Here is a 72089-nt window from a genome sequence, read left to right as displayed (position 1 = left end):
CTTGTTATGTTTGATAGTGACAATTTTTTTTCCAGAAAAGTTGATTTTTCGTTATAATTTGATTATCTATCATTCAAAATGATGTTTTCACTAATTATTATCATAGCCACACGCTAACCACCTGTGATAGGCCTTGGACTTAGAAATTGTCTTTATAATAATCGTTTTTCGGAGTTTTTTTTTACACAAGGCTACCTGACTTACAGATGAAGTGAGGTAGAGTTTCGTTCCGGTCCATAGATTTTTGGCTAAGTTATGGGCCTTGTTTACTCTAAATTAGCTTCTGTGTGACTTCAGTAGGTGCATTGTGTTTTACATAGCTTTTGTTTGACCTAAGAGGAGTTTGAGACGAAAGTGGAATGTTGGGACATATATGCACACATGTTTTTACATTTAGGTCTATCTGATTGTTTTACTTAGATCCTACCATTGATCATCATCAGGTCAACTGTTCCGTGAACTCAGGAACGCGTAAGGGCCACCATTCCCCTTGTGTTTTTAAGAAACCATCGGCTAATTGACAAAAACTCGAAAGTAATGCGAAAAAGCTGTCCTCGTGATTGTATCATAGATAACATGTTAAATCTTAACCAAACAGGCCGTATTCAAATGAACAGCAACGCAAAGAGAATTTACATAAAAATGAAAAACTTAAGAAATCGTTCTTAATACCTCGGCCACGGTAATTTATTTATGAAATGGTAATGTTTAATACAAAATTAACTCCTATTTTATATGATTTTACATGCTGAATACCTATCAGTAATTGGCTCACTAACGATAAATCATTGGTCCATTTAGTGCTCAACAGCGATCCACCATTGGTCCATTTAGTGCTCAACATCGCCCAAATATTGGTCCATTTAGTGCCCAACAGCGATCAGCCATTAGTCCATTTTGTCCTCTTTATCACCTAATCATTGGCCCATTTAGTGCTTAACAGCTCTCAAACATTGGTCCATTTAGTGCTCAAAATCGCCCAAACATGGGTCCATTTAGTGCTCAACAGCGATTAACCATTGGTCCATTTAGTGCTCAAAATCGCCCAAACATTGGTCCATTTTGTGCTCAACAGCGATCCACCAATGGTCCATTTAGGACTCATCAGCGCTCAAACATTGGTCTATTTAGTGCTCAACAGCGATCCACCATTGGTCCATTTTGTCCTCTACATCGCCTAAACATTGGTCCATTTAGTGCTTAACAGCGTTCAAACATTGATCTTTTGTCAAATAATAAACTTAGTGTAACCACATGTGGTTAGCGTGTGGCTATGATATTAATTAGAAGAAAACATCATTTTGAATGAAAAATAACCAAATTATAACGAAAAATCACCTGTGAGTGTAACGTGCATTTATTTTATTTATTTATACGGAAACAGAAACGACAATGATGTTATTAAAATTAATATAAGTACACACATGACCATTCAGAATTATTATTGTTTGGTTCGAACAACTATCTTTTAACACCAAACATTACAATAACAAGTCGTATTTACCTCAATGTGCAATCACTAAAATAAGGAAAACATCAAAACAGATGAGATTCGAGCTTGCCGGGCAGTTCGGCTCACTTGCCTACCGAAGTTTTGCACCCCGGCGGAGTGCGTTTGATTTACTTGAAGTAAAATGTCTGCAGTTTTATTAAGTGTTTTAGACGCGAAGTGGTCTTTTTTTCCTATTAAGACAATATTCTTGGTACTATTTTTATCTTGGCATCGAAATTACTTTCACATTTCAGTATTTCAGAATCAGATAAATGACAAAATATGTTTGAAAATCATCATCATCATCATCATCATCATCATCATCATCATCATCATCATCATCATCATCATCATCATCATCATCATCATCATCATCATCATCATCATCATCATCATCATCATCATCATCATCATCATCATCATCACCATCATCATCACCACCAGTCCACCACCATCATCATCATTATAATTATCATCATCACCACCACTACCATCATCATCATGCTTGTTGTGTATCCGGATCCAGGTCAGATCGTCGACGAGTAGGTCACGCGAGTTGCGTATCGTGTTATTTCTAAAAGTTTGACCCAACATTTGTTACAATATTGCAATATATGTACATTACTTGAAGGGAAATTCATTTCTGCGTTGAGCGTATTCGCACTGCATAGCAATGTATATTTTACTGTAATTTGTAACTTTAGAACAACACATCTGCCATATGGAGTATAACGCGGATTATGGCTTAAATGTTATTATTTTTTGATTACGTAACTCAGACCTCGATTTTATTTTGGATACCATATACACATGTACTAGGATCAAACCCGCCGCTACATTTTCGCACGCAAGCTCACTAAAATGTATCCGTTAAGAATATAATAACTGTCATTTGACATTTAATGGAATAATCATCACTCTGTATTCCTTCATATAAATGCCCTTACCAATAATTATATATATTCTTATAGCCAATCGCATCTTGTGGTTCGGCCAAGGAACGGGTTTTAATTGGTTCAAAGTGACTAATGTATAAACGTACACAATCATTCTGTACAACGTTGCTGTTTACTACTCAACCGTGAACATTTCATGCATCTTTTTAAAATTTACATACGAAAATATGAATAATTTGTTCCTATAATTTAATTTATGTAACCTTTAGAAGTAATAAAAATAGATTATTTATTGATGAATCAAACTAAATAACCTGCTGTGAAATTAGCTTTTTTAAATAATGAAATTAACTCTTAACGCCACACGTTTGCAATATTACCCAACGAAAATGCAACCTTAAATAAACCCTTTAGTGAACGATACAACTGCAGAGTTTATGTTGCAGATATTTTGATAAAAAAATTCATATATTAAATAATTTCATGCCGGTGTATTTATTCGTCGAGTTTGCTTGCGGACAGCTCGATGTAGCAGGCACACTTTTCAAGAGTGTATGCCTGCGTGCGTGCGTTCGAACTTGTCCCGACTGTAATTTTCATGAAACATGCAATTTTATTATTATTTAACGCAAAATGATCAATATAATGAAACGAGCTGGCGCGTGTAACAGCCGTTAATCTACTGCAAAGGTCCATTCCCCACTGATAACCTTCCACAAGGGAATAGCAATAAGAGACGTCGTGTTTAACACATGTTCCCTATCTCTAACGTTAATGTCAACTTAGGGATAAAACGTCATATTTAGCCATTAAACTGCTTGTTGGCTTACCTTTATTTGCAAACAATAAATTCGCCATAACAAGCGTGATGAGAAATGTTTTCTCGAGATTGCGATCATGTGTTTAAATTCATTTTGATGTTTATTAGTTTCTACCATCTATGACGTAGCAGCTTTAAAACCCTTTCCAGCTCGTCTTGTTTAATATTGGATTTCGTTTAATTACTTATCACATTTTATTTTTGTATCAGTCGCACAGTTGTTAAAATCGTCAGCCTTTAACGTGACATTTTGAGGTAAAATAAAGTATAATATTTAGTGATTCTGCAGATTAATGTTAGAATGACTAAGATTTGTGGGAAAAAAACACCAACAATAGACACTTAAATTTAGCCTCATGGACATCAAAATCTCATAGCGTTTGTTTGGTTGATGAAGTTGTCATACAAACAACAACAACAACAACAACAACATTTATTTCAGCAAATAAAGCTTATACAAGCTCTTAGCCTACACATATACATTTTATATATACAAGTAATACAAGTCATGGCAGATGTGGATTAAGTGTTAAATTGAACACATGGTGTTAGTGCAAAAATATATAATATATTCGTTTGAAAAAAAAAATATTCAACATTGACAACAATGTAATGTTAAGAAGTACAGTATTCATTCACTGAAAATTAAGTTAGTATCCAGCAACAAGTTATAGAAATAATTAAAAATCAAATTATTTCAATACGAGGATTATGGTTATAGTTATTTATAAAAAATAACAATTTCTGAAAGTTGGTTTAATAAGATAAATTAGTAATAGCTTAGCCATTAGAAAAAATAAATTCAAAATGGAACAACAAGTTGAGCGGAAACAAATTAGCATTGTTTATAATGCTATTCAAATTTATTAGGAATGAGAAATTGAATTTTAGTTAAGGTATGTTGTGCGTGAAAATAAAAGATGGAATAATGCTAAAGGGTTGTTACGTTCTAAAAGACTAATAACGTATCTAGTAGGCGTCGTAAATTTGAAGCTTCGTATATAAACTTTGCTAGATTAATAAGCATAGTTTTATTTTCACTGGACATCAGACTTTGAAACTTTGAAATTGTTGGCCATCTGCAGTACTGTGACTTTAAAAGTTTTCTTCTTAGGTGCGTATATATGGGGCAAACTAGTAAGAAATGGTACTCAGTTTCTACAGTATTCATATTACATAATTTGCACTTACGGTTTTCTTTTTCAATATTATTGTATCGCCCCCTTTCTATTTCTAGGTTATGCGATGATAAACGGAATCTGCTTAGGGCAATTTTATATTTTGGTTCATTAATTTTGTCTAAATAACTTTCTAACGATAAACTGTGTTTGAATAAACAGTACGTAGAGAGACGGGTAGAGCTGTTAATATCGGCGTGCCATGTTTGAGTATAAGTGTCTAATATTCTTTGTTTGCATTGTATAAATTGAGATTCGGTTATGTTTTGGTTTATCCATAATTCGGACATGCCGATGCTGTCGAGAATGGATTTTACATGGTATGCCCAGTTTTGATTGTTGTATGTATGTCCATTGTCCGTATCTTGTTTTAGCATATTGTATGTAATTTTGATCAAGCTACTCTCATTTGATGATAGTAGTTTAAACCAGTATTTAATAATGTTTATTTTTCGTATTTTATTAAAGGGTATTCTTCCTAATTCTCCATACAACGCGCTTAGGTTGGTTGATTTATTTACACACTGTAATTTCCTTAAAAATTTCGTGTGTACGGCTTCAATATCTTTCGCCTGTGTAGTACCCCATATTTCAGACGAGTAATTCAAAATTGATGCTACTAAGATATCAAAGAGTTTGAGTTTGCTTTTTGTGCTAAATTCATACATGTTGACCACTGAGAAAAGTCGGTGCATTGATTTTGACGCATGGTCTGCTATGCATTTTTGCGTTCTGTTAAAGTTACCGTTTTTAAATAAGTATACCCCCAGATATTTAAAGGAAGTAACGACTTCTAGTTTTTCACCATACAGAAAGATATCGATGTTTGTGTAATGTGTTCCTTTTTCGAAGATAAGCACTTTTGTTTAAGCTGTATTTATTTTTAATTTCGATGCATTACAGTATGTTTCTATGTCTGCTAGCATGTGTTGTAGTGAGTTTGGTGACGTTGCGAATAAAATTTGGTCATCAGCATATAAAATAAGAAATAATTTCAACTCGTCTCTAGTGAATAAACCATCCAAATCTGTATTTATGTTCTCCAACATGTCATTAACGAACATCATGAAGAGCAGTGATGAACTGGAATCACCTTGTTTCACTCCTTGGTGTATCGAGAATGGGTCGGACAAGTTATGATTGAATTTAATTACTGATTTTACGATACTATACATCGCTTTTAGAGCGTTTATCATTTTTGAACTCATACTTTCCGATATCAATTTTTGCCAAAGTAGTGTGTGATTGATTTTATCATAGCACTGTTGATAGTCGATAAAAATGGTGTATAATTTTTGACCTGAGTTTATTATTTTTGATATAATTGCGTTTAGTATAAATATACAATCTGTTGTGCTTTTGCCCTTTTGATAATTAAACTGGCAGTTAATGATTTTTTGGTGTTTGTTTGTCCAGTTTGTTAAACGGTTGAGTAGCAATTGTGAGTATATTTTTGCTAGGATATTATTTAAGGTTATACCCCTATAGTTTTTTGTTTCATTTGATTTCCCGCCCTTATATATAGGGACGATGTATCCGAGGCCCCAGTCTTCCGGGTATTCGGCATGGTTGAAAAGTTTGTTGTATATTGCTAGGAGGTGTGGTCCTAATACACTAAACGAGGATTTAATTAGTTCTGAAGATATATTATCAGGCCCACAAGACTTGTTATTTTTTTTATGGAAGACGGCTGCCTTGAGTTCATGCAATGTGAATTCTTTATCTAAATCAATATCCGTAGATTCGGTGGTGGCAACATTTTCATTTATTTGTTCGGGTTGTTCGCCTAATAAGTTTTTAAAGTGCGTATAAAAGTCTGCTACTGTTATACTGTCATCCTTGTTTGGTGCTTGTTTATAGCATTGTTTTAAGGATTTCCAGAAATGTTTTGGATTTGATTTTGCTATGTCTTCAAGTTTTTTCCCTTCTGATTTTTTGTATTTTGCTTTAGATTTCTTTCGTATTTTATTGTACTTTGTTCTCATATTTACAAAGTGTGTTTTGTTTTCATCTGTTTTTAATTTATTGAATATGTTTCGTGCGCGTTTGAATTTTTTTTTAGCTGTGTTGCAGTTATAATCAAACCATTTCTGCGAATCTGCTTTATTTCGATTTTTTTTGCCGTGGTTAATATTTACTTTTTTTCCAAAAATTGTTACTGCATTGTCATAAATATAGCCAGTTAAATGTTTTATTTCACAATTAATGTTTTCCTTGTTTTCATTTAACAAATTGATATTCTCTTTCAATGAGTCTTGAAATTTTTCAACAAAAAAAAAAACTTGAGTTAAAAACAAGCTTAGTTTCCTCTTTGTATTCACCGGTTGTAATATGTCTAGTTTCGGTGTTACATTTTAAAGAAAAGTAAACACCTGCGTGATCAGAAAAGTTTTGCCAATTGAGTATTTGAAATTCGTTTATATTATCAACATAGTTTGCATTTATAATAAGATAATCTGTTTACAAACGCGTAAACATAGTTTCAGTTTGTTTGTGAGAATCTCAACAATGCAGAATCAACATTTCAACATTTATTTAATTCATAAAAAATGAGTTTTGAAGTTTCGAAATAATATATCCTGTTTTTAATTATTTATTTGTAGGTGTAATACATATAAGCTGCGGTACTATATTATTTTATAATACAAGTAATGCTAAAAAAGCGCAATATTAATAATATTTTAAAGCCCAAAGTATCCTGGATGGAAATCAAATCAAATCATCTGTCAAATTTGCAATTATATGTTTAAAGAGTATGGTTGTTTGATGTTGTTTTCATGCTTTACCGTGAGGTGACTTTGCGCAATTTAATTTATTTTGAATCCGAATTTGTAACAACCTGCAATTTTGAATTTATATCCTGATTAATATCGAAAACAGTCTGACCGCAGGACACTCGATTTGGCAAAAATTGCAGTTATTGAAATAATAAAAAATTATAAATGAAAATAATCAAAATCGTGCGCAAGTCTACCTAGCAGCATACGTTTGAGTCAAACAGTTTTGATGCACAGGAATAAAAAGTGCAACCCATTGATGCGAATGTATTTCTATGGTTTTGTTAAACAGTTATTGTATGATATTTGTCTATTTAAAAAAAGAGAAGAAAACCACATTAAGGGTCCGATGAAAAATTATGACCAGCCAGGAAGCCTTGTATTGAATATGGACGAAAGCCGAATGCAGTTTTGGGCTACCTGGCTTACCAATTTGTGTATTAAGCTATTCTGCCCGAAGTAGGATTTGTAAAAATATCATATCTTGCAGCAAACATTTTAAACCAGTCTGTCAACTGGTGTATTAAATGATAGTAAAAATAAAAAAGAGTAAACACGTCCATTCATTGCGAATATCAAAATTATCCCGTTCTTATAATGATAGAAAAAACGTGAGTAATTACTTTCAAACATATTTTGTACGAATCGCGTTGACTATGGACTTTCAACCATGTTGACATATTATCAAACCCCTTTGCGCAATCAAACGATTCAATACAAACCGTGTAATTCTGAATATCAATGCTTAGTTTAACATGAGTGAATAAAACGAACTATTCCGGGCACGATTGCTTTCGTTCATAAATGATGAGATACATGTTGTTCATACTAGTAAGTACTTCATGACAGTTTGTAAATACAAACTAATTGTTTCATAAATTTATGCAAAATTCGACATTCTCAATTGCAGCATTGCTATAAAACATTAATTTTTACACAAGTGGGTGCCCTTGCAAGTGAACCTGGAGCTTAATATTTGTGCTGTGAGACTTATTTTGTTATTTTTCGATTAAGGAAACATCAAAGGATATTTCTATACACCCAAATTTGTACGTTCATTCTGACGGTATTTTTGAAGATGACTTATGATTTGAGACGGTAGTATTACAGTTCTAACACTTTAATGAATTGTGTTTGTCTTTGCTTATCTCTATATACATTGAGTTAATTGAATTTAAACAATAATGTAACGATTCGCCCCTCTACTGCAACGCCCCATGTTCAATACAATTTTGCCCCATAATTGGACGTGGTAGGAGTCGGTTAGAATGCGATATTGTGTTGTTTAACATTTACGTTTATGGTGTAATAAGATGAGGATTCATACTTTTACATTAGATCAACATGGTTTTTAAACGTAAATATCATATGCATCTGAATTGACATGACGCCGCCTGTCAATCAAGTTCTTATCTAAGAACTGATCTACCAATCTGCGATCGATTAATCGGGCGCGTTAGTTAGCAACGAACTGTCCGCTATTTTCCAGACAAGCTATGTATATGTTCACTTATACTTAAGCGAGTTTCTTTTGTTTTCCTGTTAAAAACAAGTAGATTAAAAATGGTTAAACGGTGTCGATGGGGACTATGTAACTCGGACAATCGATATCCTGAAAGATTAGTTGGTGACATTTAATTTATATCGTTTCCAAAGCCGAAAAGAGATCTTGAGAAGTGTAAGAGATGTATAAATGCATGCGGTCATCACCACGAACAACTGAACGTCAACACTGTCAAAGACAATTATAATATATTTTTATCGGATATACTAGCAGATTTAAATAGTTTATGTTATCGATCTGATTATCACATAATATTTCATGTTTTTTTTAAATAGTTTTATCAGTTACTAGGTCATTAATATACAGAAGCGAGGTTCATCTGCATTACTTAAAGAGGAATAAAACCCAGCATGAAGCCTACTTTGTGCTGTGTTTTATTACTCTGATAGTAATGCACTTTATTGCCATTATGCATGTTATTAGAAGGTGACACGTGATATATTATATTAATAACGGTATCTACACATGTGCAGACATGTGATGTCACCAATGAACGCTTTTAATCCACCTTTGAGATCGAATGCCTGGTTCTCATTTTTTTCAACGAGTTTCGTTTGATTTGTTCAAAAAAAAAGCCGAAATGAAATAAGGCAAAAACGGTGTGAATAGGTTTTATGTAACTCTGACATTCGGTATCCATAAGTTAGATTAATTAAATATATACCATTTCAAACGCGGAAATGCAGTCTTGACAAGATCAAGTGGAAGCTTCAATGTGTAGAATTACCGAGATCACCCTTCTGGAGCATTTATTTATTTAAAAAAACAGGAAATGTTATGTTAGAAATAACTACGCATTATTAAGTATGAATTATATCACGTGTGCTTGTAGAATAATAAGGAAGATTGTTACCAACTTTGCGTAACTTAACGAAATCCCCGTTTTAAATCGAGTTTTGTGTGTGTCAGAAACAAGTGAAAACGATTATGTTTCTATTTTAATAGAATCGAATCGATAAATGCCACATAATAAGATTTATTATTACTGATATAACCAATAAATGCCAAACTTGGGAGAAGTCGGTACCTGCGCCAGCGTCTGATACAGGTAGATTTACTTAATTCCCCTTCATACAGCGCTACTTTATATATGACTATGACCAAACTTATTGATCTGTCTTGCACGTTCAATTATAGTGATTGATAAATGTCCCATAAGCAATGTTTAATATTATTAATATCACTTTTATACGAAATAACATGTGGGATTTTGGTACACTCGGTGTCAGAAAGCGTGTAAAACTTCACCGAAATCCCAGTTTAAAGCGCTCTTTCGTGTCAAATACACGAGTAGAAATGTTTCGTTAATAACATGGGTAAATGCCGTTGAAGAAGTGTAAATTTATAGCTAATACCAACATCACACGTACTAACAGGTTCGATTTCGGTCAGCGCGCAAGCGTTTGAGAGCGTTATTCACGTAACGAAAAACCCGTTATAATTAGCTGATGTTCTCTATAAACGTATACTTTTTTGCATTCGCAGAATAACTTAATTACACAAGCCCCTTATACAAGTGTCATATGGTGTCAAAAAGTCCATAAAAATAATCCGGAATATCGCGTTAATCTACATGCAGTATATAAGCAATGAAGCCATTTTGGTGTTAGCTTGTCTAGGTTTGCTACCCGCTGAGCCACGTGATTAAGTGGGCGGAGCGATCATAGATAAGGCGTCATGTCAATTATTACACCTGTCATATAATTATAAAGAACATATATAGTATCACATAAAAGCATTTCGTCGGAACGTTTTGGTTATTTCTATTTATAACATGTACACAGAATTTTAATTAATTGCATTCATTTCCAGCAAGGGATGTACTGGTTAATATTAATATTCAGGTGTTGTTTCTGACTTGACAGTATGATAAGTATGAAGATATTCATTGAACTTGAATAAACAAGTCATTAGTTGGATAAACACTAAAATATTGTGCTCATTCATCTATGTCAGTTTTTTAGCCCCAAACTCTGAACACACTTTGTCCATGGTACACTGTTACATTAAGACTATGATATTTGGGATAATTCGAGCAGTAATACATACGAAGATACTTCAGATAATTTAATAATCACCTAAAATATTTTTTATAATCTCTCACGATGTTTATTCGACGCTCTTTAGGCCACAACAAATTAATTAAATATTCGTCTGATTTGCCGCACCTAAAAATCTTAAAACGAAATAAAAATATTTATATTTTTATTTTCGCACGCAGCAAAATTTTGCTGCGCACATATTTGTTAAATGATTTTGTTTAATTACCCTACGTATTTTATAACATAGACTGTTATAACGCTTTGCGTTAATAACTTGGTTTATGGTAAAAAATGGTGGCGTTTGTCTGTCTAGTCGTGTCTTTCAAGGACACAAATGGAAATGCAATTTTTTCTCCGGTGGCGATGAGTGTTCGCATCACAGATGACTTAAGTTATTTAATTTTCTCAGCCGCATCTATTACAGGTTGTGAAATGTCGCCAGGATGCGTCCGTTTGGTAAAAGTCTGTAATATACTTGGTGGTAAAGATACAATTAAAACAACAAGCATTAACATGCAACTGAGTGTTGCCATTGAACTGCAAAAAGAATGTCGAGTATACTTTAAATTCTAAAAGCCTCCCATTTACTAGTTCAACTTTTGACTCAAATGTTGATGGTTAAGTTCATTGTTTACATTATGCCAAGCAACATGAAGTTAACATAAGTCATGTAAGTGCAAAAGTGAAGAAACTTTCTGGACCTCAACCATTTTACTGGAATTAGATTAACTTTTGTTTTATATTCAAATACAAAACTTTTACTTTCCATTTCTTATTGTTCTTTTGTGAGGAAATTATTGGGTATTTTACTTTACACAAATTAAACTTCTCATTTCTCATTTTATCATTGCTAAACTAACAAAAGAAATGCATTCGAGTATTGTATAATACCATAACCTATGATATTCAGAACTAATACAGATTCAAGATTTTTCTTATGCTTTATGCTTATTGTATTATTTATTCTTTCATGTTATTTACTTTTCATTGACATAAGACTGGGCTTTTTATATAACTTTGATAATGAAAACTACAGTGTACAACTTAAACATTGAGTAGTCACTACCTGGTGTGAATAACCAGAACAACTATTACAGCATATTTTGTTTTCTTTTAAAAACATTCAACTAGAGTTTTAACACATTTATTACTACGTAATGATCTTTTGCTGGTATTTGGCAGATATGGTGCATTTATTTCGCAAAATATCAATTTACATAGACAATATATGTATTTTGTATTGTTCGCTTTTCGCCCGCCTGTGATTTTTAAAAGGACAGAAGACAAATTAATTTATTTGTATTTCGCTCGCTCGCTCCATTTTTTTTTTTTGGGGGGGGGGGGCAGGGGGGGGGGAGGGCTAAAATCCGTAGAACAAATCTTCATTTTGTTGTGGCCTTACGTATGTTCAGAAAGTTTGAAATTGTAATTACTGTCGCATCGGGAACATTGAAGTTTTTGAATACGGTATTTGTGTTTGGTTACGTCCGCACTTTTATATCGTATACGCATAACATTTTTAATAGTGATAAGAGTAAATATTAGAATTGTACGTTTGATTTGACTCAACCCATAGTAACTTTAGTTATGAATTAAGATTTTCAAGTTTCAAATTTATTTGAACATAACATCCAGAAGGCCAAAAGCCCAAGTGGACAAATTAAGCGTACAGTGTTTACATAGTAAATAATCATGATTATACAAAGTAATAATACGTACAATTTCAACAATACATATATTAATAATTTTTACATAAACTAGATCTTAGTATGAAATAATACTTCATACTTAACCAAGTAACACAATTCATGCTTTGTACATGTTTGATAATTGCAGTACAATACATGTACATGTACACTGTAATTCAACTCATTACAATTAGTAAACTGAATTGCAAACAGTTAACTGCATTGCAAACATATTGTTGTGTATATATATATATTATATATCATTAGGAACGATAATGTTAGATAACCTTCAATGAAAAGATAATAATGACAATTGATCAAATCCATTCAAAAACATTTTTTTATAATAGATTTTACAGGTCAGTTTAACACGTACACATATCAACAGGGTTCATATGTATTATTAGCCCGTACTATAAATGATTTATATATGTAACAACATAATTTGTGAAGCAACGTTTTATTTTCAGTTGTTAGTAATTCAATAAATTTGATTACGTTAGGTCGATTACTGTAATAAAATGGTATATACTGGGATCTTAATTCTGAATACATTCTACACTCTAAAACAAAGTGAAATTCATCTTCTAATGTGTTAGAAATATGACATATTCTTTCGCCTATAGGAACGGGAGGTTTGGCCCATCTCCCACTTTCTAAATGCAATCTATGTGAAGAGCATCTCAGTTAAGAAAAACAAATACGCAATTTTTTAATTGTGCACAAATCAAGATAAGGCTGGAATTTAAAAATAGCAATGTTTTTTTATATAAATTGGCTCTGCTTGAGTTGTTCAGTCTCTCATTCCAGTTTTGAATAAAATTATCATTTAATCTCTGTTTAACATTTGAGATGAACACCTTGTCATTTCCAACATCCTGAAACAACCATGCCTCGTAAAATCTTAAGTGACCAAGCAAGTCTTTAAGTAGTGAACACCAGTTGATTTTATTAGGATGAACATTACAATCATTCACCAACATTAAGTAGACTGTTTTTTAGTAAACTTATTTTCTTATGTTCTAATTAACTTAATCCAATATTTAATATTATTAACATATCTAGCAGATTGACAATTAAGACGACCAAGTTCGCCATATACAAAATCATTTTACGTATATCTTTTTACACCAAGTATTTGTTTACAAAATTGCATATGAACACGTTCAATAGACATACCACTAGAAAAGCCCCAAACTTCACCGCCGTAGTTCAGAATTGGCATTATAAGTCTATCAAAAAGATTTAATCTGTGACTCACAGAAAGGTCAGTAAATTTATGTAAATATTTATTCATTTTGAAAATAGCTTTTAATGCTTGTCCTGAAAGCGTAGTTTGTGCTTTCGAAAAGGAACCTCCATGTGTAAAACGATACCGAGACAATTAAACTTATTTTCAATAGCAACCCGTTGACCGTTTTAGTAAAATATTTAGAAGTGTGTCGCCCACCTTTTCTGAAAATCATGATTTTTGTTTTTTCAGTGTTTACAATGTTTCCAGCGCTGACAATAATCTTGAAGTAAATCTTATCCTTTTTGTAATTCTTCTGCTGTGTTAACGAAAATAATCATATCATCAGCATAAAGTAAAAGAAACATTTTAAAAGTATTAACATCAATACCTTCTATACCTTTAATGTAAAATTCTGACTCTAAGTCATGTGAGTACATTAAAAATAAAAAAGGGGGACAAACATTCACCCTGTCTTACTCCAAGCATGCATTCGTAACTATCACTTATTTCGTTACAATGTTTGGCTTTGGACTTATACATCGACCGCATGATATCAAGAATAGGACCACGAATACCTAACTTTATCGATTTATACCATAAATAATCCCTTACGACGTAGTCGAATGCCTTAGTAATATCTATAAAAGCACAATACTACCGTTTACCAAGATTTAAAATATGAGATATGAGTCCATGTAAAACAAAAATATTATCAACTGTGCTCATTTGGGACCTGAATTCCGCCTGTGCTTCTATATATACATAGTAATGTTCTGCCCAAACAGATAATCTATTATTTAATATTTTGGTAAATAATTTTCCTAGTGTGCTGAGAAGTGTAATACCTCGATAATTATTGACATCGTTAACACTGCCCTTCTTGTGTAAGGGAATCACGATACCATCTGACCATGCCGCAGGGAAATACCCTAATGTAAATATTTTATTAAATAGCGCATGTAAATACGGCGTAAGTATAATTTTTCCGTGTATAAAACATTCATTTAAATATAAATCAGGGCCTGAACTCTTGTTCGGGCTTATTTCGGAAATTGCCCTGTTAATTTCTTGTATTGATATGGGAATATTTAATTCCTCAAACATAATATTTAACTCATTTTGTTCATACCTTTCAACAAAGTGCACAACGTCTTCATCAGGTGAAAAAACATGCTTTCTGGGTTGTTATACTTTTTAAATAATTCGCAAATAAATCTATGGTTATATTTGATGTTTGTAAACCAGCTTACTGTTTTAGCATTTTCCAATACAATTTTGCATTTTTAAACCTGGCCTCTAGCAATTGTTTTGTTTGATTATTATCATATTTAAATTTAGGTTGCTTAATACAATCTTATATTCAGCCCTACTGTTAATTAATAACGACCAATATTCATCTGTTTTATTTTTTCTATATCAATTTAAATGATTAAAAAGGGCGATCTTTTTTCAGAGCATTCAGAAGAAAACCATCTATTGTTACGATTTGAACCCCCATAATTTGCATTTTGTGATTTCAATTTCCGCTTGAATAACGGTGACACAACTTGATCAATAATACCACTCAATTGTGAAATACATGAATCTATATCATTTACAGAACTGCAACTACTAACATCATTTTGCTATGCATTCATTTGATCAATAACATAAGCAGATGACAATACTTCTGTGTAACTATCTTTATTTACACTATTCCAAACATATTTATATGACTGATTCTGTTCAACTTTTACAAATGAACTACTATTATCAGGCAGATTTAAAGACAATGAAAAATCTAACAAACAACGATCAGATAAAATATTTGGATCATGTACACAAAATTGATTTATATATTGAAATAAATATGGCATACAGTAGTTAAAACATAATCAACAACGCTTGATCCAGAGATACCAACATATGTATATTTACCGGGCACATCTTTATCAATGCGACCATTAACTATACGCAAACCGGTTTGTTTACACAAATCAAGAAGCATTAAACCAGTATTATTAACCCGTCCGTTATCTTGCGAGAAGCGCGGAATACATACGTCAGGGATATAATCGTCTATGGTGGCATAAAAGGGACATAGGCAATATTTTATTTAACAGTCTCTATGACGTGCGCATGTCATAGCTATGACGTACGCACGTCATAGAGTTGCATAAAGGGGCATAGGCAACATTTTATTTGACAGTCTCTATGACGTGCGCACGTCGTTGCTATGACGTGCGCACGCCATAGTTATGACGTGCGCACGTCATAGAAATAGTTAAATAATATAACATAGGAAATATCTTATTTAACTATTTCTATGGCGTGCGCACGTCATAACTATGACGTGCGCAGGTCAAAGCTATGACGTGGACACGTCATAACTATGACGTGCGCACGTCATATCTATCGCGTGCGCACGTCATAGCCTTGACGTGCGCACGTCATAACTATGACGTGCGCACGTCATAGAAATAGTTAAATAAAATATTTCCTATGTCCCCTTTATGCCGCCGTACGTCTGGCAAAAAAATCGATATTATTAATGTTTTCATTTTCAACGAAATCAGGCCGATCTGAAGTATGAGATTTTAAGTCACCAAACACAATTAAATTTAGCTCTTTTCCGTTTTTGGGTTCAAGATCAACAATAAATTCTAATAATCTCTCAAATGTATGGCTTTCTATCATTGCTTGGCGAGAACTTCCTTCTGGTACAACATAACAAAGACATATATACAAATCATTAGATAAATTAACTTTTGATGCCTCAATTTTAACACATATAATATCATCTTGTGATTTAAAAACCAAAGTATTTTTACCTACAAATGCATTCCTTATGTAAACAATTATTCCACCCGAAGATTGCTTACTAGTTTTCAAATTTTCATATCGATTCAATTCAAAATATTCCAACCCATCAAAATGTAAATCGTTTAGATCCTGTGCCCATGTTTCAGTTAACAGTACAATATCATGAGGAGCAAAAATACTAATAAATTCATACGTGTGAAGTTTATTTAATACACGGCTAGAAATACCCTGAATATTTAACAACGCACACCGCAAGTTGGCCTCCCCAACACCGTCCTAGTTTTTTACACCGCAAAGTTCAGAGTCAGCTGATTTCAGGCTTGTGCTGCTATTTTTAGCTACAGATTTCATGACCGGTCTCTTTTGGGAATTATCCGAGTATAGGGTTTAGCAGACTGTGACCGCTTTTCTTCCCTTGAAATCGACCGTGCTTCTCGTGGACGTCCTCGTGCAGTTACTTTCACATTTGTGGGTTAATTTGGGTGGCTTGCATCACATATCACCGATTTCACTGTTGTTTCATCTCGCGATTTTTGGGGCATTGGTGGATTCATATCGTACAGTCTCGGCTGTTGCACTGTGCAATTATTTATAATTTGTGACGTCTGCGGTACAGAAGATTGTGGCTGGAGTATTGCTTGTTCGATGTTGATGCTTGCCTTTACTTTTTGACTGCTTTCCAGTTGTTGAAGTGTAATGATTTTAGCATTGACGGTTCTGGTTCAAGCACATTGTAGCACTGCGCGTCCATCAAGTGGTACAAAACAAAGTCTCATCATGATTTTATTTGTCACAACCATTGACGTAAGCGGTCATATTTGTCTCGGTGTGAAACACCGATATGTTTGTGATGGGCTGACTTGCAACGATGTTATGGACCGACGGTCGGTGAACATTGGTTTCACTCCGGGGTGAGTCGGTCTCACGAGTATGAGGTGCCTTCATGCGCCCAATTTCACCAATTTTCAACAGCCGGTTGGCCCCGATGTACTTGCCCCATTCAGGCAGTTCATCCTAGATTAAATTTCCGTCATGCATCAATTTCGCCGGGTACACAATACGGACCTTTGACCTCGGATTATGCACTTTTAGCTGTTTGTATCTAGGCCACAGACGCCCTCGAGCCTCTTGAATTTCTCGGGGAAAATCGAAGTCAATTGAAAATTTAGTGTTCCTCAGCCGTCTTACATTGTTCATGATTGTCTCGACATTGCAGTAATCACAAAAATTCACTATAATCGTCCTGCTTTGATGGAAATGCCTCGGATTTTGTGACCAAGTCTGTGTGCACGAGCAATGTATACACAACTTGGGTCAATATCCAGATTGTTCTTTAATAAGCCAAAAAATATTTGAGTGCAGTTTTCCCCGTAGTTCTCAGCGAACCCCCTGAATATTAGGTTGTTCCGTCTTGATCTTGCTTCAATATCGATCGATTTATATGCAAGGGTCTTCAAAAAATCTGAATGGGCATTCGTGGTTGATGTAACAACAGGGACGTTTAATACAAAATCTCTACATACTACAAATATATATACAAGGGATACAACTGTAAAATTTCCAGCACAACACCATGATCTGAACAAAAGCAAAATAATTGCTTCCAAAAGCAATAGTTGCACTAAATAAACAATATAACAATAGCCAAGACATTTATCTTCCAGAATATAACTATCTTTATAGCAGTCAATGCTTACATGGTTTTCTTTGAAACGGAAGTTTCATGAAAAACTGTATAATTTTCGAACTCGGAGAAAAGTGTGCACAACCACTTTGACATATTTTGTTCCATAATTTAATAATACTGAGCAGTTCAGCAAATTTTACCTTGTTTTATAATCCAAATATAATTTATGAATCAAAGTAGACAACTTTTATGATGGCATGTAACTGCATATATGTAAAAACACCGTAAATCTTAAATTATCTTCTATCTTCAAGCATGTGTCGTGCAAGTTGTTAAGTAATGTAACACGCTACGTGATTGGTTAGCTGTTTCCTGCAGTGGATAATTAACCAATCAAATCGCATGTTTGAAATACATGAAGTGTCATATTTAAAATGAAAGTAGACTATTGTTATTGTGACATTGAAGTGTTTTTATATGAATTTCGAGCAAAATATCACAATTAATTGTAATTATGTTATATTAAACTATAAACAGAAACTAGCAAATGAATATGTACGTTCAAAATGGGTTAGTTTTAAAGGAATATGGAAATTACAACTAGAATTTTCAGTTTTCAGTTGTGCACACTTGTGTCGCAGTGAGGATTTTTGAGCTTTTTTGCATGAAAGGTATCGTTTTAATTTAATGAATGATCGTAGTTTATTGCCAAGTTTATTAATTTCTGAAAGATAAATGTCTCTGCTGCTGGTATACCGTTTAGTTTGGGTAATTAATGTTTTTGGAAGAGATTTGTTTGCTTTTGTTCAGACCATGGTGTTGTGCAGGAAATTTGACAGTTGTATCCCTTGTATACTGTTATATAGCATGTAGGTTTTTTTCCTTAAAGATCCCTGTGGATGTAACTTGAGAAAGCTTTTCATTGATGTTTATGATGTCTTGTTGCATGTGCGTAACATTCAAACTGCAATTAACTTGCCCATTCCTGATGAAGCGCAGCTCATCAAACATGTGATTTAGTTTATAATCTAAAATACTGTTAACAAAATCTTGCCGTGATATACTTTGACATACCGCTCTGCTTTGTTGTTTATTTTCCCGCTCCCCAATGGCGCTAAACCGGTTTTCCACGGGCACGGAAAAATTGTCACAATCCATGTTTATGTCCTTTTTTGATCTCACACACATGTAAATCTTACAGTAACCACCTATTTAACACAAACATCCACAATTTTGGTATGTTTTAAGTCCAAAATAAGAAAATAAAAAATTTTTTCGCTAGCAATTTTCACGACGTAAAAACTGCAACACGTGACCGGAACAAAAGTGAAAAGTGAAAATTAAGTGAAACGCATGCTTTGCCATGCATATATCCGCGTATTTACGCTATTCGCAGATTATTTATCACGGCCTTGTTTATTTGTTTGTTTAGTTCACATTGCTTTTTATGTCAACATTATCATTTGTAAAACGGCGAGCGATGACCTTTTTTGTGTTGGGTTGCCTCTTTGTGTTCTCATCGACTCTTCGTCTTTTTGTCGTTTTGAATTTAATGTTTCAAGAAACAAAACAACGAACATATGTGTAGCGACTAATTTTATTGTATACACTGTATTCATTGTTGTGATTTGTTATTTGCATACACATGGAAAGCGTTTATTTAGGATTATTTCGTATAAATATATGTATGTATTTGTAATTATTTTTGTTCATAATGCAGTACATACTCAAGGGCCTTAAATTATATATAAAATGTATATAGAGTACCATTATAAGACAAAAGTTGTACCGACTTTTGTGCGGTATTCCCCTTGTAGCTTATGTACATTTTATGGCAGTTGAAGTTGTTTTTGATAAGTCAAAAGTACATCAAAATCAGAGGAAACGCAAATAGCAAATGAAGGAGATAAACGTTTTATAAATATGCTCTTCAATATGATGAAATATTAGGATGAATACAAATAGTATTGTCCAGTATAATACGAAGTTCACATTGCAATTTACTGACAAAATATTTAAAGCGCTCTGTCGTCTTCATAAAATTGTTGGACATTTATCAAAAAGTGAAGTTTGTATCATGGTCTAATCTACTAAACCAGACGAGGATAGTATCGTAGTTTTATGGTTTCATAGACTGCGCAAAGCAGGTAAAAGAGTGTGTTGTGTGGAAGACAGCGAATAAGTAAACAAATATGCGGGAAATATAAAAACATACATAACATAGATGTAACTCAAACAGAAAAGACAAAATTCCATCACGATTACAAAAAGGACGTTTCTTGGTCTTTGTGTCAATAATGTTTATGTTTCAGGTAAAATAATGAAAATTTGGTAGCAGGCTGAATATTTTATATAGACATTTGTTTACAAGCCATATGTAACGTAAATGATTTTTTTAATAACGATATTAAATGTTCTACAGAAGATGTACATGTGTGCAGAAAGTTAGGTAAATACATAAACAAGAAAGATTTAGAGCAAATATATAGTATGTACCAAACTCTTATCGCAATTATATTTCCGTTGTTTTCCAAAAAAATAAGGTGCTCTTTGCTTCCGTTGTAAAATCAAGGAAGAGATGTCAAATAACGTAATGTCAACCTTTTTGAGGCCCTACCAAATGGCTCGCATTTAAACTTACTGATTGCAAATCAAAACGCATCAAATCAAAGGTACTATGCCTTATCTAAAACACTTGAAAATAAAAAAGCAATTTTGCAAAGTCTTGATTATAGTACTATACAGTGCTATTTTAATCAAGCGTTAAAGTTAATGGTATAAGCTTAAAAATTTTGGAGTAAGAGTATGTATAATGTACGCGAAAAGCAACACGTTCTCATGGACGTAAATCAACATGGCGTTGTCGTCGGAATGGTCGTTGTTGCAGTGGACATGGAAGTTGTAGGTGAAGTGGTCGTCATTGATGTAGTGGAAGCTGTCGTTGTACTGGTGACAGTAGTTGTGGCCGATGAGGTGGGGGTGGTTGGAGTGAAAGCTGTCGTGGTACTTGTGACAGTCGTTGTGGCCGATGTTGTTGTTTATTTCTCGAGTGTGGGCATCACGTTTTTCTATGTGTATCGTCCATCACTGAAATGCAAGGGGTTTACTGTTATGTTGAAACTAAATTAGGCGTTAAACATACAATCTGTTGAGTCTGACGCTGGGATTTGGAAAACCGGACTTAATGCACCTGCGTAAAGTGTCGCCCCAGATAAGCATATGCAATCTTATCTGGGATGACAATTTCCGCTTTCTTGGAATGTTCTTCTTGACGAAAAGCCATTTTAGGTTGAAAGTGTCGCCGCTAATTAACCTTTTCGGACTGAATATGCTAATCTGGGACTGAAATTTACGCAAATGTATTAAGTCAGGTGTTCTCAGAGCGAGACTCAGTTGTTTGTCGAAACTAGCCAGATCGACTCAAATGAATTGTTTCGGCTCTTAACTGTTTTGTTGGTAAACCAACGTCAATTTTTTTAAGATCGTTTTCGCACAATAAGCTTAAAAAAGCAAATTGATCTAGAAAATTTAAGTGAGTAAGAATTTATGTTAAACAGTGTTTTTATGTTAAACATATTTTCTGACCCACATTTAATACTTTTGTTATTGGACAAAAAGTTTTTGCTCGTTTATTTGAAGAGGTTATTTGAAAGAAACAACCTATTTGGTTGGCCGTAATATGAGACTAACCTGTGGGTGGTTTGCATAGTCACTCGGTTAGACATTCAGTATGATTTTCGGCTGTAAACCATAATAATATTAACTTCGATCTAATATATAAGAAATCAGCGTATGAAATGAAACGTTATTCCGAAGTAGTAATTATGCTAAGTCACGTGTACATTTGTTAAAATGTTAAAGAAAGAATACTGACATATAAGTAAGCCATTTTTTTCACCAATCAGTACTAATGACAAAACAATGATGCTGATACGTTAACATCCAATAATCGCATATTTCTTTTCGTATTGCACGGTGATTTAAGCTTTAATGCTTCAACTGTTTACATGTATTTGACCGCATGGGCCCTATTTATTGAAATGCTGTTTAAGTTGTATTTACCAAACATCACCAGTAGATGTAACAAAAACATGACTTTCAATGGAATAAAACAATAATTGTAAAACATGAATGTGATGGAAGTATTGTTACCTTCCATCTAATAGATCTGTGTGCCGCCGCACATGTCTTGAACACGTGATGATGACGTCATAAATGACGGCACTTCCATCTCTGTGAACTTCCATTTCCGAGTAGTACTGATAAACTCAATAGGATTTTGCCCCTGAATGTATTCAATATTGGTCATCTAAACTGAGTATGCGGTTTACAATTAAGACGAATATTGTATTCAATATTGGTCATCTAAACTGAGTATGCGGTTTACAATTAAGACGAATATTGTATTCAATATTGGTCATCTAAACTGAGTATGCGGTTTACAATTCAGACGAATATTGTAGTTAAGCTTTCCAGCTTTAGAATAGTTCACATTTGTTCCAAATGTAAATAAAATACATAATTCTTTTATTTATTAAATGTTTAAAGTTGCCTGAAATCGTAACGCCATGGTTATTCCTATATTAAATTATAGTCATAAGTCAACTTAATCAATGTTACTTAAACTCAGGTAGCGTTGTTTATTTATTAGAGATATCCTTTGTAAAGTTTTTAAAATGCTTCTACACTTTTGAAATGGGAAACTCGTAAAAGTATCACCCACTTATCGCAAAATTATGGCTTGCATAAAATAATTATAAATGCTAATTGTTTTGAGATTTAATTGAAAGCAGAACACATCCACACAGTTGAGGACAATACAGCTTAAAGTAATATAGAAATAAACGATGTTTAAGACAGAAGTCATAGAGTACTCACCTCTGATTTAGTATCGTATCCAAGTTGCTTGTGATCGAATTCAGAGTCGATCGTGCGTGCCTAGCACCGATCTCGAATATTCGACTCTGAATAGGTGTATCTGAATACGCCTAAATTCTGTAACCATAGCAACGTTATCACTATTTAATATATTCATCGATGTGTTGAGATTTTTAATTTTGCAATATATTGCGTAGTTCTAAATTGATGCGTATATGCACACAACTCTTATAACACATGGTTATCAAATTCAATTGTGTTTATTTATCGAAAATATAATGATATGATGATAAATGGCTGACATTTATTTTTCTACTTGAAATGTTGTGTCGAATTGTTCACTATTACACATTTTAAACATTTATAAATTATGTGCATGATATTAAAGGTACCTTACCATGATCTAAAATTTCCATTATATGCATCTTTTGACGATTTAAAAACTGAAAATTATAAAGCGTTGCAACGCGAAACGATGGAATAATTTTGAGAGTTCTGTTTTTGTCGTTATATCTTGCGAAACTACGACGATTGCTTATATACTGTATAAAATTCATCACTGATAGTATGAGCGCGAATGGCCGAATGGTCTAAGCGATAGACTTTTACTCCAAGGGTCAGTGGTTCGAGGCCAGTTGAGGGTTACTTTTTTCTGTCTTTAAACTTAAATACATGCCGAAATATGTGAAAAGGCCCATTGAAGACAATACTATTAGCGATATTTTACTTATTTAATACAGATGGGGCTGAGGGTGATGATATTCCATTCGAAGAAACGAAACGCGGTTACATAAAGGCAGAATTGATACGGAGAAACGGATACAGATATTTTAACGGAAGTGTTTTACTTGAGTACAAGCAAATATCATATTGAAGCCACTTTAATATATATATATATATATATATATATATATATATATATATATATATATATATATATATATATATATATATATATATACACATATATAACAGTGTCTTTACCTTAATGAGTACAAATTTGAACTTTCATTCACATTTAGTAATCTCACAAATGCATACATAACACTAAAAGCTGTACAGAAAGATACAACTGAATTTTCAGACAATAGCGCACATTGGTATTTATTAAGTATTTTTCATTTAATTACACTTACGTTTTTGTAGTCGTAGATGATCTTGACTGTGTTGGGAACGTCTATCTCCGTCATGTCTTTGCTCTTGTTAATTCTCTCCTCCATATAACGGCCTTCGAGGTCTTGGATAGTTTCCCATGCTTCCTGGATCACCAGCAATATACGGCAAAACTTTTTGTTTTAACAAACGTATTGCTGGAAATGTTATTAGTCCGAGACTTTAATGGTTTTTAGTACAACATCATTAGCTTTTCGCATCACCAACGGCTGATTGAACTGTTCTAGAGTTGACTATCTTAAATGAATAAATCGATATTTGTAAATTGCAAATACGTGAAACCAACAGGCTAAACTTTTTTATTTTTACCAGGAGCCGTAAAGTTTTCATCCAGCATCATAAAAATCGTGAGTAACCTGATGTTGCATTTTCGCACTGCACAACCGATATATATATATATATATATATATATATATATATATATATATATATATATATATATATATATATATATATATATATATATATATGTTGTTTTATTTGATAAGCATGTAAAAGAACATCAGATCTGATCGGACACTTATTTAAAAACAAAATAGAAAACACCACTAATGATAAAACACTGGCTGGTGTGCCATTTTGCAACCAATGGGGTTTTCTGTTACTTGTAATTACCAAACAAAATATCAAACACGGAATAAGCAACGCTGTTGTTACAATAATAGAACATATTGACACAATTTTAAAAACACTTGAATTATTTATCATAACAAACATATTCACATTTTGAAATACGTATCCTCTTTATCAACCAGTGAATAACCAAGGATTTTGACACCAAGTTTTCATATTGGTACATTTTAATGAAAATTGGGACAAGTGAAGATGTTTATTTTTAAGGAATTTTTAAAATATGATTTATTACAAGTATTTCTTCAGGTTAAAACAATTGCAATCGAATCAAAATACTATAAATTGTGCTGCATAGTACAACCAAGACGTGTTTAACCGCTGCGACGTCACATGTGATTTCAAATAAAAAAGAAAACCCAGACCCAACTAATAATATCAGTGTGCCACAAATACATTCACAAGTCACACGCAAAAAAATAAAAGATAGTAACAATTAATGTTTTCATTAAATAATTGTTAAATGCAGTATTATTAATGACATTAAAACGTAAGGTATATAAACACATTATTTCAAAACAAGTAGTTTCTTGTCGTCATCCCATTTAAGAAAAAACAAACAATTGTCAGTGTATAATAATAAATTAAACTATTAAGCGGTTCTTATAACAATCACGTATTGTTGTTATTTCATTTTTAATACACAGCAAATGTGACTGGATCAACGTTAATCGCAAACAATATTAAAAAGTTAAATATACGAGAGTATATGTTTTTTAATTGTCTTATAGCATTTTATTGATAACAAGAGATTGCCGTGAATATCTGTCTCTTAAAACACGTACAAGATGTATCGGAAACGATTTGACAAATAGACATACCTTAATGTTTCAATAACGGAATGCAGCAATACAGTGGAGGAAGGGAAAAGGCCATACTTTAGCATCGCAAGATATTTGGTTAAAGGGACCGTCAACCAGATTGACGAATAAAAGAACAGTTCTAAAATACCGTATTTGTGTACAATTATTTATTTATATTGATTGAAATATCACGACTGGTATATTACATTATGGGTTTACCACGTGACGATGATGATCAATCTACTTGCGTTATTTATAGTTAACTAGTAGTTACCTGGTACACATACGCAGTAAAATTTTATTACCGAATATACTGAAAATATGAAAATTTAACAACTTTTTCAATTAATGTAATATACCAGTCGTGATATTTTAATCAATATAAACTAATAATTGTAAAAAATATGGGATTTTAGATCTTTTCCTTTTTTTCGTCAATCTGGTTGACGGTCCCTTTAAAGCTGTATCTAATTATGATAATTATTGTAAATCAATGTCTATCTTGTTTAATATATTTAATATATTAAACACAAATTAAGTGTGCGTTCATTTTATTAATGTCTTATGCAGGGTTGTAAGCAGACTTCTGAATTATGTAAATAATATTGTCCCGTTATTCTCACAAACTTTAAAAACGAAAAATAAAGATGATACGGACACGTCTATATGACCATCTCTTTCGACTAACGGAGCGCTGTCATATTGGAAATGACGCTTTTACTGCATAAGGCGTTCGTCAATGGTAGGCAATAATTGTTATTTCAATACTTTCGTTATTTAAGATATATTTATCCGGGTCGTGTTATTCTAGTTGACGTAATGCATGGGCAGTTCTCAGCCAATACTACTTATAATACTAAATTCGTTAACTTTTTTTACGTTGTTGAAATACCCCATGAAACGGAAATAGATATTAGCCATTATTACATGATTGTTTTTTCTTATCAAATATTCAACACTTATTATTTAAGAATTCAATAGCATTTTTGGTCTTTGATTGCTGTACTAACTGATGGAGAGACTCACGTCTTATCTGCATTAACTGCAGTAGCCGCGGAACTCTGAGCCAAACACTTCGAGAGACGACAGATGTCACACTCTCGTCAAAATGGAGTAATAATCTCATCCTCGACTACAATGAGCCTCAAATGGTATTGGGAAATCGAACTAAACAGTTTAAACTCGGTTGTTCATGTGAAGTTATGAACGGCAATACTTCTTTTTAATGTCATAAAATGCGCATTTCTGTTTAGTTACGTGTTGTTATTTTAAATGTAATTATAAATTTATGAAATATGTTTTTGAAACACGCAGTTACAAAAATCATTTTGGGTTCGTTCATCAAAAGCGGTATGCATTCGTTTTATGTGAAAACAACTTAATTGCGTGTTCAAAATAAAAAGTAAACATCGCTCGGCTCTAATTAAACGCACTAAGGGGTTGTGCAAGCTAAACTTAACTTTTAAAAGCATGCGTCATTCTTTAACAACGTTTTTAAAATATCATAGTTCGATTTATATTATTTGTATAACCTTTGGTATGGATTTTGTTTTGTTTTATGTTTGTATATGTTCGTGACAAGCCGAATTACCCAGTTGTTATATAGAACCGACCACAGCTCACTAATTGAACAGTCGAAATAAATCTCCTTGACCACATTTTTTGAATACATATTAATAATTTTTAGTACCAAATTTTACTTGCAGGATAAGTCTGTTTAAAAATAGCAGAATCCAGTTAAATATTTTGACGTTCTGTATATACCAGTCACACATGATAAGACACACGTGTATTATTTTGTGTATTTTCATTTCTTAGCTTTGGCCATTTACTTTCTTTGTGTGGATTCAATTGTGATACCATGATTCGATTTAAATGTCCGTTTCTAAAACGCGAGTATATTGCTCTGTTCGTCCGTAGATCGGATGCGACGAAACAACTGGGTCTTTCGCATACGATTTAATAGGTCGAATAGTTATTCCGAACCAGTATTACTCATTTACCATAATACGTAAAGAAAAGCTTAAACAGTGAACACATTTAATATGAACATTTAACATTGCATTCCGTAATTAAAGGATAGATTATGATACTGGCTGCTGTTAATGCGTAAAACTAATCCTTATTCACATTTCAGCATGCCTTTATAGTGATATGGCATCCTGAGGTTTAAATATTGGGCTTAAAACCATTTACAGTTTATGAGGTTGAGTTTAAAAGATATATCATGGTTATATTTACACTCCGCTATATTGTGATTAAATCTGCGCCAACTTTGTTCGCGTCCTGCAAACGATTTCCAATCACCAATTGTATGAGTTTCGATGACCATTCCATGGTCATGACTCCATATTTATACGCCCGTTGTTCAAAACGGGACGTAATATAGTTTCACCCTTGGCGGGCGGCGGGCCGCGGGCGGCGGCGTCCACAGCAGTGTCCGCTCTCTAATTCAAATAGTGTTCGACCGATCTTCACCAAACTTGGTCAGAAGCTGTATTTAGACAATATCTAGGTAAAGTTCGATTATGGTTCATGCCGGGTCAAAAACTAGGTCATGGGGTCACTTAGTGCATTTCAAGGATTAACCATGGTGTCCGCTCTCTAATTGAAGTAGTTTTCATCCGATCTTCACCAAACTTTGTCACAAGATGTATCTAGAGAATATTTAGATCATGTTCGAATATGGGTCATGTCAGGTCAAAAACTAGGTCACGGGGTCACTTAGTGCATTTCAAGGATTAAGCATGGTTTCCACTCTCTAATTGAAGTAGTTTTCATCCGATCTTCACCAAATTTGGTCAGAAGATGTGTCTAAATGATATAAAGGTCAAGTTCAAATATGGGTCATGCCGGTTATAAAACTAGGTCCCGTGGTTATTTAGTGTATTTCAAGCATTTAGCATGGTGTTCCCTCTCTATTTGAAGTAGTTTTCATCCGATCTTCACCAAATTTGGACAGATGTTGTGTCGCTTACTGGACGTAATGGCTTCATTGAGTCATATGCACAAAGATTCGTATCTCAACAACCAATCTCGATGGATTTTTGTATAACTGTATTTTTTTCTTCCATTTTTAAATAGAACATCACATTTCAAACTTAGGTTTTGTGTATCTTAAATCGAATAGGCACGTTCAAGAAATATACATGGAGGATTTACTTTTGTGTTGCTTGTTTAACAAGCAGCTTCTCTGTGCTATCAGCGTGATGTTTCCTTCTCTTTTTGTCTTTTACATGTCATTCCCTAACATACTTTATACTATCACGTATATATCTTCATACTGTAATCGTCTTTACTATTTTTGAATTCCACGGCCATACAAATAATAAACAAAAGTCTTATCGATGATATCAAAGTGTGAATCAGAACGAACCATCTAATAAGGATATTCTATCTCCTAAATACAAGGACTGCATATACCTATAAATTCATTCTGCGTATCTACACTAAATGACTTCTTTTATGCCTAATGATAAAATATGACATTTCTGCAGTGAAATAACAGCAGCGAAAATAAACAAATTGTTATTTTCACCGGTGAAAATGACAACTTTCGGAACTCCTTTTTCTATCTTTATATTATCAGAAATAATTATTTTCTATGATCACGAGTGAGTTTAAATCGACATTCCACCGAATCCAACTAATGTTATTTTAATTTTATGCTATTCCTCCATTTATTTACATTGTAAACGAGTTAAACTGGAGAATTTCGCTGGTATAATGACGTCATTTTGTGTTTTGAAATGTATTGAGGCACGCCACTCGTGATCATAGAAAAATAATATTTTCACTCGTGACTGCGCCACTCGTAAAAATTGATTTTCTATAATCACTCGTGAAACAACAAACGATCTTACACTGACATGAACTTCTTGAAGATAACGTTTTTTTTATTATCTTTTCTTAGTATCAACTAACACCTATTCATAATAATGACTGAGTATATGCTAATTGTGACAAAGTGTCTCTCTGTTAAGATGTGGTTTCGCGTACTTAGGATAATGTATTTCGATCTTAGATTTTGTATTGCGCACTTAGGATTTGGTATCTTGTACTCATGATTGGTACTTCGTACAAAGGATTTTGTATTGTGCTTTTAGGAATTGGTACCTCGTACTGATGATTGGTACCTCGTACACAGGATTTTGTATTTTTTTGTGTACTTAGGATTTGGTATCTCGTACTGATGATTGGTACCTCGAACAAAGGATTTTGTAGTGCCCACTTAGGATTTGTTATCTCGTACTCATGATTGGTACCTCGTACATAGGATTTTGTATTGTGCACTTAGGGGTTGGTATATGTTACTTACATTTTTTTCATCTCGTTCCGATGATCGGGTTTCTCGTTATTGGGATTTTGTATATTACTGTAAGGATTTGGCATCTGTTTTAGCGATTTTGCATCTCGTAATAAAATTTGGTATCTCTTTTTTAGGACCGGGTTTATCTTTAATGGGACTAGTATCTCGTAATAAATATGAGGTACGTTATCTTAATTAATATAAATATTATTGTCTTTTTATATGTGAAACATTAGATATAGTATCTCATTATAAGTTGTGGGTATTTCGTTAGTAGAATTTGGTGTATCGCATCTCGTATTGAAGAGATACTATCTCTGAATATTCATTGCAAAAACCCATGTTTAATCGTGGAAAGCTTTTTTTGTCGCGGTTTTGTATGTAGATCAGTAAAATTATTTATAAAGTTCTCAGTCCTCATGATACTTCCTGACCGTGGGAACAGAAGCAGCAGAAAAAAAATCATAAATACATTAATTACATTTCTCTCATGCATACTATGGTTTCTGACCTAAGCGCATGGCGGGCTCGAAAATCTGCAGTGCAAATTTACAAAACATTGGCATTGGCAGATGAAGTTGATTTTGGACGTTGTAATTGGTGTGTAACAGTGTATAAACATTTGGGCATTACACTGTGTCAACTGTGGGCGGTAAGAGCGTGCTGTGAGGGAGCAAATTGATAAATTGATAAACCCAGTCGAGGCGGATAATCTGTACGGGTTAACCACGGTTGGAAAAATTGTGTCGATTTCTTGACTGATATATTTGGCAAGAAAACTATATTTGCATGGTGAAAACGATGGCGGAGGGTACTGTAGCAGATTTAATCGATGCTAGAAACTATGTTGATTCTGTAATGGGAAGGTGTGGAGTAGCGATAGAGTGTTTAACACCAGAGTCGACAAGGAAAAGGCATCGCAGTCATGGTAGTCTGGACAATGATAATCTAACTGTAAAGAAAAGTAAGTGTGAGTCAAACATCAATGATAGATCATTTGTGCATACAAAACGCCAATTATATAGTCAGTCGAATGGAAATAAAAATGCCACACAAAGACAGCAAAGTGAACCAAAATCATGCACTGAGTCAGCTTCGAATAAACAAATGAAAAGTGCTAACATTGGCAATACAGAGCCGAGCGCGAAATGGAACAAATGTCAAAACTGAAAATGAAACTCTCGGAAGATGTAAGTGCATTAAATGTAAGTATAAATGAGTGGATTGACAAATTGGAGAATACTTTTGAATCACGCATTTAACATAAGATTGCAAACTTATTTGATGAGAGAATAAACGCGGAACTAGGCAACATCAAAAAGGATATGAACGCAAGACTTCACTCATTAAAAGAGGAGATACAAGCTGAAATGAATGGACTGGAGGACAGGGTGCATCAACTTTCAGTAGATTCTGTGAACTGTCAAAACCCTAGGCAAAACAGTGTTGTGATACAAGGCCTTGCATACCACGAAGGGGAGAATTTTAACACTAAGGTAGAAATATTCATTAGAGAGGGGCTTGGACTTTGTAACATGTTCTAAATTCTAAACGGAAACCTTCTGAACGAGCGGAAGTGCCAGGTGTAGTCATCTGTTCTTTTCAGACAGTTGAGAAGAAAAAAAAGTTTTATCAGCTAAATACAGCCTCAAAGACTCTCGACAGTGCAATTATGTGTTTGTGTACACAGATCAATCCGTGGAGGAGAGAAAATGAAACAGAAATCTGAAAGTTATAGTCAATACGCTAAGAGATCAAGGATGTGATATATCGCTAAAAGGTAATCGTGTGGTTCCGATGACGTTTCAGGAGACGGGAGTGATACGAGTCCATAGAGGGGATATAGGCAAAACCACAACAACAGAGGAAGAACCCAGAATAATAATAAAAAACGCAAAACCAATTCGTACAATAATCGTGTTTCAAATAATCAACCGAATGGGGCCAATCAGAGCCCAAGACGCGGAAACAGTTTAAACAATAGCAAAGACAGACATGATTCTTTTTAAAGCCAAAACTCCAACAAAATTAGTGATCAGCGTGATTATGATAGAAATGTTAACAAAGACAGACTTAGTTCTTTTTCAGGATAGCTCTCATGTGATTCTAAAAAAATTAGAGCCTGAAAATTCTGAGACTTTTTGGTTCAGGCAACAGGGGAAACAACAGAAGACAGAGACGTGGTAACAAACGTGGTGGATACAGAGGATGCAGACGCTAGGTGTCATCGTTTTTTTTGAATGTCCGAGGGTGTACCAGCAAACAGTGTTCTGATAATTATGTTTTAAGAGCAAACTGTGTTGCTTTTTTCGATTTAGAAGTTGTAGGAATTGCAAAAACACATTTGCTAGGAAATGATTCTATTAATATTGAGGGTTTTACATGGTTTGGCAGCAATAGGAAGCATATTCATAAAAAATTCCAAGCGTGGCTCAGGTGGAGTTGGATTGCCTAACGACAAACGGATGTAAATGTTTGTTTGGATAAATTATTGCAAAATATGTACCAGTATTAACACGAAGGTTTAACCTTTATATGTGGAGACTTAAATAATCGTTGTAGTGATCAAGAAGATTTTATTGCACGTGTTGACGATATTGTACACCGCAATGTAGTTGATTACAAATCTAATGCCTATGGGGATTATCTTGTACAATGTGTATGTTGAATGGTAGAAATTTCATATGCAATGATTTCAGTTCAATTTCAGTCAAAAGGCTGTTCTGACGTAGAGTAATGTTTGATCAGTCATGAAAACTTGCAACATTTTACTGATTTTCAAGTTGAACATATGTCTGATATCCTAAATAGTGTTGGCATTAACAATGTTGTGTCAATCAATACTCCAGACCACTCGGTAATATTATAGAATATGAGTGTCAGGGTCGGAACGTGTTCTGCAGCTCATAGCAAATCAGATTCTGCACCAAGTTTTGACAAATTTAATGTTAGAAGTGTTTCCAAATCTGTTTTGGCGGATGATGAAACAATGGTAGCAATTAATTTTGTTATTTATATGCTTGAACAAGGCCTGAGAACACAGTCCGAGCTCGATACTGCATATAGTGGTTGGTATAATATTATTTGATTAGATATGTATGAAAAGTTGCCTTTATTGTTATTGAATTCTAAACCCAAATAATGTTTATTCTAAAAGATGTAAAACAGGCAAACCATGGCGGAATGACCAGCTAACCGAACTTTTATAAAGTATGCATGACTGTGACCGAGAGTGGCTGAAAGATTTGAATAGATCTGACAAATATTTTTTTAAACAAAGATATGTGTCTACTAGAAAAAGATTTAATAAAGAAGGTCAGCGATGTAAGCGTCTTTACTGGTATAAGTTTCAACATGATTTTTTTATCAGATTAAGAAAATGACCAAGAAATGTTCTGGAAACGTATTGCAAAGACAGGTATCGGCATGGATCGTATGGAATCAATACCAATGCAGGTTGTTTTAGAACATAGTACAGTGTCTGATGATGTTGAGATTATTCTTGCTAAATGGCGGCATGATTTTTGTACACTGCTAAATCCAGATAATACTGTAATAAATGTTGCAAATGACGGTACAATGTATATAGCAGATGAGAATTTAGACTCTGATATAGATATACTTGAGCTAGTTAAAGCTTTGAGAGATGCTTAGCAATGGAAAGCAGCAGGTATTGACTTAATCCCATCATATATGTTTAAAAATGACTCATCACTTCCTGTTCTTCATAGTTTATTTAATGTATGTTTTCAATCTGGAAAAGAGCCAACGCTTTGGTCTAAAAGCATTATTAACCCAATACCTAAATCGGGATGTAACGAACCAAGAGAACCAATGCCATATATAGGCATTACGTTAGCAGCTACCATGTACAAGTTGTAAAGTGGAATTTCAAATGAGAGAATTGTTAAATGGACAGACGCCAGTGGCCTTACTGCTGAAGAGAAAAAGGATTCCGCAAAAAGCGCAGTACTATAGATCATTAGTCAAGTCTATCTAATATCATCGAAACACGTAAAAGAAATAAGCAATCTCCATTAAGGAGGGGAACACCAATTACAAGATCACCTTTGGTGAATTAAAAGCTCGTGTGTTTAACGACTAAAAGCTTTAAATGATTTGAAACGATTAATACAAGGTAATATTTTCACAAAATCGCTCACGGTAGGCTGCATATATGTGGAAACAACAGACGTCAAAGTTGTTTTTGTTTCTTTTTCCCCCCATTCTTTCTTTTTCTTTTGCTATATTTTTCTCCATATGTATTTTCAAGGCAAACATGTTAGCTTTGGCTCGCTAATTCAATGTTGTTGTTTTCTCTGTTTTTGTTGTTGTTGTTTTGACGCATCGTTTAAAGTTAGAAAGAAAAACAAAGTTATTAACTGATTGTTGACTGTATTTTCCTTTTTGTATCAATTCATAACCATGATATACCATACTTTTCATTTCATTAATGATAGAATTTATGTCTTTTTTTCTACACCGCCATTACATGTACTTATATGTTTTCTTTTTGGCTATGTACACTTGTATTTGCCAATAAAATTTACTTGACTTGGCTTTCATGGATTTTCGCAAAGCGTTCGGCTCCATCGACAGAAATCTGCTTTGGCGTAAATTAGGTGATATTGGTTTATCAGCCAAAATTCTCTCAGCAGTATAATTTTGGCGCATGCGTGTCAATGTGCAAGGACGTGTTTTTAATACGGATACATTTTTAAATTATTTTTGCTTTTAATAAATAAATAAGAGTGCAAATTTACAATGGAATTGTTTTGTTTCATTCTATACATCAACCACGAGTGTCTAAAAAATGACAAAAAGTAAAAAGGATAAAAGAAAGTACAGAAATAGTAGTGACGGTAATTCGGACAATTCGGACTGTGCGAAAAGTAAACAGCCAAAGCATAGAGGCCCGTCTGAGGAGGCCGACTCAAACGCGATCAGTGATGTGTTGAGTCAAGTGAATGCCGTTTTGTATGCGGACAGTAACGATTCTGCAGACTGTGTAAATTCCAACACAAGTGTTTTTGTAGAAAGCGGCGAAGACCGTCATTGTTCGATCGCGATGGCTGAATCTGGTAAAAAACCTACCAATCGGGACATCATGAACTGCATGAAAATTATGACCGAAAAGTTGGCTATAATGGAGAAGTGTTTAGGGGCCATAGATTCATTGGATCGTAAGGTGTCGGCTTTCGAGTCAGAGTTGAAAAAGATTTGGGTAGCGCTTGACGAACGTGCAAAACGAACGGAGGAGAAGGTCATGCGACTCGAAGACAAGGTCGATTCAATAGACATCGGTATCGGGCTCCTAGATTCACGTGTTTCTGATATGAAGAAGAGGAGGGAACAGTTAAGCGAAGATGTGGCCTACCTAAAGTCACAATCTATGAGAAACAACCTGATCTTCACTGGTATCGAGGAGGACAACACAAAGGGAAATGAACAACCGGCGGTCACCGAGACTAAGCTGCGCACCTTTCTTCTGGCGAAACTAAAAATCGCAAAGGAAGCAGTCGATGCGATGCGCTTTGAGCGTGTCCACCGTTCACCATCGCATCCGGTTACAGGGAAGGTGCGCTCAGTCGTTGCGAAATTTGCCTTCTTTAAAGATCGTGAGGTGGTGAGGCGTCAGTGGCCGGAGTTGAAAGGTACACCTTTCAATGTGTTCGAACAATTTCCTCCTGTGATTCAGGAGAAACGGCGGCGTCTCGTTCCGAAGATGAAGGAAGCCAAGAGGGATGGCAAGCGAGCCTGGATTGCGTATGATACGCTGTATATTGATGGTCGACCAGTGAACCAATAGGACTACGCAGGAGATGAACTTTTGATTATTTCCTGGAACATTCACGGGCTAACGAGGGACAAAAAAGAAAGTGCTGAATTTGTTAATATATTAGGTAAAAATGATATTTGTTTTATTTATGAATCCTGGTGTAATTCAAACTCTAACATTGATTTAAACGGTTATATTTCTCATAATTTTTATAGAAAATACCAACATAGAAATGCTAAACGTAGTAGCGGTGGTTTAATATTATACTACAAGGAATACTTAAAAAATGGAATTGAAGTAGTTCAGAGCAGTAACGATACAATCGTCTGGCTTAAGCTTGATCGAGATTTCTTCCACACAGAACAAAACATTTATCTATGTGGTGCATATATTTGGGGTGAAGATTCGCCAATTAATAATATTTTTAACGTCAACCTTTTTAATGCATTAGAGAATGATATTAATGTGTATAGTAATTTAGGAGCAGTGTATATTTTTGGAGATTTTAATAGTAGGGTAGGTCAAAAGAATGATTTTATTATACATGATAAAATTAATATGTGTATGGATGATATTGATTACACACCTGATAACACCTCAAGTAGGGCCTCAATTGATGTCCGACACAATAACCACGGGATTAAACTTTTGGATTTATGTATAGCGACCGGTCTGCGCATTGTAAACGGTCGACTAGGCAATTCGAACAATTATACATTTCTTTCACATAACGGTTGTTCTGTGATATATTATTTGCTTACTTGTGATTGCAATTTTGCGCAAATTAAATTTCACTATTGGTAGTTTTACTGAATGGAGCGATCATGCACCGTTATTGTTTTCTTTACAATGTAACAATGTTACTTCAGTAGATTCGTCTTTTACAGAAACAAAATTTAAATGGAATGAACAGATAAGAGATCAATTTCGATCGGGTGTTATTGCAAATCTGTCTAACTTTAATGAGATTGTTAATAACACTAATTGTACTGATAGATTATCTGTCGACAGTATGCTTAGTGACTTTACAAATATTTTGCAAGAGATTGCAAACCCACTATTTTCCAAAAGATGTTTTTATAAAGAAAGTACGTATTTTTGTGAGTGTAAGAGCTTTGATACTGAATGGTTTGATACTGAATGCAAAATTTATAGAGATATTTACATAAACGCCTTAAATAATTTTAATAACGAAAAATCGGAACTAAATAGAATTAATCTATGTGAATGTAAATCACATTATAAACAGATAATAAGGAAGAAAAAGAATGCTAACTTTAAGAAGCAAATGCGTGAACTTGAACGTATTAAAAACAGTCAGCCAATGGATTTTTGGAAACACTTCAAATCATTTTCAAGTAAAAACTCTGGAAATATAACGTTAAATGATTTTCGAGATTATTTTATGAATTTAGGGGGAAATTTATTCCATTGTGTAAATGAAGATGCAGAGAATTTCAATATTAACAATGATTTTAATATACCGAATACTGTTTACCCTGAACTTGATAATCCGATTACCACAGAAGAAATCATTACTGCTGTGAAATCGCTGAAACGTAACAAAGCTTATGGATGTGATAACTTGTTAAACGAGTACTTTATTGAAACAATTAATATTTTATCAGGTAATCTATGTGAGATTTTTAACAAAATTATTGATTCGGGCTTTTTCCCCGAGAAGTGGACAAAGGGAATTATTATTCCTTTACATAAAAAAGATTCAACTACTGACGTTAATAATTACAGTGGCATAACTCTTGTTAGTTGTTTATCTAAATATATTTACTACAGTTTTAAATAAACGTATAGAGAATGTATGTGAACAAAATAATATAATTTCCGACGCCCAATTTGGATTCCGCAAGGGGCGCTCTACAGTTGACGCTATATTTATTCTCTTGTCACTTGTTCAGGATTATTTGTTTGAAAACAAAAGGCTTTACGTTATTTTTGTTGATATGATGAAATGTTTTGATTCAATTTATAGAAATGGTATGTGGCTAAAATTGTATAAGTCTGGAATACAGGGCAAAATTTTAAGAATTGTTAAGGATATGTATTGTAATGTAAAATCATGTGTTAAATCATGCTCTAACTACTCTGATTATTTTAAGTACGCCGTTGGTTTACGTCAAGGGGAGGTAATGTCCCCATTATTGTTTTGCCTATTTGTTGAAGATTTAGAAATGTTCCTTCAACAAGATGTTCATTCTGGTATGCCTATTGATGACATTGTTTAAATTCTTTTGCTTTTTGCCGATGATATGGCGATTATTGGTAAAACACCTAGTGAAGTTCAATATCTTTTAAATAAGCTCTGTCAATATTGTGATTCATGGGGTTTAAATGTAAACATTGAAAAAACGAAAATTATGGTTTTCCGGAAACGTGGAAGCCTTTTAGAATCTGAAAAATGGCATTACAATGGGCACCATATTGAAGTAGTTAATTCTTTTAATTACCTAGGTACTGTGTTTAACTATACTGGTAATTTTAACCTAAATCAAGAGCACTTAGTGGGTAAGGCACTTAATGCTATGAATGTTTTATTAAGTAAGTGTAATAAATTTGATTTAAAACCTAGAACTTATTGCCAATTATTCGATGCCTTTGTTGGATCTACGTTAAATTATGCAACAGAAACATGGGGATATTCAAAATCGAAAGAAATTGAAAGAGTACACTTAAAATTTTGTAAAAGAATACTTAATGTTAAACCTAATACTTGTAATGCCACAGTTTATGGTGAATTGGGTAGATACCCACTATATGTAAATAGTTACATCCGTATGTTAAATTATTGGTTTAGGCTTATAGCTACAGATAATATTATTTTAAAAAAGGTTTACGAACAAGCACTTGATAACTGTTCGAAAGGTCACCGTAACTGGGTATATAATATTAAGCTGATGTTGGAAAACCATGGTTTTGCTGATGTGTTTAATAACTTTTACAGCATTAACCCTAAAGAATTCGTAAACATTCTTAAACAACGTGTGATTGACACCTTCAAACAAGAATGGTTTGGTACCCTAGAAAAGAGCTCTGTTTTAAAAATCTATATGCAATTCAAACACACGCTGGAGTATGAAATATATCTTGATGCTCTTCCAAAAAGTCTTAGATTTTATTTTTGTAGACTGCGCATGTCGGCACATCCATAACGTATTCAGACAGGTAGATATGCAAGAAATAATACACCGAGACAGGAACGACACTGTTTAATTTGTAGCACAAACGATATAGAAGATGAATATAACTTCGTATGTGTGTGCCCAAGATATGAAATAATAAGAAAAAAATATATCAAACGTAAATACTATATAAGGGCATCAGTATATAAATATTTAGAATTACTTAAATCAAGTAACAGAGCAGAACTTATTAAGCTATCACTTTTTATAAAAGAATCACTCACTATGCGTTCTGAAATTTTAAATGCTCCTGATATATCCAATACGTAATGTTTGTTGATCTATTTATGTATTAATACAGATGGAGCAATTGTTTTAACTGATCGATTGCAACAAATGTAATGGTATTTACATTAAAATTGTTAACTGTGATTAAATACGCATAATGCAAATAGTAGTTGTATTTATAAAAATTGTTAACCGCGTCTGTATAAATATGTTCTGCAAATTCATATGTATATTCATTACTAGCTCATCTCCACTACAGAGATGGCATTGTCATGTATGTTTACTTCACACCTTTTTCCTTCCTGTTGATTTGTTGTTGTTATTATAATTATATTTATTTTTTTTATTTTTTTTTATCGGAAATGCGGAAAAGAAAATGTCTTAGCATGTTGACATGTTATTTGTAAATGTATGTGTTTAGACGATGTACTATGTACATGTCTTGAATAAAATGTCTGTCTGTCTGTCTGTCTGTCAGTAATGTCACTGTACAAATATGTTTCATCTTGTGTTCGTATAAATGTTATGATTACTGACTGGTTTAGTGTAAATTCTGGTTTACGACAAGGTTGCTCTTTGTCAACAATTATGTTTCACATATTTATAAATTACCTAGCTGTATCTCTTTAAAGCTTAAACTACGTTGTTGATATAGGCATTAAAAAAATATGTATACTTTGTACGCTGACGATATAGTCCTGTTAGCGGAAAATGAAGGTGATTTACAATCTATATTATCATTGTTAAACGATTGGTGTATTTCAAACGGTATGTCAGTAAATGCTAGTAAAAGTAATGTTGTGCACTTTCGTACAAACACTACACAGGGATCAGAGTACATATTTATGTGTGGTCAGATGAAAATAGAGTATGTAAATAAATATATGTATCTTGGAATTATGTTAACAGACCATTTAGACTGTAGTATTACTGCTAAAAATGTTGCTGGACGTGCCCTTGGACTTCTCATTGCTAGGTTATCAGTAAAACTGATGGATGCTCCCCAATGATGCTTTGTCGATATATATAGGTTAATTGTGTGGAAAAAAGTGAGACCTTGAGAAAACTTATATTAGCCTCAGTGACCTTGACCTTGACCCCAGTGACATCAAACCTCATCAAAAGGTAGAGGTCCATGCAAGGTATCTACATGCCAAATATATAAGAGATCGGTCAAATATTGAAGGCGCTATGAGAAACTGTAACAAAAGTGTGAAGAAAAATATATTAGTAGCTTTGGTGACCTTGACCCCAGTGGCCTCAAATGTCATCAAAATGTATAGGTCCATGCAAGGTACCTACATTCCCATCGTCGGATACCCACGTTCGACCCATTCCGTTACTCTCCATTTATCGACCGTGGGACATTACGAGCTCTTTTCACCGTTTGAGGGTGTGTCATATCCAGTAATTTCATTGGATCCCTCACTGTTTCATGATGATATTTTTGACCAATGATACAACTCGTACTATAGAGATCCGGGTTTGTTGTCAAAATTGCGTCGTCCGTAGAAATGGAATTTCGTCGTGCATGCGTATACTTTAAAATTGAGAATTTAAACGACTTTCAGATTAAAAGTATTTCTAGTCTCTTACATGGGCGCGATGTCTTTTTAAGCACTCGGACAGGTGGATGGAAAAGCTTGGTGTATCAAATCGCAATTATCCAGGCGAAGCATTGACACCTCCAAAGCGAAATTATTTTTGTAAACTGCGATTTTGTTGGTCTACTGAAAGGTTACAGTAAAGGTCAAAACGGCGTGTATTGCTTATATTGTCCCATGGCTAATGCTGGAGAGTAACGGAATGAATTAGTCGTGGGTATCCGACGATGCTACATGCCAAATATGAAAGAGATCGGTAAAGTATTGAAGATGCTATGAGAAACTGTAACAAAAGTGTGACGGAAAAATCTATTATTAGCCTTGGTGACTTAGACCCCAGTGACCTGAAACGTCATCAAAAGGTAGAGGTCCATGCAAGGTATCTTCATGCCAAATATGAGAGAGATCGGTAAAGTATTGAAGGCGCTATGAGAAACTGTAACAAAAGTGTGAAGGAAAATCTATTATTAGCTTTGGTGACCTTGCCCTTGACCCCAGTGACCTCAAACGTCATTTAAAGGTAGAGGTCCATGCAAGGTACCTACATGCCAAATATGAAAGAGATCGGTAAAGTATTGAAGGTGCTATGAGAACTTGTAACAAAAGTGTGACGGAAAAATATATTATTAGCCTTGGTGACCTTGACCCCAGTGACCTGAAACGTCATCAAAAGGTAGAGGGCCATGCAAGGTACCTACATGCCAAATATGAAAGAGATCGGTAAAGTATTGAAGGCGCTATGAGAAACTGTAACAAAAGTGTGAAGGAAAATCTATTATAAGCTTTGGTGACCTTTGACTTGACACCAGTGACCTTAGGTAGATAGAGTTATGGTTCTTAGTCACTGCACTTCTCCTACTCGCCATCTGTTTATATTTCAAGTTTAAAGTAAATCCCTTCAATAGATTTAGAGTAATGCTCCGGACAAGAATTTACTTTGAAATTAAATAAAGGGAGATAATTAAAAAACTAAGGTAAATCAAGTTATGGTTGTTAGTCACTGCACTTCTTCTACTTGCCATCTGTTTATATTTGAAGTTTCTAGTAAATCCCTTCAGTAGATTTATAGTTATGCTCCGGACAACAATTTACTTTGAAATTAAATAAAGGGAGATTATTCATAAAGTAAGGTAGATAGAGTTATGGTTCTTAGTCACTGCACTTTTCCTACTTGCCATCTGTTTATATCTAAAGTTTCAAGTAAATCCCTTTAGTAGATTTAGAGTTATGCTCCGGACAAAAATTTACATTGATATTATATAAAAGGGGAGATAGTTTTAAAACTAAGGTAGATAGAGTTATGGTTCTTGGTCACTGCACTTCTCCTATTTTCCATCTGTTAATATTTCAAGTTTCAAGTAAATCCCTTCAGTAGTTTTAGAGTTATGTTCCGGACAAGAATTTAGTTCGTACGGAAGTACGGAAGGACAAACTGGCAACTATATGCTCCCCATATATATATATGGGGAGCATAAAAATGGTGGTGGTTTACCATATGATGTTTACACAAAAATGTACAATGCGTGTGTTGTCCCTGTTATATCTTATGGGGCTTCAGTTTAGGGGATAAAACAGCTCTCTTGCATAAATGCTATCCATCATAGAGCAATGAGATTTTTCTTGGACACCGGAAAGTACACTCCATATGCAGTGGTTCAGGGTGAAATGGGCTGGAAGCCGCTTATAATTGACCAATGGAATGCTGTTTGTAATCACTGGAACCGCTGTTTGAATTATAGTAGCAGTAGAATAAAAAAGATTTTTACATGAGCTCTGAATAGAGGTAACAGTAGATGTAACAATTGGCCTTTTAGAGTGAAAGAAAAGTTAAGTGATTTTGGTCTGCAGACATATATCCAATTGCCTTTTAATTGTAAACAGTTATTATCTGATGTAAGAACTGTACTTTTGAACAGACATTATGATCAATGGCATAATGATCTTCAGAGAGTTAATGGTGTAAATGGTAATGGACGTTCTAAATTACGAACATAAGGCTCTTTAAAGATCATTATCAGGTTGAAAATTATTGTAGACTTACTCTTCCATTTCCGCATTGATCGGCTTCAGACAAGTTAAGGTGCGGTGTTGCCCCATTAAGACTGGAAACTGGGCGCTATGAAAATCTACCGGAAAATGAAAGGGTATGTCCATCATGTCTTAGTTATGTTGAGTCAGAATCCCATGTGCTCTTAGAATGCCCTACATATTTGTATGATAGAAACTTATTAATAGAAAATGCTAATATTGTATAGTGTAGCTTTCATTCACTAAACGATACAGATAAACTCAAGTTCTTGTTTGCACACCCAGATATGATTAGAACTATAGCAAAACCTGTTGTAATATATTACAAGTCAGAAACAATACCTTGTACAATAGATGAATTTAACGAATTTTAAGATCTTCAGCTATATTTAAACTCGATTTTTTTTGTTATATTTTTAAGATCTTATGCTGAATGTTCACTTGGAGAATGTATGCTATTCCCACCACTATTTTATAAACTTTGTAACCACCAAAAGAGAGTCCTCATGCATGCTGTGTCGTAATTATTGATATATGTAAGAATTTCTAAAGTTTGTATAGTTTTTAGAGAAGCAGCATTCTCAAAATTTCTTAAGCAAATTTTATTCTGTGAATAAGACAGTATAGTGCGGGTTATTAACTGCTTTTAAAACTATTATATATATATATACACACACATAGTATAGTCTTCTATTATTGCATAAGAATATGCATGTATTAGTTTTAATACATTTTAAAAGTACATAGGTGAGACAGTATATATATTCTGATGTTTTATCAGTGTAAAAATGAATAACACGTATGTACATACAGTCCTTTATAAGTCTTTCGTATAATGGTCATATAGAATGCAATGTATCTTTTAATTTTAATCTTAAAATACATGTTTACAATACATTATATATACTGGGACTATAGCAATGCAGTAAACTTGCTTGCTAGAAGTTTTCAATGAAATTTAAGAGAGATAACCCTATAGGGCTTAAAAATGGTTGGCAATATGGTTCGAGTTACTTCCATTCAATCATATCTACGGCTGGAAATTTTACTGTATACATTATGAAAACTGATTTTAAGTTTATATTACATTGTTAATTACATTATATTGTTTTAGCATGTATAAACATGATAGTCATGTAAAGAACATCGATAAGCGTTGAATAAGTCGCTTATAATTAATTTTATGAATGGCCAATGTTTTATCTATAGCTTTATGTTTTATATATCCATTGTGAAAGTTGTTAATATTCATTTTGGATGAGACTATAATTTTCTAATAAAGTAAACTACTAAGGATGCAGGGTCACGTGCCTTTGTGGGTTCCCAATTAAAAATTAATGGATGTAAACACGCCGGTGAGTGGTGCTTTCTTTTCAAATAACTTAAGAAATGTCTTAAGAATTTAAACAAGTGCATAACAGACTGATTTTTTATTCTGCTTATGGCAATGTGACAAACATCAGAATTATTTCATTCTTGTGTTCTTGTTCAAAAGTTCGGTATCTACTGCATTAATTGTACATGGTAATGTTTCACGCAACGTTAAATTGTGTCACCGATTTCAGATGTATTCAGTGATTTATTCTTATAACTTAATATATCATCACAAACTGCAAGAAAAACTGTTTTTATGAACTAAAGCTTTTTTGCAAATGTATTTCAATAACTTGAGATATTTGCACAAATAAAGTTTTTAACGGTTTGTATACATTCCTTCCAGCCCATGTGTTTTACCCGTGAAACCCCGTTGATTCTGCACCCTGATTCTGCTGATGACTGAATTATTATTTAAGCGCAGGAGTTTTCATCCCAATACTATCTTGTGATAAACAAATTGAAGGCGCGTTCTTAACTTTTATTTTCAAAATAATAAATTTATGTTTAAAGAAATGTTTTTTTTTCCACCGTTAATTGACTAAACGCTCTTTAGAGAAAATTTGAAAAAATTGAACATAAGACGTATGTGATATATTATAACTTGATTTTGAATTTAATAGTTTTTTGCCTTGATACATGTGAGTTGCGTTATGAGAAAACTGGGCAGAATGCATGTGCGTTAAGTGTCGTCCCAGATTATCCTGTGCAGTCCGCACAGGCTAATCAGGGACGACACTTTCCGGTAATACTAGATTTTCGGTAAAAAGGGAAACGAAAAAAACCATTAAAACGGAAAGTGTCGTCTCTGAATAGCCTGTGCAGACTACACAAGCTAATCTGGGACGACGCTTTACGCAAATGCATTATGCCCAGTTTTCTCAGAACGCGGCTCAATTAGTTATAATTAGGTTTAAGCTATTCGCGATACCGGCAACCGTGTTTAAGCTATTCGCATCACTTTTTAATAAACTGTTTGCAAACTGCATCCATTTCAAGCATCCGCTTTTTATGAACAATGCGGTAAATTAGCCGATGGACACCAAGAACAAATTTCGATATGGTTAAAGCGTGAAATTGAGAACCTTATTAACTCCATATAATCAACATGTAGCGCACACAATAGCCGCTTAACATTGAAGATCGATTCGTGCTTACAAATAAACGGTTCGCCTTATATATTTTCTACTTGTTTACTGACACTGATTACCTGGCCGTATCGGAAACGAGTCAGTAGTCACGTACGGGGAAATTTTGGTGAATTTGATATCTGAAAGCACTTCTAAATTGTATAAAATTAAATGGCTTACGGTGGGTAGTGAGAGATAAGCTTTCTAAGAAACGAGTATTTGGTTGGTGCGATACGCAGTTTTCCAGATTGAAGGTATGATTGAATAACCGCGTTAAAGCACGAGCAAAGAACATATTTCAAGCCAATGTATGCAACTGTGGAAAACTAGATACGCATGTGTGTAAAAAGGAACGAATATAACGGATTTTTTTTATTGAATAGCATCGTTACAATTTTGCATACAAAACGTCAAAGCTTAACATTGTGTTGATACCTTTAATTTAAAATAAATCTATTTCGGCGTGTGTGTATTGATATTACAAATTAAGTGTGAAGTTATGATAATTATCCGAAAGAGGAAGGATAAAACTTTAAAATGAGGTAAGCACCGTCTACATCCTTTGCATCGGTCAACAATGAAGCACTATTCTATGGGAGGCAAATCCTTCATAAATATGTGTTGTTTAATATATTTACTTGTGTCCCTTTTTTGATAAGGTCAATTATATATACTACTACTACTACTTCTGCTGCTGCTGCTGCTGCTGCTTATACTACTGCTACTACTACTACTACTACTACTACTACTACTACTACTACTACTACTACTACTACTACTACTTCTACTACTACTACTACTACTACTACTACTACTACTACTACTACTACTACTACTACTACTACTTCTACTACTACTACTACTACTACTTCTTCTACTACTACTACTACTACTACTACTACTACTACTACTACTTCTACTACTACTACTACTACTACTACTACTACTACAACTACTACTACTTCTACTACTACTGCTACTACTACTTCTGCTGCTACTACTACTACTACTTCTACTACTACTACTACTTCTACTACTACTACTACGTAGTAGTAGTAAAAATAGCAATATCGTTATCTATCTGTATTAATTACTGTTGCGATTCATGTTTGGCTACTTAACTAATCGTATAGCATAATATATAGCAATCATTATGCACCACATTTCCATAATAATGAACATACATGGTGTGCCTTTCTGATACCATCGCAATTTGTTTATGCAGATTAACGGATAACTGTAAATCGATGAACGAGTAATTGGCAATTAACGACGACGATTGTTTGATGGCAAAAATTGATATTCCAAATTAAAACTAGCAACGTTGTCCCGGTTTGCGATCGGATTAATTGTATATTTTAGTCAAAATGCAGTACGGATAGATAGAGCGTTTACGATTTTAGATATATTATTAGCTGAATATATGAATTTGCATACAAGAAGAAATAAACTGTGAACATGTGTCATCCATTACTCCGGTTAGATTTTGTTTCTCTCGTAAAAAATGAATAGGAATGTCATACGAAAATACGAGATAACCCCGAAATCAACGTACATATAAATATCAGACAAATTTCGTATTACTTTGATGGTTATCCACTCTACATAATGTGTATGCGTGTATGAATTTTTTACTTTACTCATTTAAACCTGAGGTCATAATAACATTTCAATAACTATTTCTATGTCGCCTTTGCATGTCATCATTGTTTTAAGTCATACGACGATTCCCAATCAAGCTAGTATTGCATGACTTTGTTTGTCTTTAAGCAGTAATTACATTTATTAATTATATTAACGTTTTACTTTAGCAAGTACATAGTACTCATATAAAAGCTTACTTTACTCATCAAACGACGCACGTAAGACAATCCTTAAATGTTTCCGTGTTTCTCAAGAAACATTGAACAGAACAGAACAGAACAGAAACATTGTGTATGTCGTTTTCTTATACATGACGTTTAACCGAATAAGAACACGTTGATCGTTATTTATTATGCCACGACAGCGCATTTACGTTGGAGACGCTGACATGATATTTTAAAGTGTTATCGGATACCCATCCGATAACATTTTTAAGCTCCGCCCATCAATATCCGTTTTAAAACTCCGCCCATATTTGGTTTACTCAATGATTTTTTTTAGCGTTCCATGTTTTAGCCCCGCCCATTCTGAGAACTACTTTTTTGTAGGCGTGGTATGTCGCTCCTTTGATTTAAATGGAAACAAACAGCGATTCATATTTTATTCAGAAGTTATAACATTAATAAACAATAAGTTTTTTTTTTTAAACAAAACACTTTATTTAGTATATATCTATAGGGAAATATAAATTAAATGAGCATTAATCAATCGAAAAAAATTAAACAAATACAAATGTGCACCGCTAGCCTACCATTCATTGGCTGCAGATGAACACAATTTAAAACAGTAATGATAAACATTTAAAACGTAACACAAATATACTCAACACGTTTTAAATAAAATATGACAGATTTGATCAAGTTAAAGAAGAATTTATGACAAATATTCACTAAACATCTCGTCTAAGATTATATAAAAAAATTAACTAATACTTTACAAATGCTTTCCTTTTTTTGTGTCATTCTTATAAAAAGCAAGGCAAACAGGTGAATAGCATACACAAAGAATTAACATTGACAAAGTAAAATAATTAATACTTGATTGAGATGCTTACGGCTTTGCTAATGCCTGCCATGCCTAATAATACATGACAATTTCATTATTTTTAAGTGTCTGAAATCAAACTTTCACACAAAAAATGATTCTATCTCCACAACCAAACAGGAAATTTGTGTGGTCAACCTGAAAATAAAATAAAGATTCCTTTAGAAGAAAAAACATCATCAAACATTCATTGCATAACTGCTTTAACCCTTTCAGTGCTTGAACCGAATTTTGAAGGCCTTTGCAAACAGTTTGGATCCAGATGAGACGCCACAAAACGTGGCGTCTCATCTGGATCCAAACTGTTTGCTATTCTGATAGTAATCGTTGAAAAAAATGAAGAAAATGCTTATTTTACAAATTCAGCAGACGACATTTTAGCAGACGACAAATTTCCCAGCATGCAAAGGGTTAAAAATAAAAATCCAGATATATAATTTGCATTAAAATTGAAACTTTATAAATATAGTGACATATAGATTTATGACATGTTCAGATAAAACAATTACATAAATACTCTCAAAAATAAATTTGTCGACAAAAAAGTATTACCTTTCCGACAAATTAATTAGATGGGTTGATGTGAAGCTGTGCCGGGATGCAGTTGGGGGGGGGGATATCTCGAGTTGGTTGAGAGGCAGAGAAAAACTCGGAGAAGTGCAACTGACAAGGGTAGAACTGTGCCGCCAAGAATTTTGGTAGATATCATCACCCATGGAATGTGTGGTCGCAACTTTCTGCCATTAAAAGAAAAACATTTCATATTTATAATAAAATAAAACAAATCCAACAGGAGATACCATTTCAAAATAGAGTGTTTTAATAACATTTTTATGGCACAACTTGAACAAATTGCAACTTTAATAGACACAATATTATTAATACAAAATGAAAATGTATAAACTCCACTTTATATAAAAATAATTAAGAATTTCTTTTAACTTAAAATATTTTTATTATGGACTCGGGGCTTTTTTTGCTTATTAAGGGAATATGTGTTTGTTTTCCTAATTTGAGAAATTTGCGACTCAAATTTTCACAATTTAAAAAAGTTCGGGACTCAAATTTTCACAATTTAAAAAAAGTTTGCAACTCATTTTTGACAATGTTGATCTGTGGGCGACACAATTTTGAACAGTTTTCGAAACATGTTTTCAAAAAAGTTGCACAGCGCGCAACTCATTTGTTCACAGTTTTGAACAGTGAATTTTTTTATGAACAGTGCGTGACTCAATTTGTTCACAATTTTGAACAGTGTGCAACTCATTTTTTAAAATTGTGAACAGTGCGCGACTCATTTTTCCACCATGTTGAATAAACAGTGCGCGACTCCTTTTTTTTTACAAATTTTGAACAATGCGCAACTCATGTGTTTTCACAATTTAAGAGTTTGTGACTTATTTTTTTGTAATTTTGAATGAACAGTGCCCCACAAAATTGTCCCCCATTTTTGAACAGTGCGCAAATGATTATTCCAAATTTTGTACAGCACGTGACATGATTTTTTCACAATTTTGAACAGTGCGCAACTCATTTTTCCACAATTTTGAATGAACAGTGCATGACTTATTTTTTTGCAAAAATTTGAAGAGTGAGCAACTCATTTTACAAATTTTGTACAGCGTGTGACTCATTTTTTCAAAATTTAATTTATGAAAAGTGTGCAACTCATTTTTCCACAATTTTGAAATCATAATGAACAGTGGGCAACTAATGTTTCCCACAATTTTGAACAGTGCGCAACTCATTTTTTCAAATTTTGGTACAGTGCATGTCTCATTTTTTCACAATTTCGAACAGTGCGCAACTCATTTTTCCACAATTTTGAATAAACAGTTCGCGACAGTAGAACAACTGGCACTGATCATTGGTTCATCAGCATGAGAATGGGTGTAAAAAAATGGCACAAATAATGAAACATGTGTGTTTAAGCATGCATACATAACAATGAAACTTACCAACCACTCGGCCAGGAAACATATGGTGCAGAAGCTGCGGGATTCAGCATGCTCTCCCACTGATATTATGCAGATCAGTGGTCAAACTGGCAGTCAACTTATGTTGTGATTTCCCAATTGTGAAGATATTAACCTCAGCAATCTCCAAACACAAACATGTTCATTTATTGTCAGTCAAACAGCAATTAATCCATCATGTCACCCTGACAGTCTCAAAACACGATGCAAAACCAAAGCATTTTCGTTTCGTCTAACACACAGCTGGTAACGTCGCTGAATATTGCACAAAAGCAGCTTCATTATGAAGTTCCAGCGACTCGAAATACACGTTCCCCACCCACTTTGATTTCGCACGTGAAGGCCTGCCTGTTTTTTTGGGAAAACTGTGAACATCTCACAACTAAACGTATATTACGGAGATGGACAAGTTAAAAAATAAATCACTCTTATTACTTCCAAATTGCACACTACGTTTAAATCCCGTTCCATTTGATTATTGTATTTATTGTTTGAAATTTTCACTCTACACATTCGCTTTGAAAATAGCGGTTGGTGTGTTCTCTTGGAAGTACATGTCGAATGTGTTATTGTAAAATATATATGGTATTGTGTTTTTAGTGCAGAAATTGTTCTTTAAAGTTTCGATTTCTCGCTTTAGTTTTTGTATTATGTGCGTTTAAATTTGATTGATTGTTGCTTACTTTCGAACTATTTTTTTATGTGTAAATATATATGCATAGACGCTAGCGGATGTAATCAGGTTGCTACTAATTTGCATATTTATCAATGAATTTAGCGGTTGTTTGTTTTTGTTTGTTTTGTGAATATTTTCTTATTTACTTTAAAATGTGGCATAATAAATAGAATATATGGTTGGTGACTTTTGATATCATGTGATATAAGACTCGTCCGATATGGCGTGTGAAAAGGCTCGGCAAGCCTCGCCTTTTCCTACGCCATATCAGACTCGTCTTATATCACATGATATCAAAAGTCACCAACCATATATTCTCTATTTCCATACTTTACAATACAATCTCATTCTTATTCTCCGAGATGGTAATGCACGCATCCGGGTTTATATACAATGAATTCACATTATTATGGAAACAATTAGTCTGTATCATATTTGTTTCGAAGACTAGTGTTGAACATACATTTCTAAAAGTCACGAACCCATCTTATGATGGCTGAACTAAAGGCACTAGTCGTCGCATTGTAACTCGACACTTTATAACTATCTTAATTAAACTTTATGATTAAATTTCTTTTTCCAAAACGCGTGAATATACAAAACAGATCTTTTTTATATATCCAATGTCATTATTGATACAACTTATTAGTGGCAGTTACAAAATAGAACTAAATGTGCTTGAACTCTCCCGTCAGCAATTTTGCCGATACCATTGTTAACACTGGGGGCTGACGAGGTATAAGCGTAGTCCGTTTCGCTACGAAGTCGGGTATATGTTTTACTACGAAAACATTGTGTACATACACTACTTAATCAGGTGAGTTTCATCTTTTCTGGTGTTTATGGATTAGAGAACGGAACATCCAGTAATGGTAGGTACTTATTTTCAATAACAAACTAATAACAAATGTGCGTAGTTTCAGCCTGTACATTTATTTTGAGGTAAAATCGAAATATTTTGATTTGAAGCAATGCATAAGGTGGTTATTATGTTAAAATAGCCAATTACGGTAACTTAAATCGAATAAAACTACATGTTACTTTGATTCATTGTACATTACACATTTTAAAGTACAAACACGGTTACGAACATGTATTTTAATTATTCAAATTCTTTGTTTTGAAGGAAATTACATGTCGCTTTATGTATAGGTTTCGCACAGAGTATGTATTGGTTGTGCTACGAAGTACAAATATAATGTATATGTTACTCAACGAAGTCTCTGTATCCTTTTCAGGACATATCACATGCAGTTTGCAGTTACTGCAGACTACCATTTTCCAGTGCAAAGGATGCTGTGCTTAATTGTGCGCATGAGCATCCAAACGAAAAGGTTCCCTTTATGTGGGAGATGCCTTGTGACACTGCACCAGGTGTACAATACAGAATTAGCACGTTCAATATTATGGGTGGCGACATTAAAAAGTATGCTGAAAATATTACATTCAATCCGGTTGCTGGCAAATTGATAATTCCGACAAAATCTACAGTGACAGAAAGTCCTGTGCGAAAGATATCACGAATTAACACGCCCATTGTCAGATATTTCCCGAGCCAGTGGTACCTTCGGACAATGTAGACACAACCGGGATGGAACCGTCAGAGCGCCGGTTTAATTATGTACCGTAGCTATACCGGGACTCTGTCGGCATTCACCAGGCTCCCCGTAGCTCTGCCGGGGTCTGTTTGGGTCCCGGTGGAGCTATGGTGCCGTACCGGTGCAGTCCCGGTTGTTCACAGTGCCACGCCGGTCGTTGTCGGTCCTTACCGGTGACTCGCGGTTCATCTCGGAGGTATTAAACATTGTAATATTTTACCGGTGTAGCCCCGGTTGTCCCCGGTCGTCTACTGTTCATCCCGGTGGAGCACCGGTTCATCCCCGTATGGCCCCGGTTCATCCCGGTAGATGCCTGATCACGCACCGGGGCTCCGCCGGCATCATAGTGAGACCGGACCTTAACCGCATTGTAACACGAGGTAAATTTACCGGCCGTCATGTACACAGTAAACAATAACCTGTGACAGAAACCCACTGTCAAGCCTTAACAACAATACATTGATTAGGAAATTGCGGATTTGTGCCATTGGGGTCCTACTTTCCACTCCTTACGGCTGTTACAGGTGTTGATTTTACAAGTAAAATCATGTATACGAACACGAAATTCAGCTCAAAATTAGTAGTCGACCCGATTTTCAAGAAAATCGCTTTGACAGATAAAATGTAAAAATCAAAATCCGTGTGAGATAAAGAAGGATCGAAGTTGGGACATGGGATTTACTTTGACATAAGCAGAGTTTCGAGATAACATAACCATAACGAGCATCGAATGTTATTTAATAAAGAATACCGTATGCTAAAAACCTATCGTCGGTCTCTATCCAAAAGAACGTATAAGGGATTGTCACAAGGTGAAGTAGTCCAAATAATTAGACGTAAGCTACCCCGCTTACGATGTAAATCGACTTCATATTTATAGGAGTAAAGGTGAAGATGCGTAATTTTTATTTAGACCGACGACAATAGGTTCTCGACTCTCAACTGTCGTCTTATATATGGATTTTCGATTTTGATCGTTTCCTTTGGCCTAGTCGTGAATTTAATTATATCATAATAATGTGCATTACCATGTCGACTGTGCGCGTCGGATCATGTTGTGCCGTTGTTACTATCCCTTCCTCAAAGGAAACATCCAGCCACTCCATGACTCTGTATTAAAAAAACAACAACATGATCTTTATTTCGCCTTTGAGAGATAACCAACACGTCCTCTGTGAGAAACGCATACACGCTAAAGCGTTGTCGTAGCGAGGCATATACGTATACTGTCAGAGACATGATCATACGTAATAATACTATTTAGCCTTTATTTCTGACAACTGGGTCACCCTATACATTTCTGAACACACCAGTGGCTTAACGATACACACATCAATATGGAAATTGTAAAATTGTGTCAATTAAACATAGTTGTAAACCTTAATTGCATTTTTGTAAAATAAAACTTGACTTCGGTTTGATAAATAAGCGGTAAATATAATGTTTAACGCATAAACCAGACACACGTTGAATCATAATTTGATGTAACAGACCTATGAAATGTCATTGTGCTTAAATTCAGAGTTTTGTTATTACAAAAGCATAATCTTACCTGTTTTAAACACAAATTTCCACTAATCCGTTCTTCGATGTCATGTGTAAGTACACATGTTTTCGTAGTAAAACATATACCCGACTTCGTAGCGAAACGGACTACGCTTATACCTCGTCAGCCCCCAGTGGTTAAAGCCATTAGTCTTAGTCGTGTAAAAAATAGTCTGTCTGAGTCTTGATACTTTTGCTTTTTCGACTTACTAAACATTTGATCAAATGTTCGTTAATTATGTTTTAAGACGACTTATTTGTTAAATTTGAGTACATCAGTTTACTGACTGTACTAAACGATGCTTAAAGTCTTATACTAATTGATGGCTCGTAGACCACTTTTGAAATAACGTAATAGAAAAGGGTATGCAAAGGGTATGCAGACGACTTTACTGATTAACTCAAAGGGAGGTTAACAGACAAATTTAGCAACAATCAACATGGTAGAAACTCATGGTGGATTTTATGATGCTGTTATTTATTTGAATGTCCGTTTTTATCAACTGTAAAACATGTCGTGAATAATTTAACGGCCGTTTAATGAATTTATTATATCTTCGGCAAGATAAGATGATTTCTTGATGACGTACTTCTTGTATTGGTTAGACAATATATTAGATAATATATATGCTTTATAAGCAGAATTTTCATCACATAACTATATCGACTTTTCGCATTAATAAAACATTGCGTAGAATGGTCATGTGTGTATATAACTTAATTAATTAACAATGTCTTAAGTACAAATTGAAAACAAAAGTATGTTCCTCTTTCCGAACCAAACCTTAGGTTTGAAAGCCAATATTATTTCATTCTTACCCTTCGGTCGTTGCAACGGCCATTTCATATAAAATGCTTATCAACCAAAGTTACCACGGGGAATAATTTAAAGTGTTATAAAAGTAATGCGTTAAACGAACGTGAAAATATGCATACGTTGACAGTTGAGAAAAATGGACTGTGCCATGGAAGAACTGGCAATTTCGTGTTTGTCAATACTTAAGAACCTAAACGAGGTCTATCAAATTACAACTCTCTCATGAATGCCCCTAAAATGAAGTATCTAATGAAATGATTAGTTGAATGGATAATGTTAAATATTCAAAAGCTAGCCTGTCGTGACGAAATCGTTGTTTAATTGTCATGATTGAATTTCTGTAAAGATTTGGACACGGAACCAATTCACGATACTAAATTATCCAAGCCTACTCTCCCACGATCGATACTTAAGCAACGCGTATTAAAATGAACATTGTTTTTGAGCCATAACATACTTGGTACTAAAATATATAATGAAATAGTTTTTCGTCCGTTATATGTGAAAAACGATATAAAAATGACTAAATTCTGGAAAGTTTTAGAAGAGTGATTCGTTGACCGCGAAACATTTATGTGTTGTAATTGGGCATTTTATTTAAAATGCCATTACACAAATTTACCACGGTAACTAACTAGCAACCTCTGGTTAGCCGAACATGTAAAGTAACATCAGATGTTTCCCTTATCTAGGCTGCCTGTAGCGCCCACAATAAGAGTATGAAAAATTAAAGCCAACCAGTGACAGAGTAATTTTCCAAGAAACCAGGAGAGGAGGAGAGGTGGCGTCGGATTTACGAGTAAACAATATGCGTGTCTCTCCTCCAGAATTGTTTCAACAATGATATTGATGCTGTGCTCCGATTGGTTAAAAACCGTCATGTGGCAAATATCCTGTCATTGATTGGCTGTGCCTCTCTCGACTACTTAATCAAGCAATCGTGAATCCTCGGACAATTTCGCCATGACGGTGTGGTGTAGCCCACTGTCCGAAGCGTTCAGATTGCTTAATCAAGGTCAGCGAACACTTAATTCAATCCGCAAAACATCCACATACAAACTTTTATGAAATCATAAAATACATTAGTCTCTTGGTTACAAGATCAGGTTCTTTATTATTGTGTATTTTTTTTAAATATATTTTATTTTATTTACATGTGGTTGCTGAAAACGAATTAAGTGAATAATGTAGAGTTGAAATGCGCTGTACTTTATACGAAACTGTTACATCTTGATGCGTAGATGTTACAGATATCGAAATATTTTTTTACGTTTCGACATGTTTACGTATGGCGACAAAAGCGTTTCTTCACCGATAGTTTAAACATATTTATTCAAACGAGAATGCATATACATATATACGAAACATACAACAATTGTTTACAAACAAGTTTGAATTAGATAAGAACGGAAGACTACGTCTTATAGAGTTCTTCTCCATTCTTAACCGATAGGAGATGTAATCAGTGCGAGGTATTTAAGGCAAGTTAATATGAAACATAGTTTGCATTTGCAGATATACGCGAGCGGTTATGATTACCAATATTGGTCATGACTTTGGTATTTGATGCAAACAGCTGACTACCAGCATCGATAGACAAGCTGTTAGTCTCATTTGCAACATTTTCCGTCGCGACGTTGGGAAAAAAAATCCAAATTCGGTGTGTAGGATAGAATTGTATCACACGTTCTTGTACGCTAATGAGCATTTGAGTATGAAATCGACTGGACCATTTTAACAGTTTATAAAAAGAGGTACCATTCGTAATGTGTTTTTTGCATGTTTAGATGTTATGTGTGGTTTGTAATAATCCTTAATTTCATTTAAAAATGCAACTACATGTATTTTACCAATAAAGTGATTATGTAAGCTTGTAAACAAATCTAAGTAACTGGCCTGAATTAACTCTATGGTGTACTGTTCGTTGTGCATAATTGTGTTTCTCATTGTCTTGTTTTGGAAATATTGGAAGTGTTATTTTTAATGACCTTGGTCAATACTCAATGCCATCGCTATTTGTTTAAAACAAACGTTTTACATTTGAACAATTCCAACAACATCAATAAGTAAAATAGGCAAATATGCATACTTAACAGGCTTATTTTTGTGTACCATCAAAGGCTTTCTTTCACATGAAGCTTCAGTGCATTCTGCTTTACAAAAGTTATATTCTGTGTAGCAAGGTTTCAATGAAAACTGCCTGTGCACTAGTTTCGATTCCAAAAGTTAAGGTGGTCTACGCTTGGTGCACTCTAGGCTGCAAACAAGAAGCAACACGCGAAGTCTGGTAACTCTGAAATACGATTCTGATGGTTATTCCTCTGTATAAAATTGCAAGACTTACAGGTAGGATACGGCTACATGGCCGAAACATGTTTCTGTTGGGGCTTTATGCGCAGTTAAAAGGTGTTTAATCGAATGAGTTAAGCACATGGCACTATGCAACAGAAATAAGATATGCACTCGTTTGAAGTAGATTAACGATACAGTAATTGTTGATACAAAACATCTGATATGTGTTTATATTTATCGTTTTCATATGGACAGTACCAAAAATTGGCCATGCACAATGCTGCAAATCTTTATGAATTGTGCACGTTGATGATATTTCAATGATGTCATAATACTTAATAAAAGTAGTACCTTTAAGTTGCATCATACAGTGAATATGACTGGGACGGCAGCATTTAATAGGTATTTAAATTTAATCAATCTCCACATTCAATAGTTTCAGCAGGATACGCACCGGTAGGGCTATAATTATTAAACAAGCATATTGGCAAAACTTATCGTGAGCATGAAAGGTCGGACATTTCTGTTGCGACAAACAAAAGGTTCAAGCATTAGGCAAACATTTGAAAAATATTTATGGCCCTAAGATGAGACACGAGTTCAAGACAATAATAAAGTTTCTTGGATTTCATCTTCACTCTTCGTGTAATATTAAACTGCTTTCCACAGAGCATTAAAGAGACTAAAAGGATTTCAATTATGGCTACTTGTTTCTACTCATTAGCGCTCTACGTCTATTGTCTGATTTATGTATTAACAGAATTAAGCAGTGAAGACATGTACAGAATCAACAAAGGTTTCAAGATAAGTGAACACATTAACATATCGGTTATACGTTCCTCGTCAGGCTTTTGAACTAAGTTTAATGCTTTCTTTTTGAATGGGGCTAGGCAAATGGGTATTATGACTCAAATATAACATGTTCAGGTTTTTATATATTTTATTCCCACTTTCTTTTAGAAACAAATGCAAAGCAAAATAGGTTTCTGTCATTGTTAGTTTTCAAGATATGACCTTAACGTAAAACCACTGTTAAGTGCAAAATGACTTACGCAAATATGCTAACACAAAATTAATATAAGCAAAACACTTAGTTTAGAAGATTATCAATATACAGCAATATTTTTCAACTTTATTCACTAAGTGTATTTTATACTTATTTCAACACATATAAACATTTTATTTGTGTCCTCTGATAACAAGTTTAAATATGGTTTCCATGGTAAAAGATTTTTTTTTCAATACAATATTTTTCTTTCCTTATTAAATTTACTGTAGGAAAAATATGTAAATTGTATACATTTATTAATATTCTTATTTCAGGTGTACCTTCTGAAACTATGAAACTATGCATTGATAATAATACTACAGTTAAACATGTCTCACATTTGTTTACACACACTATGCATGTAATACCGTTTTTAATGAATATCAAAAATATGTGTTGTTGGTTTCCATCGAAACTAATAAATAAAAATTACCACATAATACAATTTTGGTCTTTGGCTGTTCATGAATTATGTTACTGTCATAATTTTTTTTAACATTCAATACGTTCATTCAATATAAAAATGCAATTCAGATCATATTGATTTACAGCCTTTGTAGTCAAAATTGACCAATTAAAATTATAAAATTATAACAAAAGAAACAATTTTTTCCGAAACAAAAATATTGTTCACTATCGTTGAGAACATTGTTCAAAATAAATTAAATCAATAACATAATAAACACTACATCCCAAAGCATATTCTGTTATGTTGCATTAAAACTATACTAACCATATATATGATATAACATTTCACAGTGATAACAATATATTTAAATTATTGATCCAAATAGTTATACAGAACATCACAAACATATTTTATCATTTAGCTAATTTACAGATGATCATAATGTCATTCGCTTTACATTGTGAACTATATATTTTTTAAGTCGATTACAGATGATGACATTTTTATGAACGATTAAGCCTGAAATAACCACTTTTTGCAAACCATGGATAGTGACATGTTTTGCTTAATTGTAAGCACATTTATGCATATTTGCACGACCAAACCTTAATAGTAACCGGTGTACATATAAGTAGTACCCGAGCCGACAAAGAGTCTTTATTCTGTGAACAAACTTACAAACGAATTTTTTAACTTAATGGAATAATTTGACTCATGCACTTTTCTTCAAACGTATTGATTGCATGTAGTTAACAGTGTAAAGTTCCTCGTAGTCCCCTCTTTATAAATAAGCCTGTCATATTATTAAAGTACACCCTTTGCAGTTGCATATCAAGGTTATTGGCGTCTCTATAAACAAACAGCAAATGAAAAGGTGTTCTTTAGCGATGGCTCTTGTGCAACGGTCTAAGCAACACGACTTAATTGCATAAAAATGCTGACTTAATTTCCGTAGATAAGTGTTATCCTTTCAAGTACATTTAATCAAAATGTATGTTAAGTCCGAAGGAAAGATGTGTATAAACACGTTTATGTAATCTTCGAAAGTAAACGTTACTATTTTATTTTACTATAGAATGTGTATGGATTGAAACCAGGATTGTTTGATTTTTATCTGAATATTTGAATATGGACGAGTACGTTTATATTCCGTTTTTATATGTGAACGTCAATGAAAAAGGTTAAATAACAAGTTATTCGCGCGTATGCTTGGTTAAAAGCTGTTACTTTGAAATCTAGAATTTAGCTGATAACGTTGTCAGTATTTACAGACACCATGCATTACTGTACCTGATTAATACTTTGTTGCTGAGAGGTACGCACGTAGATATACGTTCTAGGTAGTTTCTTAAATTGTGAACTCAATATTTATTTAAATCAGAGACGTCTTGTCCTAATCGAAAATCGGGTATTGTCAACTACCGGAAAGGCATTTAATTTTTGCTTGCTTGAGAAGAATCACGGTGATAGGGCGAATACCACAACTTTTCCGCTCACCGTCGAAATTTTATACTTCTGACAACAGCACCGTATCCTTCTGTAAAAACATGGCCGCAAACTTTTAAGCGAGTCCAGAAATGGAAGAAAAAAAACACGAGAAAAGCAGGTTAGTTGGTAATTAAAAGATATTCTATCGAACGAAGTATATACTTTTCAACTTATTGCCGTTTACCGCATCAAAATTGAGTCGCTATTAACTTCAAAATAAGGAAAACAGTTTGAGCAACCGTGAAAGAATTGACTTTCATGACGCGAAAAATCGTATTTTTGCAGATTTTAAACATTTTTAATAAAAGGTTTTTTTTGTTAAACGGTATTTTATGGTAGAAGAATCAATTTACAACACATTATGGCATGCTTTATTGAATATACCCGTGATTTTTACATGCACACGTTAGCAAGTATGCACCGCTCAACACTGACATTATAGAAATATGAACACCGCGCAACAATGTCCGTAAAAGCACCGCATCTTTAAGATTTTTTGGCACCGCTTTATTCTGATACTTTTCTTTCAGAAGGAAGAGACGTTCAAATGTATGTTTGAACAAACCAAAAAAACAAGAAAAGGAGACTTTTTCCTCCTGGTTCCGAAAATGACAATTTTCTTTGAAAATATTTGGTTTTCAATTGTTTGTTTTTAATACTTGACGAAAATAACTAAACATGATTCTTACCCTTTACATCTCGTTAAAACGGACCGCGCTGTAATGTCTTATCTATGGAGACATGCACTCACAAGCTGCTATAGACAGTCTCGAAAAAGTTTTTTTTAATTGTTACCCCTTTGTTTCTGATATAAGAAGTCGAGAGCATCTTTGGTATATATCTTTGGTTTTGGCCACAAACATCAAATTCATATTTCAGTAAATTTAACCAATGCAACATCACTTTGTAGACTCTATACATAACTAAACTTATTATTTCCTTCGGTTAGTTTTACACCAACATTTGCTTATACCATCCATACTCGTAGCTGGATATCTTTTTTACATATTATGGATCTGAAATCAATAAATAATAATTATCAATATTTATTGTATTTTACCACAACAATATAAATAAATGGAAACATGTGAAAGCAAGACAATCGATCCCGGTGAACCTTTTTAGGTGCAAGCATGCCATCATTTCCAAGATCAATTCTGGGACATGAAGCTTTTATAAATTGAAGATTATCGTAAATTAATTCAGCACACGATGGCTCGTTTTAGCTTATCATTTAAAACCACGTGCAGAAGTTAGTGGTGCCACAAATTTCAGTGACACGGAATATAAATACGGTTTTTATAATCAGTGTTGCGCGGTGCATCGATATTTATGTAGGTGATGCATGTTTTCACCAAAAACATAGGCATTTAACAGATATTTAAACAAAAATGTTCGTATGGCATGTTTTTTTATATATACAATGATTTAAGACTGTCACATCAGGTCTGACACATCGACAATAATCGTATTATTACATTTATCTCACAAGTACGAATGGTGTCGAGCGCGACACGACTTTTTGTAAACACTATTTCAAAGTCATGCTACATATTTCACGACTGGTAAATTATTAAATAGACGACATATTGGTTCAGAAATTCGATGGAGTGCTTCGCAAGCGGCAATCATTTTCCAGTGTCTTATAATAAAACATTTTGTCACCCACTTACCTGATATTGCTTCGTTCGCTATGTTTCTTTTCGTCAGAAGGATACGGTGCTCTTGCCTAGTATAGAATTTTGACGGTGAGCGGAATAGTTGTGGTAATCGCCCTATTATCGTGAGAATGGGTTGAAAGCAAAAAAAGCTTAACGGGCTTGCATGCGCATGTTAAATGTTTAAAATACAAGCTGTTGTGACGTGTTATTCTCCGAGCCGTGGTAACAGTTCATGTTGCTATCAAGCGTACTGTTTAAGAAAACTAGGGAATGTCAAATTGAATATTTACGAAGCTAAATATCAATCTTTATCTACGATCACACATACACACAGCAAATACAATATTTCTTAAATTATTTATTATGAAGCATTTATATTTAGTATATAGTTATAAAATATGAAAAATAATAATATATTATATGTATATATTATGACTCTAATCGCCACTCACAACACGTGGTTTACTTAATGTTTATAATGCACATTATTACGGGAAATATATCAATTTAAGACAAAACACTGAATTCTACATAGATTACTAGATTGCCACGCATGTATATCTCTGGAACATGCAAACAAATTAGGATACAAAAATTAATATTGTGCATCGCATATATGATGATTTAAATTTATTGAATTTCAAAGACAACACACTGCGGTCGAATATATGTTGTCCTCAGTTGTTATGAAGCAATTAAGTTTAAGTTTTGTCAAAGAGTTCTGGTATATACAAAATGTATTAGTCATCTCGCTCAAAACTGTGTAAAGCGTTCATTTCTGTGTTAACCTTTATTAGATTTTTTACCCCACAATAATCACTTTTGATCATTTTTATTAATGTCAATGTGTCATTAAATGATGGTGACAATTATTTAGTGCAAAGTATTATAATACGATCTGCAGGATTTAATAAATTCAGTAAGTCTATCAAAAATGTCTTCGGATAACGATATAGTCCAAATTAAAAGTTACGTCTGTAGACCAAAATGAATAAGGTATTTGTGTTTGTTTCCTGTTTGATAGTTAAAAATCATAGCTAAATTAATAAAATAAATAACACATCTGTATACGACAATATGTGAAGTTAAGATACGCATGTGTTCAAATAAAGATTATGCAACCTGTTCATTAAATACCAAAACATTTTTATCCTTAAACTTACACTGACATTGTTAATTTGTATGAAAAGTGGATTGACCATTTGCATACTACTTATTTCCAGTGCAAATATATATTTTGTCAGTAGTTCATTGTAATATGTAATGTACAATTTACTTTAAAAATAATTTCATAAATGTTCTTTGCATATAACATATTGCTTTTATATTTATGTTGGTTACTATTGTAAGAAGTACTTGTGTTGACTATCGACATATAATAACCGTAAAACAAGTGCAAAGCCGCAGGTAGAAACAACGTTAACATATCAAGTCGCGTCAAGGGTTCATCAAACAGTTATTACGCCGGGATAATAACACCAAAAATGAACATCATCTACGTCCAGATATCAGCGGAGCCACCGCATTCGAATTGCAGAAAAAATAAAGGAAAAAAGGCATTTACAAAACAGTTTCAGGAATGGTAGTAATGTTACAAGCCATAGCATTTTATTTAAAGCAAGATTGAAAGTTGTTTATACAAATACAAGATAATCAATCCATAAACAACTTGGCATAAACAATTAGTAAAGCGGCTATAACCGCATTGGAATGGTCAGTAAGAAGAATTAATGCAACACACACGTGTTTTTAATTAAGTTCAAACATGATATTATTTGATAAACATTTGTATGTAAGCACTTACGTTAAATAAATGATAACAATTAAGAAATTGAAATATCGTAACGTTAAATAAGTGATAATAATTAAGAAATTGGAGCTGTCGTTAGCAAATGCTTACAATTCTTGGATAATCTGTGGTATTCTGGATGTTGATCAATATGTAATAATATGGTTAAACATGTGCACAAATCGAACGTCAGGGTATAAACAATCAAAATGACGAAGCAGAACGAACACAGATACTGTCCGTACATGTGTTTTAAGATATGATGAATACTTAATAGATTCAATTGACCTTTTAATAGGTTTGCAGATCACGTAAACTCTTACTTAGTACCACACCTGTATTAGTCATCATGGTGACCCGGTCGAAGACTGCGATTGAGTGAAACTCTTGTTCATTATAAGCAATATTTCTGAAATAGTAAAGTCTCTTTGCGAACAATACAGCAAAATCGTATTTCTGTACAAAACAACAACACACACACACGCATGTTCAGAACACTTGAGAAGAGACTCAACTTTAATTAAAAAAAGTGATAAGTCTTTTATCGTGCTCTGGATGAGCATTTGTGTGCACCTGATGTACGTGGTAGGTTGTTAGCCCTATGAGGTCAACATTTACCTGTATACAGTCCAACCTGTCCCAGCGACCACCTTTTAATAGAGACCACCTGTCCATAAAGACCACAACGATTTCCTCCCGAACGATTTCACTATATATTGTACCTGGGAATAAAGCCCACCTGCGACAAAGACCAAGGACCGCCATTTTACATTCCCAAATGTCCATTTTGATACCTAACAAAGACCACTTCAATTATAACAATCATAACAGTCAACGATTTCGCAACTTTCAATAACAAAAATGGCCACCATGACGCTGTGATTGTCACGTGATAAACATCTAACCAGTAGATTCGTCGGTCGCTATGGATATATTAGCAAGTGAAAGTTTACTGCACTCGATAGCAGTTGTTTGTTTACTTAACACACATTGCTAATTGGTAGCCACCTGCTTCTTTTATGCATTTATCAGTTTCTCGAAAGTGCAAGAAGTTGCCTTTGTATTTTAGTGACTCGTGATTAATGTACTAATTGCCGAAAATTTGAAACAAAAGTTTTGGGCTTTTATCAACTCATTAAGGAAATTTACGATTTCGTTACAATTACAATGCCATTACAAACATACATTTTGATATTCATTCCCTTTTTAAATTTCTCCGTGATAAGACGTGCAAAGATTATCAAAACGGAATTTGTCAGTTCAAGTACATATTCATGTATGTCAAAAGTTATTTATACATGATATGATTAATTAAATAAATAATAAAAACATAAGGAAATTGAAATAATAAATATAAAATAAAACCTGTGTTTTTAATTCTTTATGAATTATACATGCATTATTTTTTATTATTCAACTATTTAAGCAATAGAGCACATACATAGATAGATAAGGTACCTGTTAAAAATCCTTCTAGCATATTTTGCAAAATTTCAATCGACCCTGCGAAAAAAGACCATCTGTGAACAAAGACCACAACGACCAAATCCCTTAAGTGGTCTTTATTGACAGGTTGGACTGTAACATAATATATGAAAAATGTATTGCCAAATACGTCGAGATTGACACAAGAGAGTCAAACACTAGATCACAGATAAAATGAGAAACAAAGCTCGTGAACACCTTGTTTCCAACAAAATTAAAAAAGAAACACAAAAGCGTACACATCACAACATTTATATAAGTGTTTATGCTTAAAGTCAATAGTTTTTTCTACCAAAAATATAAAATAACATGCATAACATTTACATACCTATACATTGTGTCACAATTTTAAATAACATTTCAGATAGACAAATTTCAATTCTACAATATATTGCATAGGATGGAAGAGTGGGATGAAGGATAACCTCTCATGTGGGCAAACACAACTATTTCATCTTATTCATGTTATAACACGTGCTCATTACTATTCATTAGACAAGGATCGTTGGAGCGTAGACTACACGTACTTGCGTCAAAGAAGTGCTTTGGACAGAATAACGTTTTTTTTATATAAAACATCATTAAAATCACTCAAAATGGTTGTCCTCTACAAATGGCTGACATTTTATTGTTCTTTAAATAAGTAAACGTAAAATTGAAAACTGCTTTTTTTGTCAACAAGTGTGTATGAAAGCTTTTCTCACATAACATAAAAACGGGATACATCCTATGTAATATTTTATGAATATTGATTTTCTGCATACTATGAACACTATATATAGCTGTGATGAGATTAAATATTTTTTCTTGTTTGAATATATTCAGTGTTTCAGTATATAAAACTGTCATAGAAGATGCAAAACTATTGTCGCGATTGTGATATCAGACATTTTAAGATATGCATATCATCGATATAAACGATCAATGTTATCGACGTTTTGCACGCGATAGAGTACTTATATGACAACGCAGACTGGCGTGACGTTAAAAACAGGTGTGTCACTACGGATGATTCTAATAAAAAATGGCATGTGCGTGTGTCCCCAAATTTTCCGCGTGCAACTTATTGTGCCTTTGCTTATTTTTATTGGTTACATATACCTTATCATCAAATTATGTTACACACACATTTGCCTTTCGAAAATATCAGATTCTTCGGCTTTGGTTTTAATTCTTGAATATGGTTTGATAGTGAGTACGTTAAAATTCAAGTACGTCCTTTACAATATAAAGGAGTTTTTATTCTTAAGTGTTATTCAAAATAGGTGGATATAACTTCAGGAGATGCGCGTATGCCATGCATATATCTAGCATAAAAAGTGCTTATACCTGTATTTACATAATTGACTGTGTCACATCCGATCGATACTCGCATTTCGTGTTATAAGCGTAACAATATTGTCACATAACGCAAGCGTTTTCTCTCACAAACTTAATTATATAAAAAGTTTATTAACTTTGCTGCAATGTTGCTCATTGTTAATATTCTTACGCTTTTGCTTTAGATGATTCCGATCCAATTACCAGAATGCTCACAAAGGTAAATGTATATGAATCGGATGGGGGGATGTGTTCACCATTACATTTAAAATACTGTGTATTTAGTTTCAATTCTAGCATCACAGTAACGTGACATCGATATGCTTTAAATAGTAACGACATAACGCTGGTTACACATAACATAAGGTATCAGTGTGTAAAACGATCAAGTACTTAGTAATTTGCGAAAAGCTTACATTTACCCTAACATTATGTTGTACATGTATACTAAGATAACCACATAGCTTAGCTGAGTTTTGAGCTTGGTCAAAAGTAATACTAATTAAAGACTTAATGTATACCATGACATTTGTGAAATGCACTTCAGCGAATACTTGTGTTATTAAAACTGGTTAATCTTGTTCAATCTTTCGTCAGCTGTAAACAACGGTAACTGTCCTTAGAGTCATGTATTGTACCGATTGATAGGTAACATAAAGCACGAAGTCCACAAGATTGTGATTGGATTGTAATTTTTGTTGCATTTTAAAGAGATGATTAACATAAACCGCAAGGCCAGAAGGCTCGGTTTTTGGCTTGTTACTTAATGTTGTGGTTCTCAAACCTCAATCAAATTTGTATAAATCGTCCCTGTGGGGTAAAAACTGACACTTGTTTTGAGATGACTTTCATTACATTTAACGTAAAGACATGTTTATCCTGAAACTGCAAGCATGTGTTTATTTGGCATGCAACAGGTGTTTGCCATCAAGTTTGTTCAATCATGCCCTTGATAACACACTTGGTTCCGCCTTATGGATTTCTATTGTTCGTTTGTATATAGTAATTTTTTTATTATATCTTTTGTGCAAACATGTGGCAGACCATCTGATGTTGTTTGCTGTCAGGTGATAAAACCACGTCCTCCGGAGGTTACATTTGGTTAAATACGCAGTTACTTGTTATCCTTGTATTTTTCTATGTGAAAACATTCCTTTCAATGTTTTCCTTGTACCCAACGCCAATAGGTTTGGTGTTTGGCAGGTAACATCGTATCGTATTCATCTACGATTTGTCTTATCATGCCAGTGGTGGTGACATTCGTTCCGCCTTGAGGTTAACGTGTTTTCCACATATGTATGTAGTGAAAAAATTAAATGTCATCTGATATATTAAGACCCAGAGGTTAGTGTTCTGGCATTATCACAAAGTATGGTGTTCAGCAAATGTGTTCACATCTTGCCATTGTTTGGTTAAGGTTGCCTCACCCTTGGGGTAATTTATTTTAATGATATTTATATCGTGTTAAAATGCTTGCGATATATATTTGTCTTTTGAAAACATCACACAAGTCCCAAAGCACAGTCCAGCAATTCCGAAGTGTCAGATGACCGACTTTATGTTTACATTGGATATTAAGCAGAAGTGTTATTTCACGTGTTTAAATATAATGAAAGCTTTTTTAGGACAAATTTATTAATTGAAATTGCCATCTTGAAATAATTACATTTAATATTAACAAAGCACCGTTTAACTTGCAGCGCCATTTCAGTAATACTTTCTTCGATACTATTCTCAGAAGTTATGTTGCTGTTACCGTCCGGAGCTAACATATTTTATTAATGCTGTCGCATTTGTGTTGAACTTGCTAGAAATATTGCGAGCAGATCCGAAAAAAATACTCATTCGACTTGCGTTCACTGAGAGAATGTCGTAAAGAAATTAATATATTTCTGTAGAATAGTGTATTGGTATCGAAATGTAATGCTTTAAAAATCTAACAGCAAGTTTCTCAGCGGATTTCTTTAAGGACGTGTCCGTTCACCTTTGTATATTATACATGATAATGATAAGTATTGTTAAAATGGTGGATTAATTTTGAAGTCGGAGGTAAAATGTATTCATGTCATAAATAATAAATAATTTTTTATACATCGTATGATGTATCATCTAATAATTGAAGACATTTGGTCAAAATATGTAGTTTGTTCCATGATTCATTTCCAATTTAATTTGGTTTATGTGAAACCGTTGATATTGTGTATGCTTGATGGAAACTGTTCATTCTCGTGCGGATTATGGAAGAATTAATAAGGTAACACTTCCTAAGAACATTACCTGATTAAACTATCTTCTGTGTAGTAAGTAACTGTTAGTAATTATCTTTCTCATGTTTTGAAAAATACATTACATGTATGAAATAACTGTATTTTAAGAAATAATATACTGAAATATAATTACATCGTTGCTATTATAAAATGTCGGACTCATTGGAAGAAAAAAAGCATACAAAACATAAATTATACATTTAACGGCTCGAGAGTAAAATTGTTTTGAAACAGCGTATATTAATATTTGTAAAATCAGTGGTCCATATTTCATTTTGCAAAGTTACTTACTGTCTTTGTGAATGATCCAATATTAATATGTTTTACAATATGTTTATTACATGTATTATAAATATATATTAAACTTCAGTTAAAAATGTAATTTGTCATCAAGAACGTTAGAGTGTTTGCACATTATGTTTCAAAACTGTATTTTTTCAGTTTTTTTTTCATTTCTCTGCTTCCACTTCACGTCCGTAGCAGAAACACTTAAAAGAATAAAAGCCATTGTGTATGTTGATACATTTACTAGTTTACATATAAATTTCATTGGAACTCAAGCGACTGTAAACGCTATAACATCTACCTCTGGTCGTGTTTTGAATTTCTCTTGACCAGGTTTGCTAAAATATATCAGATATTCGCTTTTTAGCTATATATTAAATATCTATATATATTCTACCACTTGAATAAAACATGCGTCACTAATCTCTCTAATAAATGCTTGGGGTACTTACCAAAACCTTCTTTCTGCATGTATATCATGAGCATGTAATAACATATCATACAACGATTTGATTTGTATGCACATAATTGTAAAATTGTGAACTACTAATTTAAAATAAAAACGATACGTTGCACGTCCCAGCTCTCCGTAAACGATATGATTTTTTGTTTGCAACCCCACACTTTGCATTTGTTTATAGTGTCCTAGAGGTATTCTTTCAATCTAAATACTATTAACTTCACAGCCATAGCTTTTAATATGTAGACAAGTTTTTTTAAAGCTCGGGTCTATGATTAACTGATATACCTGGATATCTAACTTTGTTGCTTTCAGCTTGTATATGCTTAAAGAGCCTTCTCTGAGAGAGCGTCATATGTTAATGAAAAACAACCCCCAGTAGCAAATACTTTACCTAAGTATGTAAACTATTCACTATTACTAAAGTGTGTCGCTTGAAATAACAATTAAAATTTCGTCTATTCCGTCCGCCTTTAAAAATCAGTGTTTTTGTTTTAATTACATTAACACATAGCTTCCATATAGTACAATGCTGCTCTAATAAAATTAATCCGTATTTCAGTCAAGCTTCCGATTTTGCAAATATTACAATACTATCCGTTCATAATAATAAAACACTTTTAAACATGCCAAGATTTACTCCTGCAAACGTATTAACCATGCAATAATCCTCAATATATGTTTAATACATCGAAACAAATGGCGATAAGATTCCCCTTCTCTTACTTCCCTAATAAATTACATATGACCTCTCTAGCTATAAGGTCAAATGCTATCGTAAAGGCGACAAAGCTGTGTACAGTTTTATATTGTGATTCAAAACAGTCGTAATAATACCCTGATAGACAACAATATTATCAACAATTCCAGTATCTTTTCAGTTACCTGCTCGAGCTCTATGTACACATTTTATTCCATCCCATTTGTTCAATCTACTATTAATTATATAACTAAATAATATATTGTACTTAAGAGTCTTTTTACTCAAAAAATTGCTCGAGATAGCTTATGCAGTAGAAAAATAAATCATGCGCTCCAAGTCTCAGGATAATTACGTATATCAGACACTTTATTAAAAAGTAAATATGATACTCTCACAAAGTGTTCGTTTAATTGTAACACCGTTTTAAAGAAACAAATTAAATACTTTATCAGGACCAGAAGATTTTCCATTTTAAGATTTACATGGCGACGTCCATGTCGAGACAGCATTATTCGCCATTTTATACCCTTAAATATTACAGATCCCGTTAAAAAATGCGCAGCGACTCAAGTCGAAATAAAGAGCGAATATTAATAGCAAAAGACACGCGTATCCCTTTCTTGTGGATATGGTTTAAAAGTAAGAGGCATGCAATTAATAAATACAAGAAATAAAGGGTTTAAACGGCGGAAAATTCATGTCTCGACATGGACGTCGCCATCATGTTTGTCACGCGACTACCCCCTCTGATACAAGTGTATACATGCTCGAGACAAAGCATTTTTAGTAACATAATTTCGTATATTAGCTATCCTCAATTTCTTTAATACTGATTTATTAATGCATTTTTAGACATAATAGTAGTACAAATCGAACCATTTTATACAATTTTCTTAAATATATAAATATATTAATATTGACTTAATTATAATATAATATAGGGATACTACAAGTTTTCGAGGGCATGATCATCTGCGGGCACTCGAAATTCCGTTCCTGCTCGAGTGCGCAATGAACGGATTTTGAGAGCGCTCGTAGATGATCATGTCCGAGAAATGTGTATTTTCGATATTTTGCATAAACAAATCACACATACCAAAATTTTTTTAAATAACACGGAAAATAATATGTCTTTTAGTTGTTCATCCAACATCGACAAAATAATTTGATTATTTCATATGACTTCATACAGTTCAAGTTTGTGTTTTACATATGCCTCACTCATTCATCATCAGAAATGACGAGGCTTTCCATTCGGATAGGCAGTTTTCGATTTAAATGCGTTTAAACAGTGGATTAATGCAAATTTGATATGCAGCCGCGCAAAGTATGAAATGAGGAATTATTTTGGAATTTACTGGCCGTGACGGATAAATATATCGTCAGAATAAGTCATTGTTTTCATAGATGTTTCTCTCGTACAGACTACAGGTCTATCGCATTTCGTTCCAACTAAATTTTCAAAAAATTAATGCTGACAACATATTAGTACTGAAGTATTTCAAGCATACAGCAGGAACGTTGAAGGTTCATAAACACCATTTACAGCATAGTGTTTTGAAAGTGCTAAGTAAATAACCTTACGGTAACTTCATTGACGTGGCCAATAAAATAAAGCTGTTGTCAAGAGAGTGCAGATGGTAATTTATAAAGTGGATTAAAATAATCATTGACTTTATCCCTGCATGCATGAGGAAACTGGTGCTTATTCAGTTCCCCATTTATGCTTGGAAAGTCGTCGAAGGCTGGAGTTATTTACAGTTCATAATAATTTCATGATATAACTAAGGGAATTAACTGCGCGTGGACCAGTTTGTGGATATGAAAAAAACAAAAAACAGGGCTTGAACGGCACGTGAATCGCCTTGTTAATACACGATTTCTCCCGTTCAAGCCCTCCTTTTGCCAAGTTAAGTGAACGTGTTTTTATAAGTGTGCATTGCTCTTTGAAAAGTAGGTTTAATGAATATGGGTAGATTGTCGTCGAGCTTAGCCTGTGATGTCCGAATTAGCGTATCTGACACGACACTTTCCAGCCTGTGATGTCCGAATTGGCTTATCTGACACGACACTTTCCAGCCTGTGATGTCCGAATAGGCGTATCTGACACGACACTTTCCAGCCTGTGATGTCCGAATTGGCGTATCTGACACGACACTTTCCAGCCTGTGATGTCCGAATTGGCGTATCTGACACGACACTTTCCAGCCTGTGATGTCCGAATTGGCGTATCTGACACGACACTTTCCAGCCTGTGATGCCCGAATTGGCGCATCTGACACGACACTTTCCAGCCTGTGATGTCCGAATTGGCGTATCTGACACGACA

At 33.7% G+C, this 72089-nt stretch overlaps 1 long non-coding RNA gene across 1 annotated transcript; it reads right to left on the bottom strand.

Moving 5' to 3' along the window:
* Positions 1–47560: 47560 nt before the first annotated feature.
* LOC127846757 (uncharacterized) lies at positions 47561–50358 on the bottom strand. The gene is made up of 3 exons (XR_008033645.1): positions 49900–50358; positions 48494–48678; positions 47561–48079 (listed from the first exon to the last, which is right to left on the bottom strand). It is a non-coding gene; the product is annotated as an uncharacterized LOC127846757 (long non-coding RNA).
* Positions 50359–72089: the final 21731 nt, after the last annotated feature.

The sequence above is a fragment of the Dreissena polymorpha genome, chromosome 1 (assembly GCF_020536995.1).
Source record: "Dreissena polymorpha isolate Duluth1 chromosome 1, UMN_Dpol_1.0, whole genome shotgun sequence".
NCBI classification, from domain to species: Eukaryota; Metazoa; Mollusca; class Bivalvia; order Myida; family Dreissenidae; genus Dreissena; species Dreissena polymorpha.
The sequence above is the reverse complement of the archived record's forward strand: the minus strand, read 5'-3'. Positions and strand labels throughout refer to the sequence as shown.